The sequence below is a fragment of the Staurois parvus genome, unplaced genomic scaffold, assembly GCF_062004578.1.
Source record: "Staurois parvus isolate SC_StPar_1 unplaced genomic scaffold, SC_StPar_1.0 ptg000389l, whole genome shotgun sequence".
Lineage (NCBI taxonomy): Eukaryota > Metazoa > Chordata > Amphibia > Anura > Ranidae > Staurois > Staurois parvus.
In genome coordinates this window covers 2,747,810-2,808,757 of record NW_028318185.1, presented here as the reverse complement: position 1 = coordinate 2,808,757, position 60,948 = coordinate 2,747,810, and the positions used below count along the sequence as shown (strand labels likewise).

At 43.8% G+C, this 60,948-nt stretch overlaps 1 protein-coding gene across 1 annotated transcript; it reads left to right on the top strand.

Annotated features, from left to right (window-relative positions):
• Positions 1-5,046: 5,046 nt before the first annotated feature.
• Positions 5,047-36,809, top strand: LOC149455722 (uncharacterized). Its single transcript, XM_089685939.1, has 2 exons — positions 5,047-5,270; positions 33,902-36,809. The coding sequence occupies exons 1-2, from the start codon at positions 5,241-5,243 to the stop codon at positions 34,262-34,264; spliced, it is 393 nt and encodes a 130-aa protein (XP_089542065.1). The 5' UTR covers positions 5,047-5,240; the 3' UTR covers positions 34,265-36,809.
• Positions 36,810-60,948: the final 24,139 nt, after the last annotated feature.

Here is a 60,948-nt window from a genome sequence, read left to right as displayed (position 1 = left end):
TCTCTTTAGGCCAGTCAGTGTGCTCTTTGGCAAATTGTAACCTCTTCAGGACGTCTTTTTTCCAACAGTGGGACTTTGCGGGGGCTTCTTGCAGATAGCTTGGCTTCACATAGGCGTCTTCTAATTGTAACAGTCCTCACAGGGAACTTTACACCTTCTTTCATCTTCCTGGAGCTGATTGTTGGCTGAGTCCGCGCCATTTGGGCTATTCTTCTATCCATTCGAATGGTAGTTTTTCGCTTTCTTCCACGTCTTTCAGGTTTTGGTTGCCATTTTAAAGCATTTGCGATCATTTTAGCTGAGCAGCCGATCATTTTCTGCACTTCTTTATATGTTTTCCCCTCTCCAGTGAACATTTTAATCAAGGTACGCTGTTCTTCTGAACAGTGTCTGAAATTACCCATTTTCCTCAGAATTTCAGAGAGAAATGCACTGTAACCAGCATGTACAACATTTGCTGCTTTCCTTCCTTAAATAAGGGCAATAATTGCCACCTGTTTTTCAAAGAATGAATGACCTCACTAATAGAACTCCACACTGCTATTATTTTGAACATGCCCCTTTCAATAAGTGATTCAATGACACAGAATCAGCAGCATGCATGTCATGACTGTTGGGTCTGTTGGATTTCTATTACTCTACTACACCTGATAGTAAATTATTTGCCATGTAGAAATATCATTTCTACCAAAAACAGTGATTGATCCGGTTAGGTGATGTCTGACTGCTATTATTTTGAACACAACTGTACATTTGGCCATATAAGTAGGTGTGATGGTCAAGTGTTCACACAGTGGCATCCAATCACTTGCTTTATTTGAACGTTAAAAACCAATTGTTTGCTGTGGGCACTATGACTGCACTGTTACTATGCTCTCTCTCTAAATTGCAGTGTCCATGCAGGACTAAAATTTGCAGTTGTGACCACAAGATTCATAATTGCACACAGAGTACACTTCAAGAGACAGTAGAGACAGATTTTTTTCTCTTATTTATTTATCTGTGGTGCTTTCTCCCACAGGAGCTGCTTGGTATGATGGGTCCTCTGCTCTCTGCCACGGCTCTGTAAATCGCTCTGTCCTCTCTGACACACCTGGTTATGTGATAGCACGCTGCAAGAACCTATATTAGCTCAGGTATTAGAACGCCAGCCACAACTATTGACATATAGAAAATAAACAACAGATTGTAAATAAAGAAAGTATATTGTAAAAGGGGAATGTAAGTGGCAGTACACCAAAATCAATGAACAGGTAAAGAATCCAGTAAATTGCTGTAAAGAAGCTGACCTCAATACTAGGCTATGATATGGCAGTTAGCCAGGACTACAATACTGTACCAAGTTAACCTGATACAGCATTGAAAAAGAACAGCATACACAGCAAAAGTATAAATGGGAATAAACAATCTGACAGTGACTCTCTCTTCAACAACTGATCAAGGAAAGTGTCCCTGAGTGCACTCTGTGTATATGCCTCTGGCACTTGGGCTGTGTTGGTATAGTACTTGATGCCTAATTTGCAAACTGTAAGCTGGCTAACGTTGGGGCCTGTCTGCACAATGGTGCACTTATTGCCATCTTCTTGAAACTGCATGCAATTAACTACTTTTGGGGTGTTAGGCAAAAGGGTAGTCTCTGGTTGTATTGGTTCACTAACAGTGAGAACACAAACACAGCTGAATCCGCTCACCAGTCCTGATACATCGTGAACCTTGTTTCAGACGCATGGTGGTCTGCAGTAATCAGGGTCCCAATGCGTGGTGGCTTGTCCCCAGCACTCTGATCCTTACAGGCTCAGTCTCTCTGATGTAGGTACAGACAGGTCCAGACAGCAGCTCTGCAGTCCACAGCAGCAAGAGGCTCTCAAGGACTTAGTCCTCAGCCTCTATATACACAGCATACAGCTCCAGTTCCCTCACACCAGCCCTTCATGGCTATCCCTCTGGTAAGGGCACTGACAGTTCCAAGTAGCAGGCCTGCACTGCTTTGCTTCCTCTTGATAAAGACCCCAATACCTCTTTGAAAGCCCGCAAAAACTCCTGCTCTCTCCTCTGTATTCAAGACTCTGCTGGCTCCTGTATTTCACTTCCCCATTCACATGCACTATATAGTGCCCCCTGCAGACTAGAAGTCCCAGTGTTCATTGTGGGAGATCTAATTTTCCAGCAAAGAGAGGGGGACAGTAGGCAGAAGGGGCAGACGGAGGATTCCTCACTCAGCAGCAGAGAAGGAAGGGAGAGAAAAACAGGCTGGAACACACAGCCCACTCTATAGCAGAGCCCACAACATAGCGGTGGGAGGGGGATCTGAGCGGTCCTCTAGTGCAGGGGTCTGCAAACTTTCAAAACAAAGGGTCAGTTTAATGCCCTTCAAACTTTAGGGGGGCTTTGGGAGTATAAAATTCCCTGGCATCAGTGGGAGTAAACAGTACCATAGACTTGGTGGTCAGAAGGAGTAAAAAAAAAAAAATCACATCGTTGGTGTCAGTGGGAGTAATAGTGCCCTATCATTGGTGTCAGTGGGAGAATTAGTTCCCCATCTCTGGTGTGGGTGGGAGAAATAGTAACCCATTGTTGGTGTTAGTGGGCGAAATGGTGCCACAATGCCCGGATAAAGGCAAGCAAAGGAGCACATCCGGCTCACAGGCTACAGTTTGGAGGCCCCTGCTCTAGCAGGTAGGCAATTGGCTGCATATCTAAAGCCATTATCCTCTGGTTCATTATACAAAGCTATAATATGGATGAAAAGAACATTAAAAAATGAGCATGTTCCAATGACAAGTACGTACACTGTATAACAAACTATAACAAGATAAGTAACAAAAACTTTCAAAATGTATTCTTGCCCTGCCCTGCTGCATAATCTCCATTCTTTTTAAGTTGTAGAATTATGCTTTAAAATGAACCTGGGGCACAGAGATGTACATTTCATTTACAATATTTTGCTCTCTGGACTTGATTTGGGAAATGCAGAAGAAGGAGTGAGTATACGAATGGGAGGAGTGTGAATACGACACAGAGGAGTTAGAGTACAGCAGGAAGGAGTGGAGACACACCAAGAAGGAGTGGGAGTATAGTACAGAGGAGTAGGAGCAAAGCATTGAGGAGTGGGAGCATGGCAGGGAGGAGTGGGAGTATAGTAGATAGGAGTGGGAGCATGCCATATATGAGTAGGAATACAGCAATGAGAAATGGGAATACATTACAGAGGAGTGGTAGTACAGGAGGGAGTAAGGAGTGGAGGCACACCAGGGCAGAGTGGGAGTACAACAGGGAGTGGGAGCACACCACTGGGGATTGGGAGGAATGGGAACACAGCAGGAAGGAGTGGAGGCACACCAAGGAGGAATAGGAGCACATCAGAGAGGAGTGGGAGCACACCACAGAGGAGTGGAAATACAGTAAGGAAGAGTGGAGGTACATCAGGGATGAGTGGGAAGACAGCATGGAGAAATGGTAGTAAAGTAAGGAGGAGTGGAGGCCCTTCAAGAAGGTGTAGGAGCACACTACAGAGGAGTTGGAGTAAAGCAAGGAGTTGGAGCACACCATGGAGGAGTGAAATAACACCAGGGAGGAGTGAGAGCACACCAGGAAGGCTTGGGAGTACACTGGGTAGGTTGGGAGCATATCAGGGAGGCTTTGGAGTACGCAGGGTAGGGTGGGAGCACACTAAGGATGCTTGGGAGTACACAGGGTAGGGTGGGAGCACACTAAGGATGCTTGGGAGTACACAGGGTAGGGTGGGAGCACATCAGGGAGGAGTGGAAGAATAGCAAGGAGGAGTGGAGGCAAACCATGGAGAAGTGGGAGAACAGCAGGGAGGACTGGAGGTAAACCATGGAGAAGTGGTAGAATAGCAGGAAAGAATGGAGGCAAACCATGGAGAAGTGGGAGAACAGCAGAGGAGTGGAGGCACACCAGAATGGAGTACAAGTACAGCAGGGTGGAATGGGAATACATCAGGGAGGACTGGAAGCAAACCAGGAAGGACCTAGTGTATAACTGGGAGTGAGAGCATAGCAAGGGGGGTGAAAGCACATCAGTGAGGAGTGGGTGAATTACTGGGAAGAATAGTAGCACTGCATGGAGGAGTGGGTGTATACCTGGAAGGAGTGAGGTGAGGTCACTGCAAGAAGTACCAGGGAGGAGTGATTTAGTAGCACACCTGGAAGGAAGCTGATGAGGGCACACCAGATAGGAGCACACTAGAATGCAGGAGTAGCAAACCAGAGAAGAGTGAGAGCATGGACAGACTAGGCAGGTCCCCAAGAGATGTAAGAGACCAGTTGGTATCTTAACCCATTAGACTCCTCCTCAGGGGCGGACGGACAACTCATGGGGCCCCTGGGCAATAGGGGATCATGGGGCCCCTGTGTCCTTGCCCAAACTCAAAAAACCTATGAAAAAAGGTACCAGGGGCATCTCATGGGGCCCCCTACTGACCCCGGGCCCTTGGGTAGTGCCCGAGTTTCCAAATGGTCAGTCCGCCCCTGCTCCACCTTTAACTGGACAAAGTACAGGTTCGCTTTAAGCAAGATGGATCTCCCCTACCTTTATCATACTTTCAGTCCCAACATGCCTTTTGGCTGACAAAGCTAGCAGAGATTTCTAGTCCTCCGACAGAGGTAAATTTGTCATTACCTGTTTCTTTTCCCAGCATGCTCCACCAGCAGTACCCGTCTACAGTGTATGGCACACTACTGTGATCTAACAAACGTTATCAATAAACCTCCATGAATGAAAAATGAAAAATATTCTACATTTCCCATAATTACCTGTAATGTATTTACACAGCACAATTAAACTTTCTGAGTGTATAATTAGCAGCATGTGTTCTGCATACACCGTATGAACAGCCTGGAGTGTTTCTGCACCGTGCTGTAGCAGGTATAATTAACTGTGATTACTGAAATTATATTGAGCTGGATTACAAGATTTTCTGAACATATGTATGAAGTGAGCAACTCCTTCTAAATGCATTTCTTTGTTTTAGATGGACTGGGGCAAGGTTTGATCTCCTGCTTGGTCTTAGGTCTTGAACCAACATTTTAGAACATGGCCCTCTTATCTTACATCCCATATTCCAGCTACGACACCTAGTCGAGGATGATCACAGGTTTTCTGGTGAACTCCTGGCAAAGCGGAGGATACTAAACCTCCCAAAAGGACAATTCCGTGCTGGGTATTCTTTTCAGAAGATATTGGATCTTCAGCATTCTCAGGATCTTACTGTAAGGCCAATGATGATGCCTAGGAAGCCAGGATACAAGGTAAAATGAGTTTTGCTTTTTTTTTCCAAATGTGTTTTTTTTTAAATGTGTATCACTGCTTTTGGCTAGGTTGTGGTCAGTCCAGGACCACCAGTAATGGGGTAGAGCCGGCCCTCCTGTATTAGGCTCAGGCCGCATAAGTTCAGCAGGGGGCCCAGGGACAGAGAAGGGACTTTTTAAATACCTTTGGGTGCATGCACAGTAATAACACAGGTCATGACTCCCAACCACTTGCTGGGACTGTCGAAAGTACAAAAATGTCCTTGGTTCAAATGGTTATAACAAGCTGGTTATGCAGCTGCAGCCATGAACTTAGTATCATTATTTTTACAGCTGGTGATCGATTGTTCAGTAAAAGTGATATAGGTGGCTCTATAGCCACCTGATCACTTTTACTGTAGTAAGAAAGGCTGGCCTTCCAATTCCTCTGCTCAGCCAAAGATCTCTGTAACTGGGATAGCTAGATACAGAGGAGATCAAGGAACATATGTTTCCTGATCTCCTCTGTGACGAATGAAGCCGAAAGCAACTGTGATTTATTTGCTTCCAATTTATATATGGGGGGGGTCCTAGATAATATTCTAGCAAAAATACTGATCTTTAAATGTGTGTAAATAAATACAAAATTGTCCTGGAAAGCAAATGGTTAAATTATAGTTCCAGGGGCCTCATCAATTCAATAGCAGGGGTTGGGGGCAGAGAGGTGACTAGTTACTCATTTTTTGGAGCAGGAGGAGTAATTGCTTCTGCTGTGGCTCCTGACAAATAAATTAAAATGTAAAATTAAAAAAAATTAAAAATTAAAGATGGCTAGCCATACCCTTAAATATTTTTTTCACTCAACCTTTAGTGCTGAACAAGAGAATTCCACCCATTGGTGTAGCATCAGGGGTCGCAGTGGCGATTCCACCCCATGCTCGAGGGGGCCTGTGTGGCCTTCTTATCACATTCAGTTTTACACCTGGACAGGAGGTCCTTTGTGTCTCAAAAGTGAAACATCAGGGGCCTGTTTAGGGTCCTGATATTTCACCAAAGCCCCCAAATGGGAATCCTAAACAAAAATTGTAAAAAAAATAATAAAAAATAAAATTGTAAAAAACAATTATATCTGCCGCTTCCCCGCCATCGTATAGCAGATATACTGCTACAGGGCAGCACAGTTGCGCAAAATCCTCTATATATGTGATTTTGCATTTCCGGGTAGGGGGCAACCTGTGCCCCCATTCGCGGCCCCGGATGTCAATCACTGGGTCCCGGCCAGTGATTACCTGCTGAAGACCGGTTATTACCAACAATCACCAATGGGGAGGAAGACTTTTGTTTACAAACAGTCTTCCTCCCTGTCAACTCGGGCACACTGCTCAGGATGGGTGTGCACAGTACAGCCATCCCGATCAGTGTGCTTACAGTGAATCACACCCCCCCCGCCCCCTAGTAAACCATTCCCAAAACACAGTTAACCCTTTGATCGCTCCTCACATTAACCCCTTCCTGCCCAGTGCTATTAGTACAATGTCAGTGCTGTTTTTTAGCACTGACCACTGTATTGGTGTCACTGGGGATGTCAGTGACACCAAGTTATTTCCCCCCAGTGTCAGAATGCCTGCCGCAGTCCTGAAGTCCCACTAAAAGTCACTGATCGCCGCCATTACTAGTAGGAAAAAAAAAATTCCAGTATCTATAACGCCATTTGTAAACGCTATAACGTAAACCAATTAATTTACACGAATTGGGATTTTTTTTAGCAAAGACATGGAGCAGAATACATTTTGGCCTAAATTTATGATGAAATTAGATTTTTTAAATTTTTTACTGGACATGTTTAATAGCAAAAAGTCAGAAGTATTGTTTTTTTTCTCAAAATTGTCCAATTTGTTTACTTATAGCGCAAAAAATAAAAAACGCACAGGCGATCAAATACCACCAAAAGAAAGCTCTATTTGTGGGAAAAAAAAGACATAACTTTCATCTGGGTGCAGTGTTGCATGACCGCGCAATTGTCCGTTAAAGTAACGTATCTCCATAATGCAAACAATGGCCTACTCAGGAAGGGGGGTTAATCCTCAGGAGGGCACGCGGTTAAATAAAATGGTAATAAATATAAAAAAAATTAAACAACAAAAATGAAATACTACTGACCCCAACCACTGTTCTACTGACCCCATCCTCTGCCCTACTGACATATCCATTTCTTTATTGACACCGTCTACCGCCCTACTGACTGACACTGTGCACTATCAAGGTATGCTAGGTTTATATTTTTACAGTAACATTTGTTTTATTATATTTTTCCAAGTTTTCCTTACTATTTAGTTAGGCCTTGCTAGTTAATTTCTTGAAAAAAAAGAGGGGGGGGGGGCGACAAATGCTGGTGATCTTTGATCTCTTTCATGTTGTTCAGGTAGATCTCCACCTCTCAAAGGTTGCCTACCCCGCTCCTTGGTATTCAAAAGAATTGCAGAGGTACTGTATCTCATGTGGACAGTTTCTCTTGAATGACCCTCTCAATATGCAAATAAAGATCTGAAAAAAAACTCTTTAGCCACTTCTAGTATGTTGGCCCGCAGTGGGGACAGCTTGGTGTGCGGTGGGTGGTACTGGGGGAGCCCCAGGTCAACTTTTGCATCAGGGCCCACAAGCTTCAAGCTACACCTCTTATTCTACCATGCATTCTAAACAGTGCGGAGGAATGAATCTCCCCTGCCAGCTATTGCATTCATACAGCTGCTTCCATCACTCTCTAAATACCCAAATCTGATTAGCTGCACTCACTGTTTGACTGAAAATTAGCCAGCAATAGATCACTATAGCAATGATCTACTGCTGTGGGCAGGGGTGGACTGACAACTCATGGGGCCTCCGGGCAATAGAGGATCATGGGGCCCCTGTGTCCTTACCCAAACTCAAAAAAGCCTATGAAAAAGGTACCAGGGGCATCTCATGGGGCCCCCTACTGACCCCGGGCCTTTGGGCAGTGCCCGAGTTTCCAAATGGTCAGTCCGCCCCTGGCTGTGGGGTATGCGCTCTTGTGAAATCACATTGCAGAAGCAATGTGTTGACAGTGATCTGCTACAGGCTCTTCTATGGTGTGCTGTGTAGCAAGATCAGAAGCTCAGGAGCTGATCATTTCAGCTCTTGGACTTAGTGTTGGATCCCAACTGCCACTGGGTGGTTGCAGCTATAGTGCCATCAGGAGTCGGCATGAGCCACTGACTTTGGGTGCCATTTTAAAATTACAAAAAACATAAATAAAAGCGCAAATAAATATTATATGTGCAACTTATAAAATCTCAAATAATTCAAAGAAAAAATTATACTGTTGAAATAGTCCCACTCCAAAAAATGGAGAATATGGTGAATAAAATAAAGTCCTTATTCCAAGGCCCTTGACCAGTAATCACACCCGTTTGTGTTGTAATCACATACCGCACTCACCAGTTATTGGTGAAAAAAACGCCTTAAATTTGGACTCAGGAATCCTAGATCCCCTCGAACCAGCCTCCAATCTCCAGGTAAATAGAAATCCCCCAATTGTAGGTAAGACAAATTCCTTAGAACTCCAATCTGTAATTTGAATCAGCCTCCAACCTCCAGGACCACCAAAGATCACTCATCATAGGAAGATATTTGGTGCAGAGAAAAAAAAATATATATATAGTGTAATACTGTAAAACTCAAACAGGATGAATTCAAATACCAAACCACTCACATCTTAAAAGAATATAATCAGCATTTATTTGATCTGGAGCCAAATCGCCACATAGCTAGGGTAAAGATCTCACAGTCAGCGATAGATAACATCATGTATAGACATGGTTGATTCCTCCCTCTAGCAAAGATGGCCCCTGAGAGTGCTGCAAGCCGGCGTGCGTTCCACTCACTGGAAGTGCCGAGGTACGTTGGACAGCGAAGCCGGAAGTGTGTCAACGCGTTTCGCCCCTCCTCCAGGGCATTTTCACAGGGCGTTTTAAAATTTAAAATTGCCATTTGAAATATAAAAAATGTTTCAAAATAGTGCCTAGGACTTAAAGTGGACCTTCACTCAATAAAGCATATTAACCTCCCTAGCGGTATTCCCGAGTGTAGCTCGGGGTAAAATTTGAGTACCAAGAGCGGTAACCCCGAGCTACACTCGGGCTTACCATGCGGCGTTGCTCAGGGAGTCCCTGCAGCACTTACCTTGTCCTTCGCTCCAACGATGTGTCCCCTGCAGCGTCCCCGGCCATCTCCTCCGGCCGATGCCGGCATCCGGCTTCCGTGTTCCGGTCCCTGTGACGTCGGGACGTACGACCGCCGAAACCGGCGGCAAATTTGAAATTTTTAAAAAATTTCATTTTTTTTAAAATGATTATTACATAGTAAAACATTGCTGTATCAAACCATTTCACATACATTTTGTCCCGAGTGCTTTGTCCGGCGCCCTGCCTGCATTATTACTGTTCTTTCTGCCTGGAAACTTAGAAAAGTCCATGGCGTCCAAAAAGCGTCCCTTTACATCAAAAGCGGTTTTAGACCAGCTAGAGAACAGCGATAGTAAATCAGAACCACTTGCAGAATTGAGTGATAATGATTTGTGGGAGAAATTCATCATTAGACACTGAAAACAATTTTGCGACTTTGCTCAGCGATGTGCGAATTTGCCTCTGTATTTCAAATTTCAGTGTTTTTGGTTTGATTATTTTATTGAAATAAATGTATTATTATTATATTAATATTTTTTATAATTATTTATTAAATTATAATATATAATTTCGTGTTTCAAATTTTATCCTACCCGGGATGTTTACTAGACTCTTGTTCGGACAGATTTCAGGGAGTTATTCCTGAGAATTATAGGCTGACAATAAAAAACTACATATTTCCATGCAAAAAAATGGTACCACTTTCAGCACAAAAAAATCGGAAATAATCATACCGCCGAGGAGGTTAATGAAACTTGTCCCCTCCCTCTCCTTCCTCCACAATTAGATTGATTTTTTACAATTGTTTCTGATACTTTTTGTGCCTAGGTGAGACTGATTTTGCACTGCCAGGGCAGGTATGAAGTCGGGGATAGCAGGGCATCTGTGCATGTGCGGGAAACCTTCCGCATTTGCACACATGTGCCGCAAATCTCTGTCAGGTCCAAAAGGCTAGGCAGAGCCCTCCAGCACATCTATGCAAGCACCAAATTTTTAAAGATGGCGCTACTGGAGAGGGGGGGGGGCCAAACTTGAATGGGCTGCCCTACCCGTGACAAATGCATCATAGAAGCTCCTGCACCTTTTTGGACACAGAGCTTCACATAATTTGTTTTACCACTTATTTTAGCAGGTTTGACACCACACACAAAAATGCTTGCCTCCTGGCTGCATTTGGGGTGCTATTAAGAATTGACACATTTTCTGCGTGTTCCTGGAACATGTATGGAAATGTGCGTTTCTGCACGTTCTCAGAATATGCTGAGATGAAAGTGGCCTAAGTGCAGCGTAGATTGCAGACATGGATCTGGCTTAGCTGTGTGGCAGGGATGTCTGGATCACAAGACTGGCAGCACAGAATTTATTACAACATTCAGTCATGGCCAAAAATCTTGTCCCCCCTGAATTTCTGTTAGAGCATGCACCACTTCACCCAGAAAATTGTTACATTACAAATGTTTAGTCAGTCATTCTCATGTTTATTTCTTTTGTTTGTATCGGTATGACATAACAAAGTAGAGAAGCAAAAAGCCAAATCTGACACATTCCACGCAAAACCCCAAAAATGGACTGGAGAAAATTATTGGCACCCTCAATTTAATATTTGGTAGCACACCCCTTGGAAAGAATACCTGAAATAAATGGCTTCCCGTAACCATCAATGAGTTCCTTTCACCTCTCTACTGGAATTTTGGAGCACTCTTCTTTCGCCAACTGCTCCAGGTCTCTCAGATTGGAAGGGTTCCTTTTCCCAACTGCTATTTTGAGATCTCTCCCCAGGAGCTCTATGGGATTGAGATCTGGACTCATTGCTGGCCAGTTCAGTACTCTCCAATGCTTTGTCTGAAACAATTTCTTGACGTGTGCTTTGGGTTATTGTCCTGCTGTAAGACCCATGACCTTTGACTAAGACCCAACTTTCTGACAATGGGCCCTATAGTGCACCCCAGAATTCTTTGGTGGTCTTTATATGTGATAGTGCCATGCACACAGCCAAGACATCCAGTGCCTGAAGCAGCAACCCCAAAACATCAGTGAACCTCCACCATAATTGACTGTAGGGACTGTATTATTTTCTTTAAAGGCCTCATTTCTTTTTCTGAAAACAGTAGAATGATGGGCTTTACCAAAAAGCTGTCATTTTGTTTTGTCTGTCCACAGCACATTCTGCCAAAAGGATTTTGGCTTCCTCAGGTAAGTTTTGGCAAACCCCAATCTGGCTTTTTATGTTTCTGTGTCAGCAGTGGGGTCCTCCTGGGTCTCCTACCATAGCGCCCCTTCTCATTCAGATGACGACGCATAGTGTGAACTGACACAGTTGTACCCTGTGCCTGAAGGTCAGCTTGAAATTTGTCTGGAAGTTGATCGAGGTTCTTTAGCCACCATTCGACAAACCTTTGTTGCAATCTTTCTTCAAGCTTTTCTCTTTCGTCCACGTCCAGGGAGATTATCTACAATGCCATGGTCTGTAAACGTCTTGACAATGTAGCACACAGTGGACACAGGAACATTATGTTCTGTTAATTGATACAGGTGAGTTTAATTACAAATTACAGGAGCATCACAAACTTGGAATGCAATTATTTCTTACAGTTTTGAGAAGGTGTCAATAATTTTGTCCAGTCCATTTTTGGGGTTTTCCGCAGAATGTGTCAGATTTGGCTTTTTGTTTCTCTGCTTGTTTGTGTCATACCAATACAAACAAAATACACAAACATGAGAATGCCGAAACATTTGTAATTGCAACAATTTTCTGGACGAAGTGGTGCATTAAATGACAGAAATGCAGGGGTGCCAGTATTTTTGGCAATGATTGTAGCTATTTGTCTGGAGCTTAGCTACACTAAAAGCCTTCTAAACTGAATGAGCCAAGTATCTCCCCTCCTCCCTGTTCTCAGCATTAGGTTTATTACTGCCAGACAGGTGCACTTTAAAAATAATATAAAATTGGTAGAAAACCTCCGCAAGAGGATTATATGTATCGTCTGTTCTACTCATGACTCATCAAGCTAATGAAATTAAAATGATTTTATAAGAAGGACCAGCGTCGTTTTATTGTATGATAACACAATCTCTCTAATGGGGTTTAGGAGTTAGTTCAATTAGATGTTATCATTTTGTCTCGTCAGTAAATGCATGTGTGGTTATAAATGATTTCTGTAACAGTGGTTTTCCATCACTGGGAGAAGATAACCCATGTTATTCTAGAACATTCTTCTAACCAGAGACATTCGGCATCTCACCCTTTAATAATTGGCCACACACAGAAGCAAATGTTGTCAATCCTTTGCACTCAACAAAACAAGCTTTTTCTCACAAACATTTTTTAATAGAATATTATTATTATTATTACATCGAGTTTATGTAGTGCCAAAGGGTTTGCTCAGCGCTGTACAATAGAGGGGGGGACAATACATGAAACAGTACAACAATAACAAACAACGTACGAGGGGTAAGAGGGCCCTACTCTTTCGAGCTTACAATCTAGGAGGGAGGGGGTAGTGGTACAGTAGGAAGTGGCTGAGGGGAATGAAGCGGTGGGAGGAATGAGGGAGAATGGCTGTTAGGTGACGGTGGGGTAGGCTTCCCTGAAGAGATGGGTTTTGAGGGAGCGCCTGAATGTGAGGAGGGAATAGATCAGAGTAGGTCTAGTATGTAGGTCAGAACCAGGGGCGGACTGACCATTCGGACACTCGGGCAGTGCCCAGGGCCCTGGGTCAGTAGGGGGCCCCATGAGATGCCCCTGGTACCTTTCATAGGCTTTTTTGGGTATGGTTTGAGTGTGGGCAAGGACACAGGGGCCCCATGATCCCCTATTGCCCTGGGGCCCCATGAGTTGACAGTCCGCCCCTGGTCAGAACTTTCAATTTTAATTACATACCTTATTTTAGACCCAGTGATGTCATCCTTGGGTCTGTCTTTTTCAACCAGGGTGTCCAGGCACCCTGGGGTGTCTTCTGGGTTCTTCAGGGGTGCCTTGGCAAAATGCCTACAAATTGCCCCAAATTACCCAAAACCTGTCAACAAGCCAGAAAGTGGATTAAGATTGCCTTTATGTTGCACAAACCACACCACAAGGTTGTGTACCATTACAACCTTGGACACTGTGAGGGCCAACTTCTAGCATCCTAACAAGGGATGATGTAATTGGTTGATATAGAGGAGTCAGTGCCTGAATCCTTGTGTAGCACTACCCCCCCGCTGTAAGTAATAGCCACTTGTGGTGCTAAGCCTCCATGATCGGAAGAACTGAAATCCGATTAATGAAAGGAATGGGATAGGGAGATTCAGGGTGGTGGTATAGAGGCTAGATGATGCTGGTCATCCTCCATCCAGGACATAAAGTGGGCTCTATTTGACTTGCCTGCAGCTTGCAATGCACATTGTAAAAAGCTCAGTGTTCTGCCTCCAGCAGGGAAATCCAGCCTGCAATATTAAATTTGTCCACTAGAATAAATTCACTGTTTTACAAAAACTAGCATTTATGTGGTTAATGAAAGCTCCTATCATCTTTCATTCTGGGACAGGCAGGCAGGTGCATCTTGGAAGTTCAGACTCTTTTTAATGCTCTGATCACACTAGTGCAGTTCTTCGGGCCATTAAAAACACAAGAAAAAGGTCCCTGCATCTTTTCAGAAATCACAGCCCACACTGGGAAATGCACTACAGTGTGATTTCCAGTGAGGTCAGCATGCCATTAACATTAATGGCACCTGCCCACAGATCCTGCATTTTGTGTGTGGATGGTTGCAGCTGCGTGATGAAGTTTGGGGTCCCACAGTGGCTTCCACCCACACCAGTGTGAACTGAGACTAGGAACTGACAGAACGGATCCAGCCATTATTCTCTGTAGCACATGTTATGGACTAAACTTACATCCCATACAGGCAACATCGCTGGCGAGCATGGACTTAATGCCGTCTACAGTCTAAGCATTTCACCATTTTTTACATACATTGATTTCCCAATAATTTCACCCATCCTGTTTTGTTAATAAAGCTTCAAGATTACATTCAGTCTGGCCTATTGCAAAATAGGAGGGTTTATCTGCATGTCAAGTTACACACAGGGAAATATGTAGGGAGGACAGAACACTCATAGTGTGTAGCAGAACCAGAATACACCATTTCAGTACAGGAGAGACCAACGTTTGTTGAGCTGGGTGGTTACCCACAGGGACAAATTCAAAATTCGAGCCTTGTATGGCCAGCATAAAACTGCAATGTTCAGTTGCTGCTGGAGGGTGTACATGTCCACAGAAAGTTCCTTCAAAGAGCCTACAAGATGTTCTTATTCTGTTGGGTTACTCACCTCCTTTTCAAGAGGAAAATACCTTAAATGTCCCTTTCACTGATGGACCACCTTTTCTATTATTCATTTACATGCTAAAAGGAACATTATAGTCTTGAAAAAACACAAACTATATTTTATCATGCAGAACAATAAGATGGTAAAGATGGTAGTTTGATCTGCAGCTCAGTCAGTTGGGGCCACCAGGATACTAACTCTGTGGACATGAAAGTGCTCATAGCTGAATGCTCCTGTGTTCATGCAACAAAGTGATGATTGGTGAATAAGAGTTCCCTGATCTCTCACTGATCTCTATGGTAACCCCCGGGGCAGTGGTCCTGGGGTTGTGGAGGAGCCCAATGGATTCCAAGACCAGGACAGGGAATTAATCATTAGTAATACCTCATCTGGAATATGCAGTTCAGTTTTGGGCACCAATTCACAGAAAGAACATTGGGGAACTGGAGAAAGTACAGAGAAGAGCAACCAAACTGATAAGAGGCATAGAGGAGATCAGCTATGAGGAAAGATTAGAGGAAATGAATGTATTCTCTCTTGAGAAGAGGAGATTAAGGGGGGATATGATCACCATGTATAATACATAAGGGGGGATATGATCACCATGTATAATACATAAGGGGGGATATGATCACCATGTATAATACATAAGGGGGGATATGATCTCCATGTATAATACATAAGGGGGGATATGATCACCATGTATAATACATAAGGGGGGATATGATCACCATGTACAATACATAAGGGGGGATATGATCTCCATGTATAATACATAAGGGGGATATGATCTCCATGTATAATACATAAGGGGGATATGATCACCATGTATAATACATAAGGGGGATATGATCTCCATGTATAATACATAAGGGGGTTTATGATCTCCATGTATAATACATAAGGGGGGTTATGATCTCCATGTATAATACATAAGGGGGATATGAACTCCATGCATAATACATAAGGGGGATATGATCTCCATGTATAATACATAAGGGGGGATATGATCTCCATGTATAATACATAAGGGGGGATATGATGTCCATGTATAATACATAAGGGGGGATATGATCTCCATGTATAATACATAAGGGGGAATATGATCACTATGTATAATACATAAGGGGGATATGATCTCCATGTATAATACATAAGGGGGGATATGATCACCATGTATAATACATAAGGGGGGATATGATCACCATGTATAATACATAAGGGGGGATATGATCTCCATGTATAATACATAAGGGGGGATATGTTCACCATGTATAATACATAAGGGGGGATATGATCACCATGTATAATACATAAGGGGGGATATGATCTCCATGTATAATACATAAGGGGGATATGATCTCCATGTATAATACATAAGGGGGGATATGATCTCCATGTATAATACATAAAGGTGGATATGATCTCTATGTATAATACATATGGGGGATATTATCTCCATGTATAATACATAAGGGGGGTTATGATCTCCATGTATAATACATAAGGGGGATATGAACTCCATGCATAATACATAAGGGGGATATGATCACCATGTATAATACATAAGGGGGATATGATCTCCATGTATAATACATAAGGGGGGATATGATCTCCATGTATAATACATAAGGGGGGGATATGATCTCCATGTATAATACTCCTAGACTGTAAGCTCGAAAGAGCAGGGCCCTCGATCCCCTCATGTTTTTCATTGTATTGGTATTGTTCTGTCACATGTTCTGTCCCCCTTTGTAATGTACAGTGCTGAGCGAACTATTGGCGCTTTATAAATACTGTATAATAATAATAATAAGGGGGGATATGATCTCCATGTATAAATACATAAGGGGGGGGGGTATGATCTCCATGTATAATACATAAGGGGGGATATGATCTCCATGTATAATACATAAGGGGGGGTATGATCTCCATGTATGATACATAAGGGGGGATATGATCACCATGTATAATACATAAGGGGGGATATGATCGCCATGTATAATACATAAGGGGGGATATGATCTCCATGTATGATACATAAGGGGGGATATGATCGCCATGTATAATACATAAGGGGGGATATGATCACCATGTATAATATATAAGGGGGGATATGATCACCATGTATAATACATAAGGGGGGGTATGATCTCCATGTATAATACATAAGGGGGGTATGATCACCATGTATAATACATAAGGGGGGTATGATCTCCATGTATAATACATAAGGGGGGATATGATCTCCATGTATAATACATAAGGGGGGTTATGACTTCCATGTATAATACATAAGGGGGGATATGATCACCATGTATAATACATAAGGGGGGATATGATCGCCATGTATAATATATAAGGGGGGATATGATCACCATGTATAATACATAAGGGGGGGTATGATCTCCATGTATAATACATAAGGGGGGTATGATCACCATGTATAATACATAAGGGGGGTATGATCTCCATGTATAATACATAAGGGGGGGTATGATCACCATGTATAATACATAAGGGGGGATATGATCTCCATGTATAATACATAAGGGGGGATATGATCTCCATGTATAATACATAAGGGGGGATATGATCACCATGTATAATACATAAGGGGGGATATGATCTCCATGTATAATACATAAGGGGGGATATGATCTCCATGTATAATACATAAGGGGGGATATGATCTCCATGTATAATACATAAGGGGGGATATGTTACCCATGTATAATACATAAGGGGGGATATGATCTCCATGTATAAATACATCAGTGGTTCATATAGTGAACTCGGTGTAGAGTTATTCACCCTGAGAACATCACAGAGGACAAGGGGGCACTCTTTACGTCTGGAGGAAAAAGAAATGTAATCTCCAAATATGGAAAGGTTTCTTCACAGTAAGAGCTGTGAAAATGTGGAATAGACTCCCTCAAGAGTTGGTTCTGGCCAGATCAGTGGATTGCTTTAAAAAAGTCCTGGATTCTTTCTTGGATACACAGAATATAACTGGATACTAACATTTATAGGGAAAGTTGATTTTTTTTCCCATGCAGGAGCAAATTGTATCATGCTTTGTTGGTTTTTTTGCCTTTACTTGTGGGTATAGGATTTTTTTTTTTTTTTTGATGAACTGGATGGACTTTTTTCTTTTTCAGCCAGACTAACTATGTAACTATGAGAGGAGATAAAGTACTTTTCCAGGTAGCAGAAGTGATAAAGGGGCTTTCAACAAATGGGAATCACTTCTACTGAACAGGAAAAAACACTGCTGCATTTAAAATTAGATTATGGCTGTGTGTTGTAAGCCTTTGAGCAACCACAATGTTACCCTTAGCACAAGTTTTCCATTAATGAATGTAGCCCACCTGGTCCAATACTCACCTTCTTCCTCAATCCACACACATTTCTTTCAGTTCTATTGGCAGCAGTGTGGTGCAAGGTGGTGGTTTGCCTCGTACTGCGCTATGCTGAAAAAAAGTAATGCATGCTTTTTTTCAGCGCACACCACCACAACACAGAGGTGTGAACTAGCCAGGTAGGAGACAAGGCATTAATAGGAGACAAGGACTGTACTGGGGATAGCTGGCTGGCACAGTCCTACCACACCTTCAGTGAATAGGCCCTAATGTGCACGACTTGTTCCAAGCAAATGGAAGTGGAGGGAGGTTTGGGAGCTCACGGAGGATGCTACAGTGAGGAAAAAAATGTAATGAAAAATAGATTACATGCCATTGAGTAATGGAAGTCTATGGATTATTTTTGGACTGGCCAAATTTCGAACCATCAATGGGCAGACTGGTTGCACAGAAGTCGATCTCTCAATTTATCTCTGTATAACCAACTTGTGTTTTTTTTTTTTTTTTTTTGCTGTTGGCCATAGCCGGCAACACTGGTCATTGTATTCTGATGGCAGAGAACTCACCCCACTATCAGAATGCAATAGCTCTGCGGGCAGGACTCCTCCATCATCACCAAGTGTGTAGATGGAGGAATCCTTCAACTCGCTGGTTGAACAAAAAACATGCATCATCTATGGTCTGCCCCAGGCTATCATTAAATGTCACTTTAATATTACCATTGAACCAGGGGTGGACTGACCATTTGGAAACTCGGGCACTGCCCGAGGGCCCGGGGTCAGTAGGGGGCCCCATGAGATGCCCCTGGTACCTTTTTCATAGGCTTTTTTGAGTTTGGGCAAGGACACAGGGGCCCCATGATCCCCTGTTGCCCGGGGGCCCCATGAGTTGTCAGTCCGCCCCTGCATTGAACGCTTTTTTCTATTATATGTCCCATAACAAAAATTCTATTTTCAGAATTTCCTCTTTCCATAATAACAATTGGCCTGACTCCCGGCTGAGGGTCGGCCTACTTTGTCCATTTTAGGACGTGCCTAATACTAAACATACCTCAATCCTTAACCCCTCGGTGCTCCATGACCGGAGGTTTATATATCTAGTAAAAAAAAAGTCTGCCTCTGCTCAGATTAGAGATTCTAGATTTCATATTTCAAAGTATGCCTTTTTTTATATCACCAGAAAATGAGAACCAAATCACTAAATGACCAGCTTAAATATTAATGTCATTTCAGAAGTCCGTCAGTATTTTATATTTTATATTTTTAAATCTGCGCCTTTCATTAAAATACTGTCCAAAGATTTCATTACTTTTTGAAGCACATATAAAACATATTTTAATAAATATTGTGCTTTTGCTTTTTTTTTTTTTAATGTAAAAAAATGCATGTTTGTTCATTTTGCATAACAATTTTTAACCACTCATGGTCACCCCCTACGGACCAGAACAATTTTTACAATTCTGCTACGAACCTGTCAATTCAGCAATAACTCATGACGAAAAGTGGTTCTAAAGGCAGAAGGTTTGTTACCTTAAAACGGTAGTAAATTCAAATTTTTAAATTGTACCTTAAAAGTTACAACCGGGCTTACCTGTAGGTACAATGAATATCTCCTAAATGTAAACCGTTTAGGAAATATTTGCATTGGCAATAGCTGACTCCTTCACCCGCACATGTGCAGTGATGCTCTGCATTCGTGGCATACAGTATGCTGTAGAATGCAGAACACCGTATTGTGGGCAGGGCACTCGTGTGCATGCGTGGGAGTGATGTCATCATGGGCCCTGCCACTCAAAGAGGTGGAGCCCACGAACCCAAACGGAAGATTCCGTGATGTGCATAAGAGCCACGGCTCTCCTGAGTCTCTCTCTTCTCGTTGGCTTACACAGAAGCGGGAGCCACTGGCCAATGTCCATTCACAGGAGTGCAGCTCAGGAGCGAGACTGCTTGAATGCAAGAGGCTTGCTATTGGAGGCACTCAATATGGGGGAGGAGCCAAGAACGCTGATAGGGGACCCAAAAAAGAAAAGGATCAGGGCCACTCTGTGCAATGGTAAGTATAACATGTATGTTTTTTTTTGTTTTTTTTAAATACAACTTTTAGAATCACTTCAAGATAACAAAGTATTTTACTTTTTTTTGCAATCTTTAGACAATAAAACATTATAAAACTAAACAAAATGCACTTTTTTATTTGACCGGTGTTAGTTTAAAAATAAATAACTGCAGATAAAAGAGGACATTCTATAATTTGTCCTGTTTGAAATGATACTATAATTTTGGAACAGGTATTAAAAAATGTATTTTGTGCTTTTTTAAATGTGAAATATGCAAAAATATTAACAAATAAAACAAAGAAAAACTGGTACATCACTCTGGCTGTACTAACACAGGAGCGGACAGCATTAGTCCTACTACACTACACAGGACTACTTACTACCATTATTCCCTACTACAGGACTAACACTATTATTATTATTTTATTATTATACAGTATTTATAAAGCGCCAATAGTTCGCTCAGCGCTGTACATTACAAAGGGAGACAGAACATGTGACAGAACAATACCAATACAATGCAAAACATGAGGGGATCAAGGGCCCTGCTCTTTCGAGCTTACAATCTAGGAGGCAGGGGGTGGTGGCACAGGAGGAGATAGCTGTGGGGGATGGAGTGGTAGGAAGAGTGGAGGAGGTCGGCAAGTTAGCAGGGGGTGGGGTAGGCTTCCCTGAAGAGATGGGTTTTCAGGGTGCGCCTAAAGGAGAGGAGAGTAGGTGATAATCTGATGGGTTGGGGCAGGGAGTTCCAGAGGATGGGTGACACCCTGGAGAAGTCCTGGAGGCGGGCATGGGAGGAGGAGACCAGGGAACTAGAGAGAAGGAGGTCTTGTGAGGAGCGGAGTGTGCGTGCTGGGCGGTACTTGGATATTAGGTCAGAGATGTAGTACGGGGCAGTATGGTGGACAGCTTTGTACGTCAGCGTTAGGATTTTGAATTTGATCCGTTGCGCAATCGGAAGCCAGTGGAGGGATTGGCAGAGGGGGGTGGCGGAGACAGAGCGGTTGGAAAGGTGAATGAGTCTGGCAGCTGTGTTCAGGATGGACTGAAGAGGGGATAGCCAGCGGCGAGGCAGGCCAGTGAGGAGGGAGTTGCAGTAGTCGAGTCGTGATATGATGAGGGAGTGGATGAGCTGTTTAGTGGTTTCTGGGGTAAGGAACGTGCGGATTTTGGCGATGTTGCGGAGGTGGAGTCTGCACGAGTTTGTTAAAGATTGGACTTGGGGCTGGAAGGATAGGTTGGAGTCCAGAATGACACCCAGTACTCTGGCCTGCGGGGCGGGTTTGATGGTAGCGTTGTTGGATGTGACGGAGAAATCAATGGGGGGTGGTGTCCGGGCTGGGGGGAAGACAAGAAACTCGGTTTTGGAGAGGTTCAATTTAAGGAAGTGGAGTGACATCCAGTCTGATATGTCGCTCAGTAGGTGTGTGATTCGGGCTGAGACCAAGGGGGTGAGGTGGGGGGTTGAGAGATAGATTTGTGTGTCGTCGGCATAGAGGTGGTAGTTGAAGCCGTGAGAGTGTATGAGTTGGCCAAGGGAGGAGGTATAGATGGAGAAGAGAAGGGGCCCGAGGACAGAGCCTTGAGGGACCCCAACAGAGAGGGGGAGTGAGGGGGAGGTGGTAGCATTATAGGTAACGCTGAAGGAGCGTTGTGACAGGTAGGATGAGAGCCAGGAGAGAGCAGAATCTCTGAGGCCGAGGGAGTGTAGTTTTTTGAGGAGGAGGGGGTGGTCGACTGTGTCAAAGGCCGCAGAGAGGTCAAGGAGTAGGAGCACTGAATAGTGGCCATTAGCTTTGGCGGTTAGCAGGTCATTGGAGAGTTTGAGTAAGGCAGTTTCGGTGGAGTGTAGGGGACGGAAGCCGGACTGTAGGGGATCGAGGAGGTTGTTGTCGTTGAGGTGAGAGCATAGGCGGGTGTAGACTAGGCGCTCGAGGAGTTTAGATGTAAATGGGAGCAGGGAGATGGGTCTGAGGTTATTCGGGTCATTGGGGTCCAGGGAGGGCTTTTTAAGTATGGGGGTGATGTGTGCATGTTTCAGAGGGGAGGGGAAAGTGCCTGAGGAGAGGGAGAGATTGAAGATGTGGGTGAGGGAGCGTAGGATGGAGGAGGAGGAAGGTCGTAGGAGTTGTGAGGGGATAGGGTCGAGGGGGCAGGTGGTGAGGCGGGCATCAGAGAGGATCTTGGAGACTTCCTCGATGGTAGTAAGGTCAAAGGTGCGGAGTGTTGGAGGAGCTTCAGTATGAGGGATGTAGGGTGGGGTGGAAGAGGAGGTCAGAGCAGTGGTGGGGCCGTGGGAGAGGGGTGATGAGGGGGTAGTTGAGTGAGGCTGAAGGGGGTTGGAGAAAGTTTGAGCAGCGACGAAGTCCCTGCGGGTTATGTCGAGGGGGAGGGGGGATAAGGGGGTAGCTGTGTGAGAGGGGACAGGTTGAGAGGGCGTGTGAGTTGCGGCAATGTCCTTGCGAATTGTGTCAATTTTGTTTTTGAAGTGATTGGCAATCTCAAGGGCAGTGAGTGAGGTGCTGGGTGGAGGTGGGGGTGGAGAGAGTAGAGAGTTGAAGGCAGAGAAGAGTCGGCGAGGATTGGAGGAGAGGGCCTTGATGAGGGTCAAGAAGTAGGCCTGTTTGGCAGCATGGAGGGAGGAGGTGTAGGTGCGGAAGGCAGATTTGTAGCGGGTGAAGGCTTGTTTGGATTTGGTTTTGCGCCATAGTCGCTCTAGGGCACGACTTTGTCGTTTGAGGGTTTTGGTGTGATCAGTCTGCCAGGGCTGGAGCGGTCGGGGTCTGATGTTGCGTGTGGTTAAAGGCGCTAGTGAGTCAAGGGCTGTTGAGAGCGCATTGTTGTAGGCGGTCAAAGCCAAGTCGGGGCAGGACAGGGGGAGGATGCGGTCGTGGAGTTGATCAGCTGCAGAGTGGAGGGAGGCAGGGTTAAGGTTGCGGAGGTTACGGCTGGTAGTAGTGTGACATTTGGAGGGGTAGGCGTTGGAGGACGAGGAGATAGAGAAGGTGATCAGGTTGTGGTCAGAGAGAGGGAAGGGGGTGTTAGTGAGGTTGTGGGGAGCGCAGCGGTTGGAGAAGACAAGGTCCAGGATATTTCCGTCACAGTGGGTGGTGGATTGTATGCACTGTGCAAGTGCAAAGGAGGAGGTTAGGTGGAGGAGACGGGCTGTGTCCGGGTTGTCGAGGTTGACAGGGATGTTGAAATCCCCAAGAATTATGGTGGGTAGCTCAGAGGAGAGGAAGAAGGGTAGCCAGGAGGAGAAGTCATCCAGGAAGCGAGGTATGGATCCAGGAGGCCGGTATATCACAGCAATCTTCAGTCCTACTACAATCCTAGCCCTAACCATAACCCTAGTCCTAAATAATGATGGGCTGCATGTTCGAGTTGAACGCAAGTTCAGTTCGAACATGGGCCGTTCGGCCGTTCACCCGCCGTGCCCCACTATGCACTGTGCTCTGACAGTGCATTGTGATTTGGCCAAAGCATTGCACCTGACCACAGGTCAGGTGCAATGCTTTGGCCAATCACAGGGCATGATGACATCACAAGGGGGTTGGGGTCATTCCGCTCCCTTGTGACGTCATCACCCTATTTAAGATCTGTGATTGCGGCGCAGCTGTCAGACGGCCGGGAGCCAGCATCAGGCAGAGCAGATTTTTTTTTCTTTTTTCGGGTTGGCGGTGGCGGCGGGCATCATGATTGATGTTGGATCTACTTCGGGGGACATTTTTTTAATTTTTATTTTTAATAAAGGACTTGCCAAAGACTGTCTTCTGCCTTTTTTTACACTACACTGTTGTTTTTGTGAATGGGTAGCGGTACCATGTTCCCCATACTCATTTACATGGAGGGGGGGGATCTGGGTTCCCCTCTGGTAAAGGGGGGCTTCCAGATTCCGATAAGCCCCCTGCTCACAGACCCCCTCAACCACTGGCCAGGGTTGTAAGGAAGGGGCCCTTGTCTCCATCAACATGGGGACAAGGTGCTTTGGGGAGGGGGAACCCCCCATGTTGAGGGCATGTGGCCTGGTATGATTCAGGAGGGGGGGCGCTCACTCATCACCCCCTTTCCTGACCTGCCAGGCTGCATGCTCGGATAAGGGTCTGGTATGGATTTTGAGGGGGACCCCCATGTCATTTTCTTTTTAATTTTGGTGTTGGGGGTTTTCCTCAAAATCCCTATCAGACTTGAAGGGGCAATGCTGACAATTCTTTTTCCATTCAGCTGTCAGCGGGGAACCCCACTGACAGCTGAAATATGAATGAACGTTTGACTACTAAAATACTGCGTGACTTCATAATATACTCTAACTCATGCCGTATTTTAGTAGCTGAGTGCAGGGGCAGCTCAGTGGGCAGTCATTGGTTAATTACCTTCATGCGACCAGTTTTTTTTCAGATGTGGGTTGAGCTATAGTTACAGTAGATCCAAGCAGGGGCGGACTGACCATTTGGAAACTCCGGCACTGCCCAAGGGCCCGGGGTCAGTAGGGGGCCCCATGAGATGCCCCTGGTACCTTTTTCATAGGCTTTTTTGAGTTTGGGCAAGGACACAGGGGCCTCATGATCCCCTATTGTCTGCCCTTGGCTGAGCGGTATCATTCCACATACTCAGATGCGGTAAGATTCCGCTCAGTAACTTGTTTGTGTTCAAAGTTCACGGTGGAACATTCTGGAGGTTCGGATGTTCAACCACAAACCGAACGGGGGGGTGTGTGGCCCATCACTATTCTAAAGGTTAACTGTTTTTTTTTGTAAAATAACCAACATGTCTATACCAGGGGCGGACTGACCATTCAAGCACTCGGGCACTGCCCGAGGGCCCGGGGTCAGTAGGGGGCCCCATGAAATGCCCCTGGTACCTTTTTTATAGGCTTTTTTGGGTGTGCTTTGAATGTGGGCAAGGACACAGGGGCTCCATGATCCCCTATTGCCCTGGAGCCCCATGAGTTGTCAGTCCGCCCCTGGTCTATACTTACCTGGTGTGTGCAGTGGTTTTGCACAGAGCAGCCTGGATCCCCCTCTTCTCGGGTCCCCCGCAGAATCTCCTGTCCCTTCCTCCTGTCAGGTCGAACTTTCCGTAAGTTTGAATGTTTGACCGCAATCCGAACAGGGGGGTGTTAAGCCCATCACTAGTTCTAACTACAACCCAAAAACTAACTCAAACACTAGTCCAAAATATAACCTTGGATCCAGGGGCGGACTGACAACTCATGGGGCCCCCAGGCAATAGGGGATCATGGGGCCCCTGTGTCCTTGCCCAAACTCAAAAAAGCCTATGAAAAAGGTACCAGGGGCATCTCATGGGGCCCCCTACTGACCCCGGGCCCTCGGCCAGTGCCAGAGTTTCCAAATGGTCAGTCCGCCCCTGCTTGGATCTACTGTAACTATAGCTCAACCCACATCTGAAAAAAAACTGGTCGCATGAAGGTAATTAACCAATGACTGCCCACTGAGCTGCAGAAGGAGTTTCATTTATACTTTTGACCCATACCATTCCCTCATTCTTCCCATCTCATGTCATAAGTGCCTATCTGCTCATTCTCGGGCCAAACAAGCATTCAAGCAGTGTTCTTAATATTTATTTATTTATAAAATAAAGATTTGATGCAAATAATATGAAATACAAAATATCTCCTAGATTGTAAGCTCCAAAGAGCAGGGCCCTCAATCCCCTCATCTTTTGCATTGTATTGTTATCGTACTGTCACATGTTCTGTCCCCCTTTGTAATGTACAGCGCTGAGTGAACTATTGGCGCTTTATAAATGCTGTATAATAATAATAATTTATAAACATCTAAATTGAAATTAAATGGCCTCTCTACACTGGATGGTAATACTTTGTTCACCATGACATATTGTTACTTACCCTCACATACACAATACAAAATAATTGCATTTGGATGAAAAATGATGCCAACAGGATGTGAATGAAGCGCTACATTTAAAAACAGCAATTCCCCAGCAAATTCCCATTTATGAAATCTGTCATGAAAAGTGATTCTGGATAATGAAAATTAATGGACAGCTCAGAACATTTTTTAAATATTAATATGCTAATATGAAAAGGTCTATTAGGTGATAATAGGGCATGTATTATAGAGGAACAGTCCAGTAAAAATAGAAAATGAAGCATTGAAATACATACAAGGAGGACAACTCTGCACTCAGTGTCTCGTACTCAGTGTCTCAGTGTTTCATCCAGATTGTACCGTGGTGCTCCAGTCCAGGGGCGGACTGACCATTTGGAAAGTAGGGCACTGCCCGAGGGCCCGGGGTCAGTAGGGGGCCCCATGAGATGCCCCTGGTACCTTTTTCATAGGCTTTTTTGAGTTTGGGCAAGGACACAGGGGCCCCATGAACCCCTATTGCCCGGGGGGCCCCATGAGGTGTCAGTCCGCCCCTGCTCCAGTCCTCCACCCTGGCATGATTTGCCTTTTTGCTGGTATGGATGAATAAAGTTGAGTTTTCATTTGAAAATTGGGAGATTTCAGCAACATTATATGATATGGCCAAAAAGCATTGGAATCAAGTGGAAAGGCAAAATTAAAGTGGTCACCTATGCAGTTGGCTTTTTGTCCATTTTGCAGAGCTTTTTGCAGTTGGTTTTGCATTTTTCTACATGCTTTTTTGATGCATTTTTTACGTGTTTTAACATGTTTTGTGTTTTTTCCAACTTTTTTTGTTAAAGCAGAATTGTTTCTGTTGCTGGGCAGAATAGAATTGCAAAAACCAAAACGCAGCAAAAATGCACTGCCATGCATTTCATCAGCTTCTCCATTGAACTCTATTGTAGCAAAAACACTGCTCTTTGCTTTTAAAAAGTCCCGGACCCTTTCCAAAAATGCAGTTGCTTAAAAAAGCATGGATGTGAAGATGTTCCATAGGAAACTATGTTAAATGAACCGTAGTGCGACTCTGCAAAAAGCACTATAAAACGCATTGGTGTGAATGGAGCATAAAGGTCCAAGGTTTTTTACCTTCGTGCATTCTGTGTGCAGCAGTGCCCCCAGCCCCTCAATACTTACCTAAGCCCCATCAAGATCCAGCGATGTGCACGACAGCCTCTGCTGTCCCGTGTTTCTGCCTCCTCATTGACTGAGACAGGAGTCAGCCAAAGAGGAGAGAGAGGGGGTGGGGCCAACCCATGGCTCTGTGTGTGAATGGATACATGTGAAGGAATCAGCCTTTCAGCATTACCATACCGCCATTTTGTCCCTTAGCCTAAAAGTAGCCATCTTGTGCTAAGAATTAGTAAAGGCCATCTTGTTTAAATGATAGCTTAAGTTAAGAATTATTTCATATTTGTTAAAACATTGTATATTCCCTGTCTTTAACTTAAAAACTAACTTCCTCTTTCTTTTGTATGTTATCTTTTTTCAAGAGACTCTAAGGTTCCTCTTTTGTCTCATATTCTCAAGAAACCTAAAGAACTTCCTTTTTCTCTTAAACTCCAAATTCTCTTTTTTCTTCTTATCAGATTAAACTGAAAAGTTAGTGGTTAAGCAGCATCCTGAGTATATGTTAAAAATAAATATTTCTTTTTCTTAAGAACTTGGAATTTACATAAGTGTTTAAGAGTTCAAATATGACTTATATCAAAAATGATTGGCCATGACTGACGCATGTAAAACTTGATTGGTTTATACATATCTGATATTTGATTGGCTTCTATATTTTATGCATTGTTTGAAGTTTCTTATATAAGCTGAAACACGGAAGAATAAATTCAGTTCATTCTGAGATACCACCTTGTGTCTGCGTTTCCTGTGTGTCTCAGAGTGGGCTCCAGGCCTGAGGACAGTCACTGATCAAGCCTGGGACTGATGGGGGTCAGTGTCTTGAGAGGGATGAGAGTCTAATTCCTTTCAGCTGGGGGCTCGTCCGGGATGAAATAATCACCCTTCGGTAGGTAATCAATCTGTCTTGCTGTAAGGCTGTGATAAAATTTCAGGCCCTTTGTTGCACTCGACCTTGCATCATAAGACGCCAGTGGTCAGGCGCAGTGTGCTTTTTGGAAGCACCAGGTCTTTTGGGAAGACCAGAGCACTTTGTAGAAGTGCAAGTCTCTTAGAGAAGGGACTAAAAGAGTTTCTTTGAGAAGAAACCAGGGAAAGTCCGGGTTGATCAGTTTTGTCCTGCAATTCTTTGCTTTTCTTCCTATCGCATAGAAGTATAAGATAATTTGTTTGTGTGACACAAGTGTCCAGGTGGTAGGTGTATGGACCAGAGGTCACTGAAGGTTTTGTCAACTTCCGTGTAACACGCCCCACCCCTCCAGCTAAACCTTATTGGTTGATGACCTGGGGAAGGTGAAGGTATGGTGACACTGAGTTGGGTGCCTATGTAAATGTCTTGTTCAAATTGTGTTGTAGGCTTATTGTTAGAAAAGGTTGGACATAGTCAAAGTCAGGATATTATTAGAAGTATTGTATATCCAGGTTATAATCTCCACTTTTGGTCAACCACTAGAGAGAGACCAAATAAATACCTTAAGTCCAGACATTTTTATAAAGTAAATTGTCATTTGGAAGTTGACCCCTGTTTTTTGGGACAGCCTATAGGACAGATTTGTAACACAGACCTTTGCAAGTGTAAAACATGGGGAGTAGTCAAAGTAAGGATAAACTCCCTCCCCCAAATGTTGGTGAGACATGTAAAGATTATGTAGCCCCTATCTGTGGGACAGATTACTATCTAATTAACCCCTGGGTGGATATATTAGCGGACTGGAGTGAATTAATGGGTAGTGTTGACCCGTTCCCCCGTGATGGGAGTAATAATACTTTTCATATGGATATGGTTAAGGGTCTCTGTTTATTAGATAAACAGGCTTTCCCATGGTATGAGGGAGATCCTGCGTGGGACCAAAAATATATGACCAAGGGAGGACAAAATTGGATAGAATTTGCTCCTCTTTGGTTTCATAGACAAAATGGGAAACAAAATAAAGCCAAAGTTAGAAATATAAATGCAACAAAAATACATGCATTGGAGTCAGAAATAGACAGACCCACACACCCCCTCATGCCATCTCCTCCCCCATATGTCCCACGGCCCACAAAACTTTATCCATCTCTTACTGAAGAGGATATTGATTTTTTGGCCGGACATTATGCAGTCCAGAATCCCACTGCACCTCCAGCACCAACACTTTCACAGATCTACCAGATACCTAGTGCAGTTCACATTTCTGCCACACAGCCTAGTACAGTTCAAACTCCCGCAGACTCCCAGGGTGTGGTTCAAATTCCTACCACACAGGGAGCGACAGGGGGAATAGCTGTTTCTTCAACTACTGAAGCAGATGACTCACTTGTTGAAGAATCCGCTAGTTCAGGCTCTCTGCTGTTCAGAGCAGCTAATAGTCTAGGTATAGTGGACATGCTAAGTCCATCACACACACACGCCATAATACCCAATATGGTATTGATTCCAATACACAACAAATGCCCTTCATGACAATAGGAGACAATCTATTGAAGAAACCCATTGAGATAGAAGACATAAATAGGATTGTCAAACACTGTCCAAGACCCACTGTTTCTTCAACGGCTACTGTGAGCTATTTGAAGAAAGCATGTAAAGGTAGAAACTACACACAAGAGGATATGCGCCTTATCCTCGATGGAATATTGGGACAAACTTCCCCTTGGAATTGGGGTAATGTTATGACCATATCCATCTTAGAAGCAGGTGACACTACTGCCACAAATTATCAATTAAACACAGAAGATGGTAGAAACAATATGTGGAGAGAGATTTCTGAGGAAATGGAAAGAGCTTTCCAATCTAGATCCTCCCTCCCTACCGCAGTAGCCTGCAAGCAAAAGTCAGGAGAAACTGTGTTAGACTTTTGGAAAAGGTTTAATGAGACATGGACACAAGAGGCAGGACTGACATTGCAAGACACCATGCATAGTCTACTGATTCAGACTTTCCTGTCCAATCTAAAACCCAGTGTCATGTTAACTGTAAAACAGATGATTTCTGAATGGCCCACTTGTACCAGAGAACAATTTCAATTGAAATTGACTGAGAAAGATGCTGCTGGATGTCTCGAGATACCAAAGGCGGTGGCCACTCATTTTCAGGAAGATCCCTTTCCCCGCAGAAACCCACAGTACAAGAGAAGGGGGGGTTTCAATAACCGAGGCAGAGGCCGGTTTAGGGGAAGAAGAGGGGATAATAGGGGACGGGACACAGGTTGTTTCAATTGTGGGGCTGAGGATCATTGGAGAAATCAATGTCCATATGAAACTCAGGACCACGCCCAGCATAGCCCCTCCCCAGGCCAACCACAAAGGGACCTCCCACAGCAGAATGTGAGGTTTCCTATCTCTTGGCAGACACAATCACAAAATAAATGAAGGTGCCCAGAAGGTGGTATCCCAGCATTCCCGCTTGTCTCTCATTCTTATAAGGAGCAACCCCTTGTATCCTTACATATACAGGGCAAATTAATCCCATTCCTCCTCGACTCCGGGGCCACTCGTTCGAGTCTGAGTGAGGATTATTATAAGGGAGAGGTAATGAATGCTGAACCTTCCATGGGAATAAATGGGATACTTACCAAAACTTATAAAACACCGCCTCTTCCAATTTTTGACCCCATACAGGGGATCACTCTGCTAGATCACTCATTCAGAATCATACCCAATTGTCCAGTTAATTTGTTAGGGAGAGACCTCCTGGGAGAGTTGAACATCAACTTGAAATCCACAAAGAGAGGTGGTATTGTGGCTCACTCTGCCAAAATGCCAATCATCCCTGCCATGACAATGATTACTAAAGAAGACCCCTCATTTCCTGCTGGAACAATTAATGACAAAGTTTGGGCAAAAAGTGCCTTGGATGTGGGATCCATTTCCTGCACTCCCTACAAGGCCACACTGAAACCATGGGCTCAGCCTGTGTTTCAAAAACAATACCCTTTGTCAAAAGAAAAGGAGGAAGGAATAGCGCCCATGGTGGAACACTTTCTCAAGGAGGGAGTCCTTGAAGAGGTGATTTCACCATACAATAGCCCAATAAATCCAGTTAAGAAGCCGGACGGCTCTTACAGATTTGTGCAGGACCTGAGGGCCATTAATGATCTTGTGATTCCCATTGCCCCAATAGTGCCTGATGTACCAACACTCATTTCCTCCATCCCAGCTGATGCTGAGTTTTTCACAGTGATTGATCTGACAAATGCATTTTTTTCAATCCCTGTTGCCAAGGAGACACGCCCAATCTTTGTGTTTCATTACAGAAAGAAGACCCTTGCTTGGTGTAAATTACCGCAAGGGTATGTAGATTCACCTGTGGTCTTCTCTGTTGTCCTCCAGGCTACCTTGAAGCCATGGACTCCTCGCCATGGTTCAGTTTTGGTTCAATACGCAGATGATCTGCTTCTCTGTAGTGTTAATCGGGCAGCCAGCCAGGAGGACAGTGTAGATCTCATGAACTGGTTATGTGAATGTGGTCATAAAGTGTCTAAGAAAAAGCTACAATGGTGTCAGAAAACTGTTGAATACCTTGGTTTTGTTCTCACAAAAGGTGAAAGGAAAGTCAGTCACAAAAGAGCTGCGGCTCTTATGGGTCTGCCCCGCCCATTGACCAAGAAAGACATGCTCACCTTTCTTGGCATGATTGGTTACTGCCGCCAATGGATACCTGACTGTTCCTACTATGACAACATTTTGAGACAAGCCACAGGTTCAGAAATGTCAGATCTTGTAAAATGGTCAGATGAAATGTGCAATGCTTTTGTGTATCTGAAAAATGCTATGGTAATAGCCCCTGGTCTTGGTCTGCCCGCATATGATCAAATGTTTCATCTGTATGCTAGGGAAAATTGTAAAACTATGGCAGGAGTCCTAGCTCAGGAGCATGGAGGAAAACTTCGCCCTGTTGCTTTTTTCTCAAAAATGGTTCCAGTACAGGTCCAAGGCATGCCTGCGTGTCTCAGGGCATTAGCATCATGCGCTATGGTGGTCCAAATGGCTACGTCACTCACTCTGGGACATGAGACCACCTTACATACCACCCACAATGTGTCTATTCTACTCAAGAATATACATACCCAACACATGTCAGCCCAGAGACTTAGTGGATATGAGGTTATACTGTTGTCAAACCCTAAGTTGAGAATAAAATATACCTCTCCCACTTCAGGTCCAGCTCCAATTTTGAATGCCTTATTAGGCTTAAAAGGAGAGCAGGATGAAGTTGTTCCACAGCATGATTGCCTGGAATTGATTCATCAGGACACCTCCCCAAGACAGGATATGTCTTCTGTGGCTCTTCCAGAGGCACAGAATGTTTTTGTAGATGGCTCTTGCTCGAGACCCACTGACACTGTTTACCATGCAGGATATGCGGTGGTGCAGTTGCCAGATAAAGTACTTGAAGCAAAACCCATCCCATATCAGTCAGCTCAGGCTGCTGAGCTGATTGCCCTCACAAGAGCATGTCAGCTTTTTGAGGGACAGGATGTAAATATTTACACAGATTCCAGATATGCGTTTGGCGTGTGCCACGATTTTGGAATAATTTGGGAAAAGAGAGGATTCATAGCAGCAGATGGAAAATCCATCTCACATTCATCTCTGGTGAAGGCTTTACTCAAAGCCATACAACTGCCAAGATCCCTTGCTATCCTACACTGTAGGGCACACACAAATGAACTGATATTGCAAAGGGAAATGCTCTAGCTGACAAAGTAGCAAAAGAAGCGGCCCTTACCCAGCCTGCCATGATCCAGATGCCAATGCTCACCCCTGAAATGCCACTGTTGGATCAAACATTGCAGGATTTACAGACATATGCTACCTCCGAAGATATTAAGCAGTGGAATGCAGCTGGTGTGACCAAAGATCCACAAACTGGACTTTGTGTCACAGAGGGGAGACCATGCATTCCAAAGGCCAGTGCACCTCTGTTCATCTCACAGTATCATGGAGTAGGTCACAGGGGATGGCAGGTTACATGTGAACTGCTGGACAATGATTTTTTCATCCCTGGCCTCCCCTCTTTGGTAAAATCATATGTGTCTAGATGCATTACATGCATAAGGAATAACCCAAACAATCCTCACAAGGCAAGACATGAACACCTGACATACCCATCAACACCTTTTACCCACCTACAAGTAGACTTTACACACATGCCAAAGGTAGGGAAAAGACAGGAATATCTTTTGGTAATTGTGGACATGTTTAGCCGCTGGGTAGAGATTTTTGCAACCACAAAAGAAGATGCCCAAACGGTAGTGAAGATCCTCACACAGGAAATTATTCCTAGATGGGGATGTCCACTCCAGATTAATTCTGACAACGGCCCAGCATTTGTGGCCAAGGTATGTCAGGATTTGGTGAAAACACTCAAAATTGAGTGGAAATTTCACATTCCTTACCACCCCAGAGCTCAGGTATAGTGGAAAGGATGAATAGGACCATCAAGGATAAAATTAGGAAAGCTACTGGAGGTACCTATGCAAATTGGAAGAAAGTACTGCCTGCAGTCTTGGCAGAGGTAAGAATGACTCCTTCTAAAAAGACAGGTTACTCCCCCTTTGAGGTTCTAATGGGTAGGCCCTTTCCCACTCCCTGGGCCAGACAGCCACTCATGGTAGAAAGAGGGGCCTTAGAATTGATTCAGGAGGAATATGTGAGAAAACTAATTGAAACTTTGGACAAAGTTGAAAGAAATGTCGCTCGCACCTTTCCTCTTTCTTCACAGGAACCAACTCACTCTTTCCAAGTCAGAGACCGTGTGGTGATACAAGCCCTCCATAGGAATCGGAAGCAAGAGTATCCCTTTGGACCCCCCACTTCTGTGATCGCTGTCACCAGGACCGCTGTCCTGACTGAGAATTCCAAGGCCTGGATCCATGCCAGTCGCGTAAAAAGGGTGAACCAAGCCCCTAAGAAGCAAGACAAAGGCAAAGACACAGATACAGAAGAAGAAAAAGGAAGTGAAGCCGGTGTAAAAGTCTTTGAAGAAGATGACCTTTCGTATGCTCTCACAGTACTCTGGGCAGACATTTTGCTTTCTTGTACTAGCAACCCTGATTGTGTTTCTCCCAGTATGGACAATAACTAACTGTATTTATCACCCTGATGATTTTGGAGGGATTAAGAGTATATGTAATACCTCCATCCAAGCTAGTGACCCAGATAATGCAGAATCAGTGCACACACAAAACTATAGTACACAACATCCTAGTGTCAGAAAGAAACGAGGTCTAACCCGCACTAAGAGAAGGTTGAGAAGAGTGTCCTTTGTACCAGATAAGGGATGGGGGGTACAGGAAACACCAGTCTTGACTACTGAGGATTCAAACCAGACCATAGTGTTTACTCTGACTAAGAACCAGGTGTTTGACCCAACTAAAGTTACTTATGATCTTGGACCTCATAATGTATATATGTGTGGGAAGGATAAGTCATGTGGTGACTGGGAGAATGTATGGTGGACAACAGACCCCCATAAATGGGAGACCAAATCAGCTAGAATTTCCCCAGATGACGTAGGCACCTATCAAAGAATCTCTATAGCAAAAGGCCAAGGGAATATTATTTTCACAATAAGAAACCCAGAGGTCAGAGATAGTGAGGAATATAGGTTGGGAATAACTGTGTCAGGAACAGATCCCTGGGCCAAAGTCATATTACAGGTAAAGCCCTCTCCTAGAATCCCTGTCAGTACCATAAACAATTCATTCCCCAAAGTTAGGGATCGACTGGATAACGAGGTGACAGGAGTAGTGATGCAATCAGAAGACAGATTAAGCATTGAAACTGGTTACTCTGACAAAAATGAATGGATAGAATGGGTGAGATGGACGACTAAGAACAAGGGCCAGGGAGACTGTATTTCATGTGCCAACCCCCGCCCTTACTTGCCACAGTTCCTTTTTTAGAAGAAGAAACTAATATGTCCTGCCTAATTAGAATGTATAAAGATAACATCACTGAGAAGGAATGTTCTGATTTTGTTAAGAAGTTCCCTGTAACCGGACTAAGAAACTTACCCTTAGCCTCTAAACCGGTACCAGGAAATTTTACCTGCTTTGAACATGATGATGCTAAGGGTAAAGATTTAGGTACATTCCCACCTAATTACTGTATTAAGACCATCCGCACCTCTGCAGAAGGCTACCGGAAGGAATGGTTTCAGGACCACCGGCAGCAACTGTCAGATGTGTGGTGGCTGTGTGGAGATATGAGACTCAGAGCCAGACTCCCCAGCAGATGGAAGGGAAGCTGTGCTCTGACCCATCTTCTCATGCCTTTCTTTATGGTCAAAGTGGAAGATGGGATAAGAAGCTTGCCCATCTTGGAAAAATCCAGATCAAGAAGGCATAAGAGAAGTGCACCCCGTGGTTCCTTTGATAATAGAGTTTACATAGATTCTATAGGTGTACCAAGAGGAGTCCCTGATGAATTTAAAGCTCAGGATCAGATTGCTGCAGGGTTTGCTTCTATCGCTTTATGGGTACAGCCTAACAAAAATGTGGATTGGATTAATTACATTTACTATAATCAACAAAGGTTTGTTAACTATACTAGGGATGCTCTGAAAGGTGTTTCTGCCCAACTTGATGCAACATCCCTTACTGCTTGGCAAAACCGTATTGCTCTTGATATGTTATTAGCTGAGAAAGGAGGAGTATGTAAAATGTTTGGTTCCTACTGTTGTACTTTTATCCCCAATAACACCGCTCCTGATGGAAGCATTACTAGAGCCCTTCAAGGCCTCCAAATGTTATCTGAAGAATTGGCTGAAAACTCAGGAGTAGAAAATCCACTAGCCAGCCTATTTGAAACCTGGTTTGGTAAATGGGGAACCCTGATGAAAACTATGTTAGTTTCTATAGTAATGGCTGCTGCAGTATTAACTCTGTGTGGATGCTGTTGTATTCCCTGCATCCAAGGTTTATTGCAGAAACTTATTGACGCCACCATTACTAAAACCATGTGGAATCAGTGTCTTGATAAAAGACGTACTAAGGGCCTCAGGTACAAACCTGTAATTAAGGTGTAAGGTCACGTGCATGACCTAAGAGGGGGTTTGAAGGAATCAGCCTTTCAGCATTACCATACCGCCATTTTGTCCCTTAGCCTAAAAGTAGCCATCTTGTGCTAAGAATTAGTAAAGGCCATCTTGTTTAAATGATAGCTTAAGTTAAGAATTATTTCATATTTGTTAAAACATTGTATATTCTCTGTCTTTAACTTAAAAACTAACTTCCTCTTTCTTTTGTATGTTATCTTTTTTCAAGAAACTCTAAGGTTCCTCTTTTGTCTCATATTCTCAAGAAACCTAAAGAACTTCCTTTTTCTCTTAAACTCCAAGTTCTCTTTTTTCTTCTTATCAGATTAAACTGAAAAGTTAGTGGTTAAGCAGCATCCTGAGTATATGTTAAAAATAAATATTTATTTTTCTTAAGAACTTGGAATTTACATAAGTGTTTAAGAGTTCAAATATGACGTATATCAAAAATGATTGGCCATGACTGACGCATGTAAAACTTGATTGGTTTATACATATCTGATATTTGATTGGCTTCTATATTTTATGCATTGTTTGAAGTTTCTTATATAAGCTGAAACACGGAAGAATAAATTCAGTTCATTCTGAGATACCACCTTGTGTCTGCGTTTCCTGTGTGTCTCAGAGTGGGCTCCAGGCCTGAGGACAGTCACTGATCAAGCCTGGGACTGATGGGGGTCAGTGTCTTGAGAGGGATGAGAGTCTAATTCCTTTCAACATGGAGCAGCGGGTGCCCCCATAGCAAGCTGCTTGCTGTGGAGGCACCCGACAGGAGGTAGGGACCAGGATAGCCTGTGGGGGACCCTAGAAGAGGAAAACCACTGCACACAGCAGGTAAGTATTGACAGAAAAAAATTAACCTTTAGAATAGTGATGGGCCGAACACCCCACTGTTCGGTTCGCGGTTGAACATCCGAATCTACAGAATGTTCGACCGTCAACTTTGAACACAAACAATTTACTGAGCAGTATCTTACCTCATCTGAGTATGTGGTAAGATACTGCTCAGTTACTAAAATACTGCATGAGTTATTTTATTAAGTCATACGGTATTTTAGTAGTGTACTGTTTCAGTGGTCAGTGGGGTTCCCTGCTGACAGCTGAATGTAAAAAGAATTGCCGGCATTGCCTGGCAATTAAAAAATATTTCAGAAAACGCGTGGGGTCCCCCCTCCCATCCATTCCAAGTCCTTCAGGTCTGGTATGGATTTTGAGGGAAACCCCAGCACCAAAATTTTTTAAAACGATGTGAGGGTCCCCCCCAAAATCCATACCAGACCCTTACCCGAGCATGCAGCCCGGTAGGTCAGGAAAGGGGGGGGGACGAGCGAGCACCTCCCCTCATGAACATGGGGGGTGGGGCTCCCCCCAAAAGCACATTGTCCCCATGTTGATGGGTTGTGGGGGTCTGCAGGTGGGGGGCTTATCGGAATATGGAAGCCCCCTTTAACATGGGGGCCCCCAGATCCTGCCCCCCCCCCCATGTGAATGAGTATGTGGTACATGGTACCCCAATCACAAAAAAAAGTAGCGTAAAAATGACAGGAGACAGTCTTTGACAAGTCCTTTATTAAAAATAAAAATTAAAAAAATTTCCCCCAAAGTGGATCCAACATCAATCACGATGCCTATGTATGTGTATATACAGGAGTGATGACACTGTAGCCCAGCCATTCAAGTGGTTTGTAAGCAGGTTGAAATGCTGGTTAATCCAGTTTTCTACACTTTTCTGAGCTATGCCGCTCTCCTTGTGCTGTAAATAAAAGGGGGGAGGGCTCTGCCCAGACTCAGACCAGTCTGCTGCATGGGAAAGAAGACTTAAGACAGCCAGCAAGATGTAACCTCCAGCTGCTGCTTCTGCCAGGGCTCTTTGCTTCTCTGAGAGTCCATGCTTCTACCAGAGACCTGTGTACTAAGCCTTCCATATGTAGGGGGATTACTGGGAACTTGCAGTCTGCCTTGAAGCCACCAATGTCTTGGAGCACTGCCTTAATGGACTTTCCTGATCATGGACTCTCATCTGTGCAGGTATGCTGGGGCAGCCAGAAGCTCAGGTTAGGGATTAGGGTCATTAGGAAAAGACTGCACTTTGTTTGGAGTTGTAAAGTTTGGGACTTTCAGTAAAGCTTTGCAACTTTGCCTATGCCTGGTCTGAAGGTATTCCAAAGGGGTGTATGCAAGTAACCTGCACATTCTGCACTTAGTCTACAACGTGGGTCAGTTAAATCACTTTGGGGTATGAAGACAGCCAGTGGTTACCAAGGGTAATGAAAGTCTAACAACCAGCCTTTCATGAAGCATGTACCTGTGGCATGTGGGACATCCTCTTGCAGCGAGGGATTTATCGTCAGCATTATCTCCCCTGGTGGTCTGTCTCCCGTAGCAATGGGAGAGGATCAGCGCTCAGAGGTCCCCATCCTGTGCATTAGGTACAGAAGAGTTAAGTTTCTGCATGCGTGGAGCCCATGCTAGCTGCACAGCGGGGCTCCAATCTGTTACCAGGAGTGAGGTAGTGGAGATACGCTGGACGGGCAGAGTAGAAATAGGCTCAGCATGTCCCTCCTAAATGCAGCAGGGAAAGTAGTGGTGTACATTGGCACAGGGACAAGACAGTTGACTGGAGGACAGTTTATTGCTTAAGTGTACATGGTGTACATCCATCTCTGAAGGTGAAGGTCCGCCTTAAGGTTGAGTAGAAAGTGGCCTCCACCTTGTCTCAGGGCATTGATGGATACAGCACAAGTAAAAGGTACCCCATTTGCAGGAGAGTGACCCTATGTTTAAAGTGCCTAGCTTATCCCAGAGGAACCCCAGGGGGTAGCCCTTCAGGCGTTAACCCAACAACATGGCAGCCAGGTCCAGCTATGGAGAGGTCTTTCCACTGAATCAATAACCCCTTCCTTGCTTACAGGTTGAATAGATGGAACTTCAAAGGAAGACCAGGAGAAGGTGGAAGTGCCTTAAACTGTGACAGCACATTGCTGGAGGGCTCTGCTTGACAGGTAAGTCTATGATAACATACTTGTATGTGGTACATTCTAGCATATTTTGGCATAATGCTACATTTTTTAATAAACGCTTCTTCTGAAGTTTTGTATCATTTATTTTTGATGGTCCTGAACCTGCCTTTCAGGAAGGTGGGCAGACTGTACCAATATGTCACCACTCAGCATTCTTCCAGCACCCACTTGCTTCCTGTCTATGGCCAACAATGCTTCTGGGGTGGACACAGTGACCTGCTGACATCATTGCATAGATGAATAGGGAAACACAAATCAAAGGGCGACAACACTGCAAATCCATCAGCGATAGCTTTTATTGATACAATTTTATCGATCAGCTTTTAATGATAAAACGTGAAGATTTTTCTGAAAAAAATATACTGGTGCTGTGTATTGTGACATGTCATGAATGAATTCATGAAGACCTGTCCACTTTAAAGCAGTATTAAACCCAAAACCAAAAATTTAATCTATTGCCTCCCCTACTTAACACTCCACATACACAGAAACAATCACTACTTCCCACATTCAAAACCACTACTATAGACAAACTTTTTTTTCTAATACCCACCTAACCACATGCCCCCTGGACCCTGTTCCATTGCAAATACTACGGTCATGCTCTAGCTCTTTCTTACACTCTCTAACTCACATCTTCAATCTCTCCCTCTCTTCCAGCATCTTCCCCAATTCTCTAAAACATGAACTAGTCACCCCCATACTTAAAAAGTCCTCACTAGACCCCACAAAATCTCAACAACCAACGACCTGTCTCCTTACTCCCCTTTTCCTCCAAACTCCTTGAATGCCTGGTCTTGGTAGGTGAGCAACTACCTCACTGAGAATAATTTTCTTGATCCCATTCAGTCTGGATTTCTCTCTCAGAACTCCATGGAAACTGCTCTCCTCAAACATACACATTAATCTATTAATGGCTAAAACCAATAGACACTATTCTGTACTTCTACTCTGGACCTCTCTGCTGCCTTTAACACAGTGGACCACTCCCTCCTCAAAAAAAATTCTACTTCTTTGGTCTCCGTGACTGTGCTCTTCGTTGGTTCTCACCCTACCTATCCCACCACACCTTCAGTGTCACTTACAATTCCACTTCCTCCTCTCCTCTTTCTTTCTCTGTTGGGGTTCCCCAGGGTTATATTCTGGGACCCCTCCTATTCTCAATCTGCACCTCCTCTCTGGGTCAGTTGATTGCCTTCTATGGCTTTCAATACCATTTCTATGCAGATGACACCCAAATCTATCTCTCTACCCCTCAGCTCACTCCATCAGTCTCCTCATGCATCACTAATCTACTAACAGCCATATCAGCCTGGATGTCACACCACTTCCTGAAAATTAATCTATCCAAAACTGAGCTCATAATATTTCCTCCCCTACTTACCCCTTCCACTGACTTCTCTGTCAAAATCAAAAGCTCAACCATCAATTCGTCCCCGCATGCCAAGGTACGAGGTGTAATCCTGGACTCTGAACTATCCTTTCAGCCCCACATCCAATCTCTGTCCAAAGCTTGCCACTTCAACCTCCACAACATCTCCAAGATACGCCCCCTTCTAACCAATGACACCACAAAGCTTCTAACTCACTCCCTGGTCATCTCCCGCCTTGACTACTGCAACTCCCTCCTCGCTGGCTTACCTTTGCATAGGCTATCCAACCTCCAGTCCGCCATGACTGCTGCTGTCAGACTCATCCACATTACCAACTGTTCAGAGTCTGCCATCCCTCTCTGCAATCCCTCCACTGGCTCCTGCTCACCCAACGAATAAAATTCAAGATACTTACTTAAAAAACCATCCAAAACTCAGCCCCTAGTTACATCACTCACCTGGTCACAAAATACCAACCAAATCCTTCTCTTCATTCCTTCCAAGACCTCCTGCTCTATAGCTCCCTTGTCACCTCCTGCCATGCTCGCCTCCAGGATTTCTCCAGATCCGCTCCCATCTCCTGGAACTCCTTTCCCTAATGTGTCTATCTCCATCTCTATCCACTTTTAGACGATCCCTGAAAACTCATCTCTTCAACTCAACTCATACTGCCCCACCTAACAACTGTACATATATTTTGTCCATCAGCCCATCCCCCCCAGTTATTACCTTTTGTATCTCTTGACCCCCCCCCCCTTAGATTGTAAGCTCTAATTAACAGGGTCCTCTGAATACTCCTGTATTAATTTTGAATTGTAATTGTACTGTCTGCCCCTATTTTGTAAAGTGCTGCATAAACTGTTGGCGCTATATAAATCCTGTATAGTAGTAAATAATAATAGTGATAATTTCAGCTAACCAATCATTAGATGTGGTGCTAGCTTTTATTATTTTAGGCCTTTTCCCCTCTGTTTTCACCTGGTAATCTGGCCAGTAACACACCTCCTGTATTAGAGCACCCCCACTCTTAATGAAGGAGCACAGAGTCATAGCAGACAGCAGCACTGTCTTTTGGGGGAGGCGATTGTTAGATGTACTAGCAGATTTAGATACACTAACAAATTGAAGCAAATCTCCAGCTCACACAGCAGTTACACAGTTACAGCAAACTTTTTTTTTAAGCTCTTGGGATAAAGGCTTTACAAAAATAAATGTAAAAAAAGCTGATCACTTAAGCACCCATCAGTGGTAAATGATGTGACTCTTAACTGAAGCATTTTCAGGAGACTTGTTCTGCTGAAAAACTACTTACTTAAGTAGGGTACACACTATGAGAAAATTGGAAGAAAAATTCCGTACAAGAAACAATAGTTTGATTTTCATTGATTTATACACAACATTCGACACCTGATTCAGACTTTCCAAATTAAAATTTCCAAAAGGGACAAACGCCAAAATTTTTCTCATACGAAAACAGTACACACTAAACAAAACTCAGTAGTTCTGTTCTAGTATGAGAACATTTTGAATATGAAAGACTGTGCATGATCAGAAACAATAAACAACAAACAAGAAGCCTTTGTCGTAGGAGAATTTTTGTATAAATTAGTGCCCTCCTCAGTTTCGACCTGCTGTAAAACATCAAGGAAAACCGGCCGATCATTCATCTGATTTTCCTACACTGTATACTGGGCTTTACTGGCTAGATCACCAGGTGAAAATAAAAGAAAAGAAAGCCTAAACAAAAAATCTAATGCAGCCATAACACCCTAGAATTGGTAAGCAGCAATATAATAAATGTTTGCTTTTGGGTTTAATACCAGTTTAAGGCATGGCCTCCATCTATATCGAATGTGGCTCTTTGCTTGCCTTTATCTGGCCCTTAGTGCACTGTTCATCCCACTGACACAATTGATGAGGCACCAATCTTTCTACTGACCCCAACTGTTGGGCACCATTCTTCCCACTGATACCAACGATAGGGCACTATTCCTCCCACTGATACCAACGATGGGGTATTATTCCTCACACTGATACAAATGAAGGAGTACTATTCCTCCCACTGATAGCAATGATGGGGCACTATTCCTCCCACTGATAGCAACGATGGGGCACTATTCCTCCCACTGATACCAATGATGGGGCACTACTCCTCCCACTGATACCAATGATGGGGCACTATTCCTCCCACTGATACCAATGATGGGGTATTATTCCTCCCACTGTTACAAATGAAGGGGTACTATTCCTCCCACTGATACCAACGATGAGGCACCAATCCTTCTACTGACCCCAACAGTTGGGCACCATTCTTCCCACTGACAACAATGATCAGGCACTTTTCCTCCCACTGACACCAATGATGGAGCACTATTCCTCCCATTGATACCAATGATGGGGCACTATTCCTCCCACTGATACCAACGATGAGGCACCAATCCTTCTACTGACCCCAACAGTTGGGCACCGTTATTCTCAATGACAACAACGATTGGGCACGTTTCCTCCCACTGACACCAATGATGGAGCACTATTCCTCCCATTGATACCAATAATGGGGCACTAATCCTCTACCTACTGGGCACAGGTGTTATGTAATTTTTTAATCCCACTGACCACCAAGCCTGGGACATAGTTTATTATTAACACTGGGGCATTTTCTACTCCCATAACCCCCATAAAGACAGTAAACTAGCCATTTGTTTAGAAAGTTTGGAGAGCCCTGATCTACATGATTGGATTTATGGTGCTTTTGTATGGTTATATATCTTTGCTCTATTTGCTGCTGCCCATGTGCCATCAGATAATATTTGAACACAGAGCATGGCGTTTTATAAAGTTGATGAAAATCCTGTGTAGAGCTAATTATCTATGATATTAGTTCAGCCTGCAACCTCCCTAAACTAAACATTAGCAATGATAAACCTTGAACTGGAGAGAAGAATGAGCAAAACACCACCCATGGAAGTATCCAACAGAGACTACTCTACACGTGTATAAAATATCACTCTTTATTTAAATTACATTTAAGCCAAGTCACAACACATTGAAATCAAACTGAAGTCGCTAGCAAGTTGCAATGAGAAGTTATAGGACTTTCAGAAGTGCGAACCAAGCCTGAGGCTACGTTTACACCAATGTGGGTGTGGGGCAGCGTGTAAATTGCACGCGATCCCAGGCTCAAAATGTGCTGCTCTTTTGCAGACGTGATGCTATTAATTCTTGGTAGCAACCTCCACACACTTGAAAACGAATGCGGTTTCTATGCAACTGCGTTTTAGAAAAGGTTCGGTGACCTTTTCCATGCATTTTCGATCCATGCCCGTACAAACACAGCATGCAAATAGTGTGAACCTAAAATGATACTAAACACCCAATGTTTAAATTTACATTATCCCCTCTTTTTCTATATATTGATAATGACACTGTAATTATTTTAATTAAAAAAAAAAAAAAAAAACTAACCTTTTTTCCCCCTAATCGATATACAGCTGTCACAGGACCCAGCTCTATCCCAGCCTATCTGCAGGGAACAGAAGGAGTTTCTAGTTGTCTGCTACTGGTCACATGTTCAGAATACAAAAAAAAATTAAAAAATTAGCCTTTGGGATACAGATTAAAAATAAATTGTATTTATTTCAGGTACTTATATAGCACCATCAATTTATGCAGTGCTTTACATATATATTGTACATTCACATCAGTCCCTAACCCTCAAGGGGTGTACAATCTAAGGTCCCTAACTCACATTCATACATACACATACTAGGGACAATTTAGACAGGAGCCAAATGAGCTACTAGCATAGCTTTGGAGTGTGGGAGGAAACTGGAGTACCTTGAGGAAACCCACACAGGCACCGGGAGAACATGCAAACTCCAGGCAGGTGGTGCTGTGGCTTGGATTTCGAACTTTAGTGCTGCCAGGTGCAAGTGCTAACCATTTAGCCACTATGCTGCCCATAAAATAAATAATTAATCACTAAACTGTTTGCAATCATCGCACAGATATATGTTTAATATTAAATCTTTATTAATTTTTGACAATAACATGGTGTGGGTTGATTTCTGTCAGTCACAGGCTGTGTACCGCCCCTACAGCCTGTGTCTTAGAATACCAGGGAGGTGAATCCTCCATCAATCAAGATTTAATATCCTACCCCCCATTGTGTTTAGCTGGTTAGTAGGCATGGAGGAGGAGGGAGGGAGTGGGCTGGCATTTACCGCCCACATATGTAACTCTATAGTCACATGGGTTGCTCAGATGTGATAGGAAGGAAATGCTCAGGGTAGAAATACACTGAAAAGTGAGCATGTGCAGTAGCTGCGAAGACTGCACTGCAAAATCCCCAACTTCATAGGGGACATGGACAGGAGGGAGAGCAAGTGAACAGCAGGATCAACCAGTTTTTTGCAGAATACAGAAAAAGAGTCACTACTGAGTATGAACAGCATTGATTGATTTTAAAGTGGTAGTAAATTGCAACCTTGTTTAAAAAAAAAAAAAAACCAAAAAAAAAAAACCTGCAAGACAATGACATAATGTGCTTGTACGCATCGCATACGAGCACATTATGTGGAATTTACCTTAAAACAAAGCCCTCCAGCGGCGCACTATCACCATTGACCAGGCTTCCATCTTCACTGGGTCCTTCTTGGTTTGCGGGCTCTGATAGCATGAATGGACGAGCCACGATGACGTCACTTCTGCGCATGCATGCGGGAGCCACTTTTACAGCACACAGCTCTGAAAGGCATGCCGCATGCTTCGGTGTTCCTTTACAAGGAAATACCTCCTAAACAGAGCACATTTAGGTCTCATGTACAGTGCAGCTGATAAACTCACGTTTAATAGCTGTTCAGCGTTTTTTTCAGCAGCCCCTGAACTCTCCCTAATGGTTTCCTATGTGTCCATGTACACATCGTCGTTCACAGTCATTTTCAGGCATTTGAGTTTACAGTCTTTTTTTAAAGCAGAAAACTTGCGTTCAGGAGTAGCTTTTATCAGCATTTGTAAAGGCGGCTAAACGCGTTTATAAGCGTTTGCATTTGAAATTTTTTTTTTAACTCTTCCATTTCCAGATGCTGTCCAGAGCTTGTCATGAAAAATACATGCAAAGTGTTTTCCCGGTACTCAAACGAACCTGGTACACCATATTTTGAGGTTTCCTATGAAAGAAAATTTGTTAGACACTGCTGCAATAATTTCTGCACAGAAATGAGCTGAAACACATCCAAACACCACAAAAAAAAAGGCAGCTATTTCTCAACACATACTGCTCTCTCTGCTTCTGCTCTCTCTATTTCTCTCAAAATGTCTGAAATAGTTAATTTTTTACTATTTTTCAGTGCATTCTGGGAATTTTGGAAGGTCTCCTGAGGTTATCTTTAAATAAGCTTCTAAACAAGCGTAAAATGCAGTATGCAAACGCGGCTAAACAGACGGTTTTTAACCTACGTTTTCCAGCAGTCAGTTTCCATCGTTCAGAAGTGTCCCGTGTACATGGAGCCTTATGAGATATTTACTGTACCTACATGCAAGCTTTATTATAGACTTACCTGTAAGTAAAGGTGAAAAAAATGACTTTACTACCACTTGAATGATGAGGGTTTATTGACACCTTAACATGAAAACCATAGTTACATAGTTAGTCCGGCTGAAAAAAGACAAAAAGTGCATCCAGTTCAACCACTGAAAAAAAAAATTATAAGTTATAATCCTACACCCACAGTTGATCCAGAGGAAGGCAAAAAAAAAAAACAGCAAAGCATTATTATTATTATAATTATTATACAGTATTTATATAGCGCCAACGGTTTGCTCAGCACTGTACATTATAATGGGAGACAGTACACGAGACAGCACAGTAACAATACAATACACGAGGGGTTCGAGGGCCCTGCTCCTTGGAGCTTACAATCTAGGAGGGAGGGGAGAGTAGTACAGAAGGAAATAGCTGTGGGGGATGGAGTGGTGGGAAGAGCGGAGGAGATCAGCAGTTAGGTGAGGGCGGGGTAAGCTTCTCTGAAGAGATGGGTTTACAGGGTGAGGAGGGTAGGTGACAGTCTGATGGATTGGGGTAGTGAGTTCCAGAGGATGGGGGAAGCCCTGGAGAAGTCCTGGAGACGGGCATGGGAGGAGGAGACCAGGGAACTGGAAAGTAGGAGGTCTTGCGAGGAGTGGAGAGTGCGTTTTGGGTGGTAGATGGATATCAGGTCGGTGATATAGTTTAGGGCAGTGTTATGAACAGCTTTGTACGTCAATTTTAATATTTTGAATTTTATGTGTTGGGCAATCGGAAGCCAGTGGAGGGATTGGCAGAGGGGGGTGGCGGATACGGAGCGGTTGGTAAGGTGGATGAGTCTGGCTGTAGAATTCAGGATAGACTGAAGCGGGGATAGCCTGTGTTGGGGTAAGCCAGTGAGGAGGGAGTTACAGTAGTCAAGTCGGGTGATAAGGGAGTGAATGAGTTGCTTTGTAGTTTCTGGAGTTAGGAACGTTGCGGAGGTGGAGCCTGCATGAATTTGTCAGCGATTGGATCTGGGTCTGGAAAGACAGATTGGAGTCTAGAATGACACCTAGTATTCTGGCTTGCGGGGTGGGGGCTGATGGTGGCGTTGTTGGTCGTGATGGAGAGGTCAGGGGGGGGGCGTTGGCTGGGGAGAAAACTAAGAGCTCGGTTTTGGCAAGGTTTAATTTGAGGAAGTGGAGTGACATCCAGTCTAATATGTCGTTTAAAAGGCTAGTGATTTGGGTGGAGACTGAAAGGGTGAGGCGAGGAGTAGAGAGATAAATTTGAGTGTCATCAGCCTAAAGATGGAAGCTGAAGCCGTGGGAGTGTATCAGTTGACCAAGGGAGTAGGTGTAGATGGAGAAGAGAAGGGGCCCGAGGACAGAACCTTGGGGGACCCCAACAGTGAGGGGGAGTGAGGGGGAGGTGGCAGCGTTATAGGTAACACCGAAGGAGCCTTGAGATAGATAGGAGGAGAGCCAGGAGAGAGCGGAGTCTCTAAAGCCAAAAGAGTACAGTTTTTTGAGGAGGAGGGGGTGGTCGACCGTGTCGAAAGCCACAGAGAGGTCGAGCAGTAGTAGCACTGAGTAGTGGCCATTGGCTTTGGCGGTTAGCAGGTCATTGGTGAGTTTGAGTAGGGCGGTTTCGGTGGAGTGTAGGGGACGGGGGACGGAAGCCAGATTGTAGGGGATCAAGGAGGTGGTTGTCGGTGAGGTGGGAGCTTAGGCGATTATAGGCTAAGCGCTCAAGGAGTTTGGATGAGAAAATGGCAGCAGGGAGATGGGTCTAAGGTTTTTTAGGTCGGTGGGATCCAGGGAGGGTTTTTTAAGTATGGGAGTGATGTGTGCGTGCTTTAGAGGGGAGGGGAAGGTGCCAGTAGAGAGGGGGAGATTAAAGCATGATCCAATTTGCACCTGCTGGGAAAAAAAAATTCCTCCCTGATCCCCCAAGAGGCAATCGGATATTCCCTGGATCAACTTTACCTATAAATGTTAGTATCCAGTTATATTCTATGTATCCAAGAAAGAATCCAGAACTTTTTTGAAGCAATCTACTGAGCTGGCCAGAACCAACTCTTGAGGGAGTCTATTCCACATTTTCACAGCTCCTACTGTGAAGAAACCTTTCCATGTTTGGAGATTAAATTTATTTTCCTCCAGACGTAAAGAGTGCCCCCTTGTCCTCTGGGATGACCTCAGGGTGAATAACTCTACCCTGAGTTCACTATATGAACCACTGATGTATTATACATGGAGATCATATCCCCCCCTTATGTATTATACATGGACATCATATCCCCCATTATGTATTATTCATGGAGATCATATCCCCCCCCTTATGTATTATACATGGAGATCATATCCCCCCCCCTTATGTATTATACATGGAGATCATATCCCCCCCCTTATGTATTATACATGGAGATCATATCCCCCCCCTTATGTATTATACATGGAGATCATATCCCCCATTATGTATTATTCATGGACATCATACCCCCCTTTATGTATTATACATGTTGATCATATCCCCCCTTCTGTATTATACATGGACATCATATCCCCCCCTTCTGTATTATACATGGTGATCATATCCCCCCTTATGTATTATACATGGTGATCACATCCCCCCTTATGTATTATACATGGAGATCATATCCCCCTTATGTATTATACATGGAGATCATATCCCCCTTATGTATTATACATGGAGATCACATCCCCCCTTATGTATTATACATGGAGATCATATCCCCCCTTATGTATTATACATGGAGATCATATCCCCCTTATGTATTATACATGGAGATCACATCCCCCCTTATGTATTATACATTGAGATCACATCCCCCCTTATGTATTATACATGGTGATCACATCCCCCTTATGTATTATACATGGTGATCATATCCCCCCTTATGTATTATACATGGAGATCATATCCCCCTTATGTATTATACATGGAGATCACATCCCCCTTATGTATTATACATGGTGATCACATCCCCCTTATGTATTATACATGGAGATCACATCCCCCCTTATGTATTATACATGGTGATCACATCCCCCTTATGTATTATACATGGTGATCATATCCCCCCTTATGTATTATACATGGAGATCATATCCCCCCTTATGTATTATACATGGAGATCATATCCCCCCTTATGTATTATACATGGAGATCATATCCCCCCTTAATCTTCTCTTCTCAAGAGAGAATAAATTCAGTTCCTCTAATCTTTCCTCATAGCTGATCTCCTCCATGCCTCTTATCAGTTTGGTTGCCCTTCTCTGTACTTTCTCCAGTTCCCCAATGTTCTTTTTTTGAATTGGTGCCCAAAACTGAACTGCATATTCCAGATGAGGTGTTACTAATGATTTTTACCCAGGAATATGATGATATCTCTTTCTCTGGAGTCTATACCTCTTAATACAAGAGAGGATTTTGCTCGCTTTAGAAACCGCAGCTTGGCATTGCATGCCATTATTAAGCTTGTGATCTACCAGACCCCCAGATCCTTCTCCACCATTGATTCCCCCAGTTGTACCCCCCCAGTATGTATGATGCATGCATATTCTTAGCCCCAAGTTCAGAACCTTACATTTATCAACATTAAACCTCATTTGCCACATAGTTGCCCAATTACACAGAGCATTGAGGTCGGCTTGTAAGTTGGAGACATCCTGTAAGGACATTATTCCACTGCACAGCTTGGTGTCATCTGCAAACACTGAAATGGGATTTTTAATCTCAGACCCTATATTGTTTATAAATATATTAAAAGGGTAAGGGTCCCAACACTGAACCGCCACCCCTCTGTTCAAGTATACCACGTTCACAGCCACCTCTCTGTCCAAGTATACCACGTCCACCGCCACCCCTCTGTCCAAGTATACCACGTCCACCACCACCCCTCTGTCCAAGGTTTTGCTCACCCTCTCATAAATAGAAATCAGATTTTGTTTGACAACTTCTGTCTTTCATGAATCCATGCTGTCGCTAAAAATATTTTTTTCCAGCAAGAACTCATCTACAGTGGGGATCGAAAGTTTGGGCACCCCAGCTAAAAATTTGTATTAATGTGCATAAAGAAGCCAAGGAAAGATGGAAAAATCTCCAAAAGGCTTCAAATTACAGATTAGACATTCTTATAATATGTCAACAATAGTTAGATTTTATTTCCATCATTTACACTTTCAAAATAACAGAAAACAAAAAAATGGCGTCTGCAAAAGTTTGGGCACCCTGCAGAATTTATAGCATGCACTGCCCCCTTTGCAAAGCTGAGACCTGCCAGTGTCATGGATTGTTCTCAATCATCATCTGGGAAGACCAGATGATGTCAATCTCAAAGGTTTTAAATGCCCAGACTCATCTGACCTTGCCCCAACAATCAGCACCATGGGTTCTTCTAAGCAGTTGTCTAGAAAACTGAAACTGAAAATAGTTGACGCTCACAAAGCTGGAGAAGGCTATAAGAAGATAGCAAAGCGTTTTCAGATGTCAATATCCTCTGTTCGGAATGTAATTAAGAAATGGCAGTCATCAGGAACAGTGAAAGTTAAAGCAAGATCTGGAAGACCAAGAAAAATATCAGACAGAACAGCTCGCAGGATTGTGAGAAAAACAATTCAAAACCCACGTTTGACTGCACAATCCCTCCAGAAAGATCTGGCAGACACTAGAGTTGTGGTACACTATTCCACTATAAAGAGATACTTGTACAAATATGGTCTTCATGGAAGAGTCATCAGAAGAAAACCTCTTCTACGTCCTCACCACAAAAATCATCGTTTGAACTTTGCAAATGAACATATAGACAAGCCTGATGCATTTTGGAAACAAGTTCTGTGGACCGATGAGGTTAAAATGGAACTTTTTGGCCGGAATGAGCAAAGGTACGTTTGGAGAAGAAGGGGCACAGAATTTAATGAAAAGAACCTCTGTCCAACTGTTAAGCATGTGGTTGGATCAATCATGTTTTGGGGTTGTGTTGTAGCCAGTGGCACAGGGAACATCTCACGAGTAGAAGGAAAAATGGATTCAATAAAATTTCAGCAAATTTTGGATGGTAACTTGATGCCATCTGTGAAAAAGCTGAAGTTAAAGAGAGGATGGCTTCTACAAATGGATAATGATCCTAAACACACCTCGAAATCCACGGGGGATTACATCAAGAGGCGTAAACTGAAGGTTTTGCCATGGCCTTCACAATCTCCTGACCTCAACATAATTGAAAATCTATGGATAGACCTTAAAAGAGCAGTGCGTGACAGACAGCCCAGAAATCTCAAAGAACTGGAAGACTTTTGTAAGGAAGAATGGGCAAAGATACCTCAAACAAGAATTGAAAGACTCTTGGCTGGCTACAAAAAGCGTTTACAAGCTGTGATACTTGCCAAAGGGGGCAGTACAAGATATTAACTCTGCAGGGTGCTCAAACTTTTGCAGACGCCATTTTTTTGTTTTCTGTTTTTTGAAAGTGTAAATGATGGAAATAAAATCTAACTTTTGTTGACATATTATAAGAATGTCTAATCTGTAATTTGATGCCTTTTGGAGATTTTTCCATCTTTCCTTGGCTTCTTTATGCACATTAATACACATTTTTAGCTGGGGTGCCCAAAATTTCGATCCCCACTGTATGTGGTCTTTTATTTAACTCTCCAGTGTCTTCCCAACTATAGAAGTTACACTATCAGGTCTATAATTGCTTGGTAAAGAATTTGAACCCTTTTTAAATATTGGCACCACATTGGTGTTACACCAATCCAGTGGTACTATGCCAGTCATTAAAGCGTCCCTAAAAATTAGAAACAATGGCTTTGAAATCACAGAGCTCAATTCTTTAAGGACCCGTGGGTGTATGCCATCCGGTCCAGGTGCTTTATTCACCTTTATTCTGTCTAAATATTTTTGGATCATATCAATTGTGAGCCAATGTGGATCATCTGGAGCTGTGTCAATACCATGCCCATTATGGACAAGAGCTCCCCCATGCTCCTTTGCATACACAGAGCTGAAGAAAGTATTAAATAAATTTGCCTTCTCTTTGTCCCCAGTCACCCACTCTAGATTTTGTAAAGGGCCTACATGCTCAGACCAAACATTTTTAGTATTAATATATTTTAAGAATTTTTTGGGGTTGGTCCTACTATCTTTTGCAATCTGTCGTTCGTTTTCAATTTTTGCTGCCTCCATTTCCTTTTTGCATATTCTGTTATATTGTTTGTAATGTTTAAACGATGATAGCGTTCCTTCATTTTTATACTTATTAAAAGCTCTTTTCTTATTATCTGTAGCCTTTTTAACTTTGGCCGTAAGCCACATAGGTTTGATTTTTAGCCTTTTAAACTTGCTGTCCATGGGAATATATTTTGCATGAGTGTTCACATAGTCTTTTTGAAGAACTCCCATTTCTGTGTTGTGTTCATTGATGCCAATATTCCCTCCCAGTCTAAGTCTTGGAGAGCAGCTCTCAGTCTTGGAAAATTAGCTCTTTTGAAATTGAGCGTTTTTATTTTTCCTGTATGTGCTTGCTGTTTACAGCTAACAATAAATGAAATCATGTTATGGTCACTGCTACCCAGATGTTCTTATATATGGACATTTGTAATAAGCTATGCATGGTTTGAGATTACCAGGTCCAGCAGAGCATCATTCATAGTAGGGGCCTCTATGAACTGTACCATAAAATTGTCCTGTAGGTTTAAAATTTTTTGCCCTTTAACTGTTTGTGCAGTACCATTACTCCAGTCAATTTCCGGGTAGTTAAAATCCCCCATTATTATCACTGTCCCAGCCCTTGCGATCTGTGCAAGGAGCTGAGTTTCCACCTGCTCATTAACACTGGGAGGCTTATAACAAACTCTAATGATGACCTTTGTAGTACGCACCCCCATGTGCAGTTCCACCCATAATACTTCAGCCTCATCACATTGTCTATCAACTAGTTCCTCTTTCACACTCAGTCTGAGATCACTTTTCACATAGAGACAGACACTACCACCTTACCTATTTACTCTGTCTTTCCGAAAGAGAACATAGCCAGGAATATTAATGGCCCAGTCATGTGAAGAATGAAGCCAAGATTCAGCAATATCAATTAAATCATAGCTCTCTTTATGCAACAAAGCTTCCAACTCACTTATTTTACTTGGCAGACTTCTGGCATTGGTGAACAAACACTTTAATTGATTGACACCTTGTTCACACGTAATTTTCATATTTTTTATTTTCATACAAATGGCACCAATTCCACTGGTTGTTTGTTTGCAACCTTCTTATCATCTGCCATAGCCTTCTCCCCATCTTTCCCCATTCCACCCACGAATAAGTACTGACCCCTGTCTGATCTGTCTACTCCGTTATAACCTAATTCTCCCTCCCCCCTCAATCCTAGTTTAAATACTCCTCCAACCTTCCCATAAACCTCTCCCCCAGCACAGCAGACCCCCTTCCATTTAGGAGCAAACCATCTCTAGCATATAGGTTGCACCCCAATGAAAAGTCAGCCCAGTGCTCTAGAAACCCAAATCCTTCCCTCTTACACTAGGTCCTCAGCCATGCATTGAGTTCTCTAATCTCCCCCTGTCTTTCCTGAGTTGCGCATGGCACAGGTAATATTTCAGAGAATATCACCTTGGAGGTCCTTCCCTTCAACTTGCAGCCTAGTTCTTTAAATTGATTCCTAAGAAGCCTCCACTTTCCATGTATTCTGTTATTGGTTCCAACATGAACCAAGATAGCTGGGTCATGCCCAGCCCCTCCCAGTAGTTTATCAACCCGGTCCACCACATGCGGAACCCTGGCACCAGGGAGACAGCAAACCATTCAGTTGAGGCGATCCTGGCGACAAATTATTCTATCAGTCCTTCTGATCATAGAATCCTCTACTACCACCATTTGTCTAGGCCTTCCTGCACTACCCCCACCACCCCTTCCAGATGGTCTGCCCTCCCGGCTGTTAGGGATAGCAATGACATCCAGGGCTGCCACCACTGAGCTTGCCACCCCCACATCTTCACCCAACTTGGCAAATCTGTTTGGGTGCTCAACCCCAGGGCCAGCCTTCCTTTTCTGTGAGCCCCTACCACTCCCTCTCATTACAGTAACCCATCTTCCTACCTGATAATCCTGATTAGCCTGTCCGCCCTCCACATCAATCCCATTAGCTACCTGCTCACAGAGCAGAAGACCCCTTTCAAGGTTGATAGTTCTGCCCAGCATTGCAACTTGCTCCTCCAGACCTCTAACGCGAGATTCCAGAAGGGAAAGTCGCTTACATCCGTTGCAGCAGTATCCATCCTGGAGCTGTTGCTCCATTGTTGCATACATGCGGCACACTGCGCACTGCGCAAAACCTTCAACCCCGCTAACACACATTATCCCAGTTACAAACTTAACTGGAAAGATCAGTTGTCACTTACAGGTCAGTAGACTCCTGTTATGATCTCCTGTTTTCAACTCTGGTTTTTTAACTCCACTTATCAAAGGTCCACTAGGTCAAAGGTCCACTAGGTCAAAGGTCCACTAGGTCAAAGGTCCGCTAAGCAAAATACAGGCAAGCTCAAAAAATGAGCAAGCTCAGAGTGAGCTCTACAGCAACTTATATAGGACCTGTATACCCTGTGACCAATTAACCCATCCCCTTAATTATTAGCAGGGTTAAGTGAAGGAAGACAAGGAAAGGAAGAAAAAAAAATGCTATTTAAAAGTGACAGAAAAAATGATTTTAAAAAATCTAAAATCCAAATAGACCTTGCCATCGTATTATCTTTTAATAAATAAAAGAGTGACACAATTTTCTCAAAGCTCTCAGGGATTCGTTTGTTAGGCCTCTTTCAGATGGGGTGGATCCGTCAGCACTGATCCCCACTGAGCAGGTGGATGACAGGTCTGTGTCCGCTTCGCTCCTGCAGAGCGGATACACACACAGCCCACTGATTTCAATGGGATGGTCGGATGGAAATGGACAGCCTGTCTGTTTCCACCCGATTGTCATCCGATCCGATTCACTGGACAGACGGGGAATGGATCCTCATTCCTTCTGTTATTGGCGTAAAGGATCGGATGCCAGCAGATGTCAGTGGACTATTGTCCATAGAAGTCTATGGATAGACTGATCGGGTCCGCCTGAAATATGGACAGGCGGACCCCATTGGTCCGCTCATGTAAAAGGGGTCTTAGTGATACTGTCATTAATGTAAGATCAGGAAGCATTGAACAGTAAATGATACTTCGCATATTAGTACAAAATGATAATAAACCCATCCTTACCTGTAAAATTTGTTTTTATTTATCTTTTTTAGAGGAATAATGCACTTAAGCCCCACATACACGGTAAGAATGTCAGACCAATAATCTGGGTTTTTTTTTCATGCTAGTCTCATATCGAAAGTGAAGAGGTTATTTAAAGTTACAAAAATTCTTGTACGACACAATAAAATTTCAGATGTGCTGTAATGTACTCTGCTCAAAAAAACGAAAGGAACACTTTGGAAGCACATCAGATCTCAATGGGGAAAATCTCCTGCAGGATATCTCTACTGATATGTACAGGGTAATGTGTTAGGAACATAAGGATGCCCCGTAGTTTGATGGAAATGATCGACCTACAGAGGACTGAATTCAAAAACACCCCGAAAATCAAAGTGAAAAAATGATGCAGCAGGCGAGTCCATTGTGCTGAAATGTCATTGCAGCAACTCAGAATGGTCCTCAGTAGTTTGTATGGCCCCCATGTGCTTGTATGCATGCCTGACAATGTCGGGGCATGCTCCAAATGAGACCATGGATGGTGTCCTGGGGGATTTCCTCCCAGATCTGGATCAGGGCATCACTGAGCTCCTGGACAGTCTGAGGTGCAACCTTGCAGCGTTGGATGGACTAAAACATGATATCCCAGAAGTGTTTTATTGGATTTAGGTCGGGCAAGCGTGGGGGCCATTCAATGGTATCGATTCCTTCACCCTCCAGGAACTGCCTGTATACTCTTGCCACATGAGGCCGGGCATTGTCGTGCACCAGAAGGAACCCAGGACCCACTGCACCAGCATAGGGTCTGACAATGGGTCCAAGGATTTCATCCCGATACCTAATGGCAGTCATGGTGCCATTATCTAGCCTGTAGAGGTCTGTGCGTCCCTCCATGGATATGCCTCCCCAGACCATCACTGACCCACCACCAAAACGGTCATGCTGAACGATGTTACAAACAGCAGAACATTCTCCACGGCTTCTCCAGACCCTTTCATGTCTGTCACATGTGCTCAGGGTGAACCTGCTCTCATCTGTGAAAAGCACAGGGCGCCAGTGGTGTACCTGCCAATTCTGGTGTTCAATGGCAAATGCCAATCAAGCTCTATGGTGCCAGGCAGTGAGCACAGGGCCCACTAGAGGACATCGGGCCTTCAGGCCACCCTCATGAAGTCTGTTTCTGATTGTTTGGTCAGAGACATTCACACCAGTGGCCTGCTGGAGGTCATTTTGTAGGGCTGTGGGAATGCTCATCCTGTTCTTCCTTGCACAAAAGAGCAGATACCGGTCCTGCTGATGGGTTAAGGACCTTCTATGGTCCCTGTCCAGCTCTCCTAGAGTAACTGCCTGTCTCCTGGAATCTCCTCCATGCTCTTGAGACTGTGCTGGGAGACACAGCAAACCTGGCAATGGCATGTATTGATGTGCATCCTGGAGGACTGCCTGTGCAACCTCTGTAGGGTCCAGGTATGGCCTCATGCTACCAGTAGTGACACTGACCCTAGCTAAATGCAAAACCAGTGAAAAACAGCCAGAAAAGATGAGTAGGGAAAAAAATGTCTCGTTGTCCATCTAGTGCACCTATTGTTAATTTCATTAAAACCAAAAGCAGCTGAAACTGATTAACAACCCGCTCTGCTACTTACCTGACCAGATCAATATTCCAGGAGTTTCATTGACTTGATGCTAGACTCTGATTAAAAAGTGTTCCTTTCATTGTTTTGAGCAGTGTATTTGTATTGTAATTTTGGACAAAAACGGTGTTGGTTAAACGAAAATCGTACGATTTGGTATCGTACGGCAAAATCTTTCGTGCTTGCCCCTTGGAGTAGTTTCATACAATTGCTGTGTACTAACAATCAGATTATCATATGATCTCTTTGAAAGTGGCGTTTTTGTACGATTCTCTGATTGTGTATACGGGGCTTTATTGTTTTAAATATTAATGAGCCCTTGTATACAAAAATAGCTAATAGTAATACTAAAATATCATGTGTTAATATGCAGAGTACACAAACGAGGAGGATTAGAGGATCACATTTTCTGGGAACTCAGAAAGATTCGTATTGACAATTAGTGACTAATGGAAACCGGATACCTTGTGCCTGTGGATGTACACCGTAGTAAATCCAATCTCAGCTGACAGCGGACTATTGTGTGTCAGAAACAGTTTGTTACATAATAAAATGATTGGGAGCTCCATCTGATAGCCGGCCCCACACAATAAGGTTAGGATTCCGGAATAATCGCTCAGGCCTCCTCCATGCCAACATCCAACGCATTGAGATTTTATCAGAGGTGTGATTCCAAGCCCAGTCAATTTTAAACTGGAAAAGATAAATAAATGAGACTACAAATCCTATCACATTTGGTGATCCAGAGCAGTTTAGATGTGCAGCAGACCTTGTTGTTTCTCTTAAAAGCAATCTGCAGCGGATCGCTTTTCAGAGGAGTTCAAAAGGTTTTAACCCTATTTATACTGCTGCACTGCAACCACATACATTACACACGGTTACAAGCAGGGGCGGGCTGACCATTTGGAAACTCGGGCACTGTCCGAGGGCCTGGGGTCAGTAGAGGGCCCCATGAGATGCCCCTGGTACCTTTTTCATAGGCTTTTTTGAGTTTTGGCAAGGACACAGGGGCCCCATGATCCACTATTGCCCGGGGCCCCATGAGTTTTCAGTCCGCCCCTGGTTACAAGGCAGTTGTGGTGCAGCCCCAGTCACTCGATTGGGTCACGTTCGGTGGTTGTACTGCCCATTAAATGTGACAGGCGCTAATATTTTGGCCGTGGCCAGAAAGCAAAGTAAATCAATTAAGTTAAGCAAAGCGAATTAAGGGATCCCCAGCCACATAAATAAAGGGGCAGGATTGGCACGAAATCATTGACTAGTTATGGCCAAATTTGGTCAATGACATCACGCTAATTTTGCCCCTTTGTTTACATGGCCAGGGATCCCTGGCCAGTAAATGAATGGGGCCAGGTGACATCACTGGTTGCTAAGGACACAGCGGGTGCCTGCACCCATTGCTTCGTTAACTGTTGATGGAAAGGAACCTGTCATGGATGGTAGCAGTATTTCTACCGCTACTATGCATGGTGTTTAGCTCCTGCTGAATTAGTAAAAAGTCCAGAGTGAACTCTGAACTCATCCATACTCAGCATACCACATACAGTATATTGCCAAAAGTATTGGTCGGCCTGCCTTTACACGCACATGAACTTTAATGGCCTCCCAGTCTTAGTCCGTAGGGTTCAATATTGAGTTGGCCCCGCCCTTTGCAGCTATAACAGCTTCAACTCTTCTGGGAAGGCCGTCCACAAGGTTTAGGAGGGTGTCTATGGGAAGGTTGGGCCATTCTTCCAGAAGCACATTTGTGAGGTCAGGCACTGATGTCGGGGGAGGAGGCCTGGCTCACAGTCTCCGCTCTAATTCATCCCAAAGGTGTTCTATGGGGTTGAGGTCAGGACTCTGTGCAGTCCAGTCAAGTTCCTCCACCGCAAATTCGCTCATCCATGTCTTTATGGACCTTGCTTTGTGCACAATCATGTTGGAACAGGAAGGGGCCCTCCCCAAACTATTCCCACAAAGTTGGGAGCATTAAATTGTCCAAAATGTGTTGGTATGCTGACGCCTTAAGAGTTCCCTTCGCTGGAAGTTAGGGGCCAAGCCAAACCCCTGAAAAACAACCCCACACCATAATCCCCCTCCACCAAACTTTACACTTGGTACAATGCAGTCAGGCAAGTACCGTTCTCCTGGCAACCGCCAAACCCAGACACGTCCATTGGATTGCCAGACAGCGAAGCATGATTCCTCACTCCAGAGAACATGTCTCCACTGCTCTAGGGTCCAGTGGCGGCGTGCTCTACACCACGGCATCCAACGCTTTGCATTGCACTTGGTGATATAAGACTTGGATACAGCTGCTCAGCCATGGAAACCCATTCCATGAATCTCTCTACGCACTGTTGTTGTGCTAATATGAAGGCCACATGAAGTTTGGAGGTCTTTAGCTATTGACTGCAGACAGTTGGCGACTTCTGTGCGCTTCAGTATGAACTGACCCCGCTCTGTCATGTTATATGGCCTACCACTTGGTGGCTGAGTTGCTGTTGTTCCCAGTTGCTTCCACTTTGTTATAATCCCACTAACAGTTGACCGTGGAATATTTAGTAGCCAGGAAATGTCACGGATGGACTTATTGCACAGGTGACAACCTATCACGGGACCATGCTTGGAGTCACTGAGCTCCTGAGAGCGACCCATTCTTTCACCAATGTTTGTAGAAGCAGTCTGCATGCCTAGGGGCTTGAATGTACACACCTGTGTCCATGGAGGTGATTGGAACACCTGAATCCAATGATTTGGAGGGGAGCCCAATACTTTTGGCAATATAGTGTATATGTAAATTAGTATATTACCCCCTGGCAATGTATCTCCTCTCCCCATATTTAGGGCATGTGGCCTAGTCTGGTTCAGGGGAGAAGGGGAGTATGCTTGCTTTCCCCCTTTCCTGGTTCAGGCTGCATGCAAAGAGAAGGGTCTGTTTTGAATTTTTGGTGGGACACCCTTTTTTTGGTGATTTTTGCATGTGGGTTCCTCCTACAATTTATACTTGACCATGGACTTTGTGGGAGAGGGCTGTTTTTTTTTTTTTTGGTGGGGTCTCCTTGATATCTATAACAGACACATCAAGAACAAGGTAATTTATGTACTTTTAGGGGAACCCATTGCTTTTTTTTGTGGGGTCCCCCTTAACATCTATACCAGACTTATCTCGGGCAGGGGTCTGGTACAGATGAAGGGAATCCCTGGCCACTTTGTTTACAAAACAGAAACAAGCAGCTGGGAACCGTCATTATAAATACCCTTCTTTCTTTGTAAATATCAGTGTTGCTGTAATGAGTTGTATAAGATTTTTGCATTTCTTATGTTGCTCTTTAAGCATTATTAAAGTCTCTGCACCCTCACAAATAGAATTTAAAAAAAAACATTTTTAGTTTGGTACATGTCCCCAAGGGCAGTGCCTAGACCCCATGCCAACTATATGACAATTCCTTGGCTAATGGCCCAGAAAATGGCAATTAATAATACATTTGTTTGCTCAAAAAGCCCAAAAACGCCGGTTTGCTGCGTTTTACAATGTTATAGCATTTTTTTCTGCTAAAAAACTGCTCTATAAACCCACTAGTTCTGGGGTTTTTTCCAGCCAAAAAAAGCTGATTACAGTCTGTGTGCATGGACACATAGGATAACATGCTGGGGAGCTTACTGGCTATAGAAAAAAATGCCAAAATCCAAAAAAAACAGCCGCTGCGAAAACGTCCTGTGTACATTAGGACTAATGCTGGTAAATGTGGCAAAAGAGCATTTTTGGGGTGTTTTAAGGCAAAATTTTATTTTTTTGTGTAACAAACGCAAACACGGAAAAATATGGCTAAACGCTAATGCAAAGATGCTAAAAAAGTGCGCAAAAAAACTTGCACTTTTAACATGACTTTATATAGTTAATGCTAATGGAATTTTTAAAACACCCGGTGTGCATGAGGACTAA

What these genes read in the sequence shown, in the direction of transcription:
- LOC149455722 (XM_089685939.1), top strand. Translation starts at nt 5,241, where the DNA reads ATGATGATGCCTAGGAAGCCAGGATACAAG. An exon ending in CTAGGAAGCCAGGATACAAG is followed by an intron (nt 5,271 to 33,901) that starts GTAAAATGAGTT and finishes CTTTCTTCACAG; the next exon opens with GAACCAACTCACTCTTTCCA.